The sequence below is a fragment of the Pteronotus mesoamericanus genome, unplaced genomic scaffold (assembly GCF_021234165.1).
Source record: "Pteronotus mesoamericanus isolate MK-2021 breed Mesoamerican mustached bat unplaced genomic scaffold, CSHL_Meso_final contig_130, whole genome shotgun sequence".
Taxonomy (NCBI): Eukaryota; Metazoa; Chordata; class Mammalia; order Chiroptera; family Mormoopidae; genus Pteronotus; species Pteronotus mesoamericanus.
The window spans coordinates 12,036,336-12,108,424 of NW_026555060.1; positions in this window are offsets into that span (position 1 = coordinate 12,036,336).

Below are 72,089 nucleotides of genomic sequence, written 5' to 3' on the forward strand. Positions count from 1 at the left end.
GTAATTAAATAATTTTTATCATAATTAAAGAGATAAGAAATTATTTCTGCTTTTTTTCTGTATCTTAGGATAACCAAATAATCAAAGGAGCAATTTTTAAAAATTTAATTTGTTGCGGTGACACTGGTTAATAGGATCATATACGTTTCAAGTGCGCATTTCTATGATACATGATCCATATTGCATCAGGTATTCACAACCCAAAGTCCAATCCTCTTCAGTCACCATATATTTGACTCCCTTTGCCCTTTATTACTCATCCATACCCTCTTCCCTCTGGTAACCACCATAGAGTTGCCTGTGTCTATGAGTTTTCATTTGTTTTTCTTTTTTGTTCATTTGTTGCTTTAAGTTTTATATCCTACATATGAGTGAAATCATATCATGCTTAATTTTTCTATCTGACTTATTTCACTTAGAATGATATTCTCAAGATCCATCCAATTTGTTGCAAGTGGCAGTATTTCATCTTTTCTTATAGCTGAGTAGTATTTCATTATATATATATGCACTGCATCTTCTTTATCCATTCATCTAACAAAGGACACTTCAGTTGTTTCCTTTTACAGACACATTCCAACTACCAAGAGAATAAGGACTGAGAGACCATCATTACCCCTAATAAATTAAAGGATCTAGGCAGTGGTCATCAATGGCTGCTGGAATTACTTCAAAAAGATACAACCAGACAAGATGTAGTACCTGTTGGAAGTTTACAAAACTATCTATGAAATGTTCTTACCAGAAAATGAAATCTCAATATGAGCAAGGCTCTAGATCTAATTACCAATTCGCAGGAAAAAACATGTTAAATGACACCATCAAGATTCAATTATCAAAATCCAGACAGTGCAAACTCTACAGGTCAAACAATCCAGTTTCTTCAACAGCTTACATTGCAATCGGAAGAAAAATAGGAGCAGGAATCTATATGTTAAAAGAAGATAAAGAGAGATGTCAACCAATTTCAATGTAAGGACTTTATTTGGATCCTCATTTAAACAAACAGAAAAAAATGGGAAGTAAAATTTCAACATTAACTGGCTATTAAAGAATCGTTTATTGTTTTAGGTGTGGTAATGGCATTACAGTTATGTTGTGTTTTTTGAGTCCTTATTTTTAAGAAACATATACATAAATATTCACAGATAAAATGACACAGTGTCTAAGATTTGTTTCAGAATGATTGGTACAAGGGAGCAAGTGGGGATATGGATGAAACCAGATTGACTCTGGGTTCATAAGAAAAGCTAAGTGTGAGGTACATAGGGCCTGCGTATGCTCTTCTCTCTACTTTTGTAGATGTTTAAAATCTTCCATATTAAAAAGTTTTAGAAGTTAAAGGTTTAAGTGCATTATTTAAAATTAAAAATTAAGCACCAGAAAATTCAAAAGTATAATGTAACTATCAAAAATCATGAGACAAGGCAGAGGGTTGGTGGGAGTTAGTGGAAATACATGCAAACCTTCTTCCATCCTTGGAGAAGAGGCCTCATATACTAGCTGCAGTGGGAGGGTGGAGGCATAGAAATAACACACAGGCAATTAGAATTATGGATATAATCACTAGAAACACTTAAAAGTATTTATTACAAGGAGAGGGAGAGAAGAAAGCTGTTCCCTTCTCGTTTTATACAATTTTATATTCTATGATGCTTTTAATGTGCGCACATATTACTTTTTATTATAGTAAAATATACAACAAAATTTTCATTTTGACCATTTTAAGTGTGTAGTTCATAAAGTATATAGTGGCATTAAGCACATTCACAATATTGTACAACCACCTATACTATCCATTTTCTGAACTTTTCTATCATCCCAAACAGAAACCCATTGAACAATAACTCCCCATTACCTCTTCTCCCCAGCCTTTGTTAACCACTATGCTACCTTTGTCTCTATGAATTTGCATCTTTTTGGTGCTTAATATAAGTGGACTCATACAATAAGTGTATTTTGTATATGGATTATTTCACTTAGCACAATGTTTTCAAGGTTCATTCATGCTGCATCACACATCAGAATTTTATTTTTTTATTATGGTAAAATGTACATAACATAAAATTTACCATTTATACAATATTTAGGTATACAGTTCAGTTACATTAAGTACATTCACATTATGTTGCAACCATCTATTTCCAGAAAATTTTCATCCTCTCAAACAGAAATTCTGTACCAAATAAACAGTATTTCCCCATTCCCTAGACTCCCAGCCCCTGAAAACCACCATTTTATTTTACCTCTTTTATAAAAAATTATATTTTATTGATTACCAGGCAGAAATGAAGGACACACTAATTAATATAAAGAACAATTTACAGAGATTCAGCAGTAGAGCAGATGGAGCTGAGAATCAAATTAGTGATTTGGAATATAAAAAAAGAAAAAACACCCAATCAGAACAGCAAAAAGAAGAAAGAATCCAAAACATTGAGAATGGGATACTCTGGTTTCTCTTCAGATCGTAGAACTCTTTCGCCTTTTATAAAATATTGAGGATGATGTAAGGAGTCTCTGGGACAATGTGAAGTGTAGCAACATTCACATCATGCAGGTGCTGGAAGGAGAAGAGAGAGAGCAGTAAATTGGCAACATATTTGAAAAAAAAAAATAACAGAAAACTTCCCAAACTTGGTGAAAAAAATAGACATACAAGTCCAGGAAGCACAGAGAGTCCCAAACAAGATGAACTCAGAGGCCCACTCCAAGACACATCATAATTAAAATGCCAAAGATTAAAGACAAAAAAAGAACCTTAAAAGCAGCAAGAGAAAAGCAGTTAGTTACCTACACGGAAGCCCCCAAAAGACTGTCAGCTGATTTCTCAAAAGAAAGTTTGCAGACAAGAAGGAGCAGGCAAGAAATATTCAAAGTAATGAAAAGCGAGAACCTACAACCAAAATTACTCTACCCAGAAAAGCTATAATTTAGAATGGGACAGATAAAGAGTTTCTCAGACAAGAAAAAGCTAAAGGAGTTCACCACCAACAAACCAGTATTACATGAAATGTTAAAAGGTCTTCTTTAAGAAGAAGAAGATCAAAAATATGAACAATAAAATGGCAACAGACATATATGTATCAACAACTGAATCTAAAAAACAAAATAAACAAGCAGGAGAGAAAGAGAATTATAGATACAAAAAACACTTTAATGGTTGCCAGATGGGAGGGGGGGGGTCAAGGAATGGGCCAAAAGGGCGAAAGGATTAAGAAGTACAAATTGGTGTTTCTTATGTCCATGACCCATGGACATAAATAATTGTGTGGGGATTACCTGAGGGAGCTGGGGGAGGGTGGATGGAAGGGGGAAAATTGGGACAACTGTAATGTCATAATCAATAAAATTATTTTCTGTCTCTATGAGTTTGACTACTCTAGGTACCTCATATCAATAGACTCATTACAATATTCGTCTTTTTGTAACTGCCTTATTTCACTTAACATAATTTCTTCAAGGTTTATTCATGTTGTATCATGCATCAAAATTTCATTTCTTTTTAAGGCTGGATAATGTTCAATTGTATGCATATACCACATTTTTTTTTACCCATTCAACTGTTGGTGGACATTGGGATGTTTCCATCTTTTGGTTACCGTGAATAATGTTGCTGTTAACATTGGTGTGCAAATATCTGTTCAAATCCCTGCTTCAATTCTTTTGGATATATATCTAAGAGTGAAATTGCTGAATCATATGGTAATTCCATATGGTTATTTAACTTAAAAGTTAAATAAAATGAATTTAGTGAGGAACTGCCAAACTGTTTTCCAGAACATTTTACATTTTCACCAGCAATGTACAAGGATTTTAATTTCCCACATCCTTGCCAGCAATTGTTATTTTCTGTTTTATTTTGTTTTTAATAATAGCCAATCTAATGGGTATGCAATGATGTTTAATTGTGATTTTTGATTTGCATTTCCATAATTACTAGTGATGTTGAACATCTTTTCACATGCTTATTGGCTATTGTATGTCTCCATTGAGAAATGACTATGAAAGTTTTTTTTCAATTCTATTTTTGAATTGAGTTGTTTGGTTTTTGTTGTTAAGTTGTAGAAATTCTTTATATATTCTAGATATCACTCTCTTATCAGAAATATAATTTGAAAATATTTTTCCCATTTCATGACTTGTCTGTTCACTCTGTTGATCATGTTCTTTGATACACAAAAGTTTTAATTTCGGAAAAGCCGAGTTTATGTATTTTTTCTTATTTTTCCTGTGCTTTTGTAGTTGTACATCTTATGTTGAGGTCTTTCATCCATTTTGAGTTATTTTTATATATGGTTTAAAATGAAAGTGCATATATTATTTTAAGTTTAAAAATAAATATTTATGAAAATGAGACAAAATTATTTTTAAATGCTGTAGATAATTTAACAGGACAACGCTCTATTTTTAAAATTAACCTTAAATTGTTACTTCTTTCATTTCTCAGAAACTCATAGCTTTGAAAATCATATTGCTTTACCTTTCCTTCTGAAGTTTTGCAATGGTCTTTGGTTGAATTGTATTGGAAAGTCCAAATAGTGACTGGCTTTAGGGTCAACAATGACTCTTCCCCACCGTGTTCTGGAAAAAAATCTCAACCCTTGACAAAAGCAGGTGGTTTTCAGCTTGTTTGCTTCCAGGAAAGTTCAGCTTTCCATTTGATTCATGAAGTGGAATAAGAATAGCTTCTGTAAGCCTACTGCATTGTGTGCAGTAGGTGATCAATGAAGTCTATCCGGTGTTTGCCTGGATAATTTGTTGACTATAAAATTCCTGGGACTGAGCACATCTTATTGACCACTGTTCTCACTTGTGACCAGCCAACTTATGTACTGAGACATATACATGGAAGAGAGAAGTGAGATCAGCATCTTCTGGGCTTTCCCAGGCAGTTCTCCTAACTCAGGGAATGAGTGGCTCTGCAGGTATGTCCAGATTTTCAATTCTCTCTTCCCCCTTGAAGTCTCTGAGCCTGGACAGTTAGGGTAGATCTGGCACTGAGAAGATACCACTCACTGCCCCACATTAGCAACATATATACAAGGCCTTTTCTATGAAACCATCAAATCTCTGTAGACCTGCCTATGAAATGCAACAACAGTTACTTTGTGGTGAGCACTTAATTGATTCTATATTGCTATGTCATCTAATTTTAAGAATAAGATGGGGAGGTGGATGTTTTAGTCCCATTTTACAGATGAGCATACTGAGGCTAATTCACATATTTAAGATTATAAAGGTAGAATTCAAACCCAAGTATGTCTGCCCTGAAGACTTTACTCTGAACCATGACAGTATATAGACCAGTCCCTGATTTTTAGCTTGCATTTCATTGATCTCATTTTTCAACACTGTCAGATTTTTCATAGAAGCAGTTCCAATGGCCTTTAGACACTCCTTGGTTTAGCCTGGTGAGCCATCTTCACTCAGGTATCAATAACGGGGAGCAAGGCCGCAAGAGAAAGTCTTCAATCTAGTAACTGCCCCCCATACCCTGCTTCTGCTGCCTCCCTTTCATTTTCACCCCTCAGACTGCCTTTGGTAGTGGGACATGGTGAAGAACAGAAATAACATGAAAAGATTCAGGAGACCCTGTTCCCAACCCCTTAGCTGAAGTCCCTGAACAAAGCTTTCAAAAACTCAGAAGGTGCAATAACTGCCTTTGAGAAGACTGAGAAGCAGTGGGATCCTGCTTACTGCAGGGCAACCTGCTACAAGAAAAAGAGAGCTTCCATTCAACTCTCCCTGGAACAACTTTTGAAAACACAGGAATCATCTCTACAAATCTATTAAATTCTAAAAAGCAAACACAGTTATGAAGGAAATGTACATTTTATTTGTGATAGCTTGAAAGAATGGTTCTGGGAGGTCAAATTTATGATACAATGGAGCTGTATTTTGTTGGTTGTATATATTCTTAGATTATAAGCCAGTTTCTTATACACCAATATGGCAATTATCTTAAGGCTCAAAGAAAGGTGTGAGTGAATAAAAGTTGAGAAACCAAAGGTTTTATTTTTCGATTGTTGCCTGGCTGTGTGAACTTGGGAAAGCTAGTTAAGATCACTGGACATTATTTTTAATTAATATTCATTCTTTTCATTCATTGAGACAGTCAAGTATTTATTACATGCATTCTGTTTTGAAATGTACTGAGGTATTTTAATTTATAGAGATGACACAAAGAGGTCAATGCTGTTGAAAAAAGAGTTTGTTACTTATATTTCTCAAGAGAAAGGAACACACAACTCCAATCAGGGTCACCGGGGAGCACCAGGATGTCCAGAAGACACACGACAGGAATGTGGGGAAAGCCTGTGTCAGGGGGTCTCTACTGGGATTTCTGCAGGAAGGCAGCAAAGCAGGGTAGGGTAAAGAGTTTAGGATTGACTCAACTGTATAATTCCAGCGGGTTTGGGGCAATATGAACAGTCTCCAGTGGCCTTGTACCTGGCCCTTGCATGATTTAGGGCAGAGGAAATATTAGCTTGGTATAGGAGAGCTAGATAAGGAGGTGTTTGGAGCTACGGACTTGTTGTTTGGGTGGCTCCCAGCCAAGCCCTTTGCTAGCTCTAAGAATTGTCTAGACCTAGGAAGGACAGTCTCTCCTGGGGTCTGTAAGACCCCCAAATACCAGAGTAACAAGAATGAAGAAAAATAATAAAATAGAGTTAATAGTCATGATATCATCAAGATGGTAGAATAAAAGTTTTCAGCACTTGTCCCTCACAGAAATAGGAACTATCAATGGGAACTACCACCTCAAGAAAGTTAAGGAATCCAGGTGAGAGTTTGCAGCACTTGAGCAGAGCACAAAAATAAGAAAAGATGCATTAAAGAGCATAGAAAGGACAGTTTCATGTTAATCCACATGGCTATGATCTGAATACTTGTGTTCTGCCCCAATTCACATGTTGAAACCTAATGCCCACTGTGGTGGTATTAGTACAAGGGGCCTTTGGCAGACCTTTGGGAGGCAGAGCCTTCATGAATGAGATTAGTGCCCTGATAAAGGGGGGCCAAGAAAACTCCCTTGCCCTTTCCATCATGTGAGGACACAGTAAAAGTCAGCATTCGACAATGTGAAAGAGGGTCTTTGTCAGGGCCTGACCGTGCTGACACCCCAATCTTAAACTTCCAGCCTCTAAAACTGTAAGGAATAAATTTCTCTGTTTATAATCCACTCAGTCTGTAATATTTTGTTAAATCAGCCTCGATGGACTAAAAACTGTGCCATCCCTCCTCCAACCACTTACAGTGCAGCATGGAGACAGAGACACACTGTGTGGAGGAAGAAGAGTGAAGTGAGCACCCATCTTTTCTGTAGACACTGCATCAAGCTGCCCCAGTGAACCCTGGCACCAGGCCCACCTCTGCAGCTCCAGACTCTAGGCCACCCCCAATACCAGGCCAACTCTCTGGCCCCAGGCTCCAGGCCCACCACCACAGAGAGGTTCCAGACCAGCTCCAGCACCAGTAGACCTACATGGTCCCAGGCACTAGGTCTGCCCTAGTGGACCCTGGTACACCACAAGAGCCCCCAAAGACTCAGGATCTGGTTCATCCCTATGGACCCAGGCATTAGGCTAGGGCCAGTGCCAAGATAGTCCCTAAGGACTCAGGCTCAAAGCCCATTCTAGCACAAGTGGGCCCCACAGACACAGTTTCCAGAACCGCCCCTGAAAACCAAGTCTCCAGGCCCATCCCTGTGAACCCCAGCACAAGGCTAAGGTTGATGGACCTGGGATCCAGTCTCACAACTGTATACCCCATCTCTAGGCCCATCCCAGGGTACTCTAGTTTCAGTTGCACTCCTGTGGGCTGAGGCATCAGGCTGCCCACAGAGAACCCAGGCACCAGGTCCACCTGCACAGTGACTCCACTACAGGCCAGCCAGCTCCCCTACCAAAGACTCTAGCAGAAAGCTGGTCTTTAAACTCCACAAGCTGGCCTGCCCAGACTCTATGGACAGGCTGACTGGTTATAGCTTTCCTTGCCAAATCCTGTTTGTAAATATTAAAAGAGGTGACTACTTCAAATACACAAACATCAATACAACGCAACCAGGTTCATGAATAATCAGAGAAACATGACACCACCAAAGAAACAAAATAAAGCACTATTAGCTGATCCCGAAGTAATGGAAATCTATGCCCTACCTGACAAAGAACTCAAATTAAATGTCTAAAGAATCTCAATGAGCTACAAGAGAACACAGATAAACAATTAAATAAATGATGAAAACAATACATGAATGAAATGAGAACTTCAACAAAGATACAGGAACCATAAAAAAGAACCAAACAATTTTTGGAGCCAAAGAACACAATGACTGAACTGAAAATGCAATAGAGATATTCAGCAGCAGATTTAATCTAGCAAGAAAAAATCATTGATCTCATACAAAAGTTCATTGAAATTACTTAGTTAGGGGAACAAACAAAAAAAAAAGAGTGAAAAAAGTCTATGGAAATTATGGAACACTAGCAGTGAGCCAATATACAAATTATAAGAGTCTCAGGAGAAGCAGAGAAAGACTAAAGGATGAAAAATTTATTTAAAAAAAAAAACGACAGAAAGCTTCCCAAATATGAAGAGGTAAATGAACATCCAAATCCATGAAGCTCAGGGAACTACAAATAGATTAACATAAATAGATCACCACCAAAAAAATTATAATCTAACTCTCATAAATCAAAGACAAAAAGAATTTTGAAAAAGGCAAGAGAAGAGCAACTTGTCACATGCAATGAGTTTTGGTGTATTTTTCATCAGAAACTTTGGAAGCCATGGGAGTTTGGGATGATATACTCATAATGTTGAAAACTGCCAGCCAAGATGACTATACCAAGCAAAGCTATCCTTCATAAATGAAGGTAGTTTCCCAAACCAATAAAGTAATGACAATTTTTAAAAAGCTAAGTTCATCACCACTGGACAGTCCTTACAAGGAATGCCATTGGGAGTTTCTTAAATTGAAATGAAAGGATGCTAACAACATGAAAATATATGAAAGTATAAAACTCACTGTAAAGGTAAGTATAGTCAAATTCAAATATGCTAATACTGTAATGGTGGCACAGTAATCATTTTAATTCTAGTATAAAAGTTGAAAGCTGATGTAGTTTTACAAATTCTATAGCTACAATAATTTGTTAATGGATATGCAATATAAAACATAAAATGTGACATCAAACATAAAATGTAGGGGGTGTGGGAGAAGTAAAAATGTAGAGTTTTTGTATATGGTTGGTTATCAGCTTGAAATAGACTGTTGTAACTATAAAATGTTTTATGTAAACCCCATGGTAATTACTAAGAAAAAAACTTAATACACAAAAGAGAAAGAGAAAGAAATCAAAATATACCACTACAAAAAATTAACAAGTCACAAAGGAAAGTAGCAAGAGAGGAAGAAAGGAATTATAAAGTAATCAGAAAAAAATAACAAAATGCCAATAGTATCTCCTTACCTATCAATAATTACTTTAAATGTAAGTGGGTTAAATTATCCAATCAAAAGACAGAGTGGCTGGATGGATTAAAAAACACAGGTCAACTATATGCTGCTTACAAGAGACTCACTTTACCTCTAGGTATAGTTAGGCTGAAAGTGAAGGGATAGAAGATGTTCCATTCAGATGGTAACCATAACAGAACAGGAGTGGCCATATTTATATCAAGGCAAAATAAATTTTAAGTCATAAAATTTCACCAGAGATAAAGGGGTCAATTTATTAAAAAGATATAACAATTGTAAATATATATGTATACATCAGAGTATCTGAATACACAAAACAAATATTCATAGAACTTAAATGAGATATAGAGAGCACTATAATAAAAGAAGGGGACTTCAATACCCTACTTGAACAATGGACAGATCAACGAGACAAAAAAATTAATAAGGAAATATTGGACTGGAACTACACTACGATCTACACTACATCAAATGGACCTAGTAAATATAAACAGAACATTACATCCAACAACAGTAGAATACGCATTCTTTTCAAGTGCACACAGAATATTCTCCAGAATAGATTATATGTTAGGTCACAAAACAAGTCTGTAACAAATTTAAAAACGTTGAAATCATATCACGTATTTTTAATGAACACAAATGATATGAAAGTACAATTAAGAAGTGGGAGAATAATTGGAAAATTCACAGATATGTGGAAACTAAAAGCACATTTCTGAACAATCAGTGGGTAAAAGAAGAAATCAAATGAAAACCAAAATGATCTTGAAACAAACAAAAATGGAACACAATATACAAAAACTATCGGATGCAGTGAAAGCAGCTCTAAAAAAGAAGTTTATAGAATTAAATGCTTACATTAAGAAAATAGAAAGATCTCAGATAAAAACTTTATACTGCAAAGAGTTATAAAAAGAACAAACTAAGCTCAAAGTTATCAGAAGGAAGGAAATAATAAATATCAGAGGAGAAATAAATGAATTAGAAATTAGAACAACAACAAAAAAAGACCAATGAAACCAAGAGTAGTTTTTCATAAACATAAAATTGACAGATACTTAGCCAGACTAATAAAAAGGAGATAAAACTCAATGTTTAAAAAAATTATAAATGAAAGAGGTTCTTTTACCACTGATACTGCAGAAATACTAAGAATTGTAAGAGACTACCATGAACAAAAATATGCCAAAAAACTGGATAACCTAGAAAGTGGATAAATTACTAGAAACCTACAGCCTACCAAGACTGAACTATAAAGAAGTAGAAAATATGAACAGATCTATTACAGGTAAGATGGAATCAGTAATTGAAAACTCCCAACAAGCAAAAGCACAGGCCCTGATGGCTTCATATGTGAATTCCATCAAATATTTAAAGAAAAATTAATGCCAGTACTTCTCAAACTCTTCCAAAAACTGAGGCGGAAAGAACACTTCCAAACTTATTTTATATGATCGGCATTACTCTCATACCAATGACAGACAAGGATTCTATCAAAAAGAAAATTACAGGCTAATCAATATGTCTTATAAATATAAATGCAAAAATTCTCAACAAAACACTAGCGAACCAAACTCAACAGACATTAAAAGGATCATAAATCATGATCAAGTGAGATTTATCCTTCAGACTCAAGGATGTTTCAATATATGCAAATCAATAAATGTGATATACCATATTAACGGAATAAAGAATAAATGAGGGATGATCATATGATCATCTCAATAGATACAGAAAAAACATTTGATAAAACTCAATATTCTTTCAATGATTAAAAAATTAACAGTTGAGGTACAGAGGGAGTATACCTCAACATAATAAAGGCCACATATGATGAGCCTACAGCTTTTCACATTTAATGGTGAACAGTTGAAAGATCTTCCTCTAAGATTAAAAACAAGACAAAGATGGCCACTCTCACTATTTCTATTCAATGTGTATTGGAAGATCTACCCAGACAATCAAGCAGGAAAGAAAAGAAAAGGTATCCAAATAGGAAAGAAAAAAGCAAAATTATCTGTTTGCAGATGATATAGTGTATGTAGAAAACCCAAAAGACTCCACCAAGAAACTGTTAAAACTAATTCAGTAAAGCTTCAGGATACAAAATCAACATTCAAAAATCAGTAGTGTTATACACACTAATAATGAACTGCTTGAAAAAAAATTAAGAAGAGAATCCCATTTACAATAGCATCAAAAAAATTAAAATAATAAATATAATCATAAGATGAGAGATCTGTACAAAAAAAACTACAAAATATTAGTGAAAGGAATTGAAGAAGATAAAAAATAAATGGAAAGATATCCCAAGTTTATGGACTGTATGTATTAATTAAAATGTTAAAATGTTCATACACCCAAAGTAATCTATAGATTCAATGCAATCCCTATCAAAATTCCAATGGCATTTTTTAACAGAACCAAAAAAATCAATCTTAAAATTCATATGGACCCACAAAGACCCAACCAAAGCAATTTTAAGCAAGAAATACAAAACTGGAAGCATCACACCACCTGCTTTCAAAATATACTACAAAGCTATAGTCATTCAAACAGTATTTTATTAGCATAAAAAGATATAGAGAGCCAAGAAATAAATATACATATTTATGGTCAACTGATCTTCAACAAAACTGCCAAAAATACACAGTGGGGAAAGAAGATACATAGTCTCATCAAAAAAATGGTGTTTGGAAAACTGGATATCAATAGGTAGAGGAATTAAATTGACCCCTTGTCTTATACCATGTATAAAAATTAACTCAAAATGAATTAACACAAGTGTAAGATGTTATATTATAACACTACTAGAAGAAAACATAGGAGAAAAGCTTATTGACATTAGTCTGGACAATAATGTTTGAGTATGACCACAAAGCATTGGCAACAAAAGAAAAAATAAACAAATGGTATCACATCAAACTGAAAAGTTTCTGCACAGTAAAGGAAACTATCAACAAAGTGAAGAAACAGCCTATGGAACAGGAGAAAATGTTTACAAGGCATATATCTGAAAAGAGGTTAATACCCAAAATACATTAAGAAATACAAACAACTCAATAGCAAGGAAAAAACAGCTTTATTAAAATTTGGCAAGGGATTTGAATAGATGTTTCTCAAAAGAAGATATTCAAATGACCAAAAAGACATAAGAAAAATGTTCAACATCACTAATCATCAGGTAAATGCTAATCAAAACAAAAAAAAAATCACCCACATTTTTCAGAATGATTATTATAAAAAATCAAAAGAGAACAAGTGTTGGTGACGATGTGGAGAAAATGAGCCCTTGCACACTGGTAGGAATGTAAAAATGAAAAACAGTGTGGATGTTCTTCAGAGAATTAAAAATAAAACTATCCTATGATTCAACAGTTCCACTGTATTTCCAAAGGACACAAAATCACCATCTTGGAAAGCTATCTGCACTGCAGCATTATTCACAATAGCTAAGATATGGAAACAATCCAAGTGTACATGGATGGATGAATGGACACAAAATTTGTGGTATAGATATACAATGAAGTATTACTCAGCCATAGAAAAGAAGGAAATCCTGTCATTTGCAACATCATGGATGAATCTGGAGAACATTATGCTAAGTGAAGTATGCTAGGCACAGAAATATAAATACTGTGTGATTTCACTTACATGTGGAATCTAAAAAAGTCAAACTCATAAAAGCAGAGAGGAGAATGTTAGTTGCCACAGACGGGTAGGTGGGTGATGGGAAAAATGAGGAGATGTTGGTAAAAAAGTACAAAGTTTCAGTTATGCAAGATGGATAAGTTCTGAGGATCTAATGTACTGCAAGGTGACTATAGTTAATAATACTGAACTGTATGCTCGAAATTTTCTAAGAGAGTAAATCTTAAATGTTCTCAACCTCCACACACATGTGCATACACCAATGTAACTATGTGAAGTGATATATTAATAAGCTTGATTGTGGTAATTATTTCCCAATGTATCAGAATATCACTTTGTGAACCTTAAACATATACATTTTTATTTGTCACCCATACCTCAAAAAATCAAGTGAGGAGAAAATATGGTTAATGTAATCAGCCCAGTGATAATGGATGCCAAATAGACAGAGACAGAATCTAAGAAAACACAATTAGGACACTTTTTACATCTTATTCTTTTGTGTTAGGTCCTGAAAATGAAGTGGTGGACAAAAACAGCATGGTTATCTTTATGGAATATTTAGTCTAATTGTAAAATAAGGAGGTTGGACTAGGTAATCTCTAAATTCTGTAACTAAACTCATTGCATAATATTTACATGGTGGGGGCATCCTGTCTACGAGTTCTTTGCTGCTAAGCCCTTGGTCAGGATGCAACCCTTATTTATAACACTGCTGCAGCAGGGTAAAGGACGTTTTTTAAGTAGCCAGCTTCATACTGGTTTCCAGGAACGCACCAGGGAAGTGTGTGGTGCTAGTGTCCATCAGCCACACACACTTGCTCTTCCCCACTTGGAGCTGCAGGGGAGGTGTGGAGGTTTGTGCAGAGCAGCCCATCTGGCAGGGCAGGGGGAAGGGAGAGATCCGGGCCTTTATAATGCCTTGCAGTGGACCAGAGGGTGCCCCTGCCCCACCCCATGCCCAAGGACCGACTCTCCCTGGGCATGACTGCAATGCCGTTGGCATTGAAAACCAGAAATAGACGTCAGGAGTAAAAATGTTCCATGCATCAATCAGGAAGACGGAAGAGAGCCACAAAGCATTTCCTTTCTATCAATTTTGCTACTCAGTGTATCACAGATCTATTCATTTTCCTCCCTCTCATTCATGGCCATTTTAACCCAAGCTGCCATCGTCTCCTTTCTGGATTGTGACAGTTGGCCCCTCACTGGCCTCCCTGTCTCTACCTCCTACAATCCCTTTGCCAAATGATTTCTTCTTTGATCATGAATTAATCTGAAGTGTTTTAACCTCTCCAAGTACATGGAGAATTGGGAGATTTTTTTTTCTGTCATTTCTTCTCTCATTTCATCGCACGGCATTGGGAGACATGGGCGGGACAGTTCTGGGGTGTATTTCTCAGGGGTGTTGATCCCATTCCTCATATGGAATCACTACTTGAAAATGTTCCATGTATGCTTGGAAAAAACGGTTTATTTTTTAATTATTGGGTAAAGCATTTTATTTATATATCTACTAATGATGTTGTTCAAATCTTCTACTGTTACTCATTTTTTTGTCATTTTGTCACTCTGCCAGTTTGTGAGGGAAATACATTAGATTCTCCCATTACAAAGGTGGATCTCTCAACTTCTCCTTGTAACTCGGTCAGGTTTTGCTTTAGATGTCTGAAAGCTATGTTGTTAGGTGAATATAGATGTATAAAAACTCCAATTTTTTTATAGATTGTGCCTTTATTTTTTTTAATTTATTTTCTTTATTTTTTCAAATACATTTGGAGTTTTTGGAGACAAAAAATATATTTTTTATATTTTCTTGGAAACTGTCCCCTTAGCATCGGGTGACGACCTCCCTGAGACCTCTCAGGCTCCCAGCCTGCTCTGCCTCTTCCCAGCACTTCGCCCTCATCTGCGGATGCTTCCCGATGGTGGCGACTCTGATGGGGACGACCTCTGCCCTGAGCACCTGTGCGCCCAGGGAGGTTAGACGAATACACTGGCAAATCAATGAACCCAAACAAGCACTCAAATAATACTAGTAGTGAGAATTTTTAGCTGTTTTAAAATAGTGTATTGATTATGATGGGTCAATGTAAGTTCATCCACTGTAGCAAATGTACCACTCCGGTGGGAGATATTGATAATGGGGGAGGCTATGCATGTGTGGGGATAGGGGTATATGGGAAATCTCTGTGTCTTCTCCTCAATTTTGCTATGAACCTAAAAATAAAGTCTAATAAAATATAGTATATCAATAAAAAAACAAACTGAGGTACCATAAGGCCAGGAGACCAGGATATGGTTGCCATTGAAGTGATAATTTGTCACAGTCCTCAGAGAAGGGGGCAGGCCAAAGTCATGGGAGGCCACGGGGGCCACACAGAGAAGCAGCAGGGTCAGTCATGGGGCAGAGGGAGCAAGGGGAAAGGTGGGCACGAAGAGCCTGTGCTGTGGTTTCCACGGGTAAGAATGGGCAGGCGGGGTACACAGTTTAGGATGGGCTAGTTTGAATAATATCAGCAGGCTCTGGGCATAGGGGCGGCAGCCCCTCATTGTCTGGGACCTGGCTTGGCAGGGGCAGGGGGCTGGGGCAGACAGAGAGCGGACTTTGAGAACCTGATAAAGGAGGTGGTTGGGTGGTTGGGCTCTGGGTTTGTTTGTTTGCACTTGACGAGCGTGCTTATGAGCAAGTTGTTTTACTAGGAAGCAGGAGGGGCAGTCCCCCTGGATCAACAGAACCCAGAAGTCAAAGCATCAGAACACAGGGGGGGGAAAAGAGAGAGAGAGAGATCGTTAATACAATAGAGCACCTGACACATGCCAGGCTTTCTGTTACCTAAACCCCAACCACTCCAGGAGGTTAGAGATGAGGAAGCAGGTCCAGAGACGTGAAGCAAACCTTCCAAGGCCATTCTAAAGAAGTTCCAACATTAATTCTACCAAAGAAGGAGGAATGCTGATCTTGACCTTCACCTTGACAGCCTGGGCAGTCCCTGTCCCGTTTCTGATCTCCAACATACAAACACTCCCTGTCTCACCGGAACCTGGAGGACTCAGGGCCCTGCTCCGGTTTCTTACCACGGGCCACCCAAGGGGCTGCCTGAGCAAGATTTCCACCCACAGAGCCAGTGAGAAATGAGGTCAGGGTCCCTTTGGTCAAGCAGAGAACTAAATGGCCAAGCCCGTAGGCTTCTAAGGCCATCATCACCAAGTTTCAGGTCCCACCCATACCCATCCCACTGGTATGCTCACAGCAGCACGGGCCGGCCTGTTTGGATTCCACCCAGAGCACCACGCTAAGCTCACAGTGCCATCAGCCCTGGGCACCGCTCCTTTCACAGCCATCCACATCTCCTCTCACCACCTTAAGCCACCTCTCTCCCGGGCACCTGCAAAGAGTGGCCCAGAGCAGGGTATTCCCAGTCCCTACTCCCACCACAGCCCTGCACCTGCCAAGGAGCAGGTGGGTTCCTGTAAGAAGCATTGGTCCTTAGATGCCACAGCTGAGGCTCAGACATACATTGTCAAAGGCTGGCCGTGGCTTGGTAGCCAGTGCTGTACAACAGGGCCATTTAAGTCTGGAAAGCCTGGCTGAGGAGAAGCCTGGCGGCAGTGAGAAGAGAAGGGAACGTTCACTTTGGCCTCTGCCACTCCCACTCCTCCGGAGGCTAAAGATGCCTCTCCTTGGCCACCCTCCCTCCCACAGTCAGGACCTGCGCTGCCCACGCTCTGCCTTTCCTATTCCAGGTCAAATATCTTCCTGGGAGGAGCAGATCCCATCTTTTAGGCCTAACCTAAGTTGCCTGGTTTTCAGTGATGGACCTGGAAGAGATCCTGGAAATAACAAAATCGAACTCTCTGGCTTTCTAAACAAGGAAGTTGAGGTGTGGAGAGCTAAAGGCCAGTCCAAAGAAGGAGATGGAGGAGGTAGCACAGTTTAGACACCCCAGAAATGGATGGTGCGAAACTGCCAAACCAAGGTGGTCTAGATCGCACGGTGACTGAAGCGCCAATGCAGTGGATGACAGTGGATCTGCTGGGTGCAGAAACAGTGAGAGGTCACCAAGGTTTATTGTCATTTTAAACCACTGAGTATTGGGGTGATTTGCAGATAACTAGTATATCTGGGATCAGTGTATTCAAAAGTCCTCAAAAAACTGGAATGTTCCCCCTTCCTATGGTGAATATATTCTGGAAAGAGCCACAGGCTCCTGCAGGAAGGACTAGAGGAAGATCTATTCCATACACTTGCTCGTGTTGCAGGTCCTTCCTTGAGGAATCTTGCTTCCCCTCGTATTGGTCCCTGGGTCTGAAAACAAACTCAGTCCTGGATTTTGGGACCGGGAGAGTCACTTCCAGTATGGCTCACACCAACCTCCTGCTTGATCTGTCATGATCTCATTTAGTCCTAGTCCAGAAATACCCAACCAGCTTCCTGACTGTCTTGCCACTAGGAACTTCATGGTCCATTCACCATTGCCACAGATCTCGGAGGGTTAGGGTCCCCATTGGCCATTCTGTTCTTGCTACCCACCATGGTAGTTATTTACCTCTCATGTTTAAGTGCTGCTACCAGGACTCAGGAGTATGGGCTTCTGTCATATGTATTGATATGGGGGACCCAGTTCCAGAACAGCATGTCCTCCCATCAACAATGGCCCAAAAGAGAGTCTCCAGTGGGCCTCGCAGTGAGCCTCAGCCCCCCTGGTCTTCTGTAATACATCCATTCAAACACTGTCACCACCCTAAAGCATATCGACCCTTGCTCAGTACCATACTAAGGCATTTCCAGCACCTCCACCTCACTGACTGTGGGCCATGTTCTGTGCTTCGAGAAGTCATTCTAGCAGGGTATAGGACCCACTTTGGGAGCCCTTGCCTGGATGCTAATTTATGGGTCGTGGAAATGTGGCACTATCAATAAAGTCCTCTCTGCCCAGCCTTACGTTCCTTCCTCCCTGGCCTTCATGGCCTCCCTCCAGGATTCAGTCCCAGGCACGTCCTACCCAACCCGACCCACCTGCATTAGGCAGGCCCTGCAGCCCTAGGGAGCAAACCCCTTTCTACCAGCAGCCGGGACAGTGCTGCCCTGCGCAGGCCAGGCTGCGTCTGGACCCTGTTTCCTGGCTGGAAGCCTTCACATGAGAAGGCAGGAGAGTTCTTGGGGGAAACACAAGTCACCTTGAAGTCATCTGTCCCAGGTGAGTCCTCTGCACAGTGTGAAGGCAAGGGGAGAGTGCTCTCCCCCAGCCACAAGGAGGACGCCACTCCTACCAGCTCCGAGGGCTTGAGGGATCAAGTTTAGCCACCTAAAGACCCCATTACAGGTCTCCAGTCTCTACTCCTCCCCTAACAGGGTCCTGAGTTTAGGAGAGGAGGTTTGTCAGGTGTTGCACCTCCACCATCTTTACAACTGAATCTGGGGCTGGCTTTCAGCATCCCCCTCGGCTTGGAGATGAGGGACTCTTTAAGGACTTCTGTGACAGCTTCTGGCTTTCAGGTTGCACCTTGAGTTGATAATTGCCTCTCCTGAGCTTATTATTTTCTTTCTTCTGAGTTTCTATGGCAATTACAATCCATCCTTAAAATGGTTATGACTTGTATATCTTCAATCATGAGAGCTACTGCATAAGCCACTGCATCTTCCCCTCCACCTGTAACCCATCTCGATCCAAAGCAGGGAAGTGTGGCTTGATCACAGCTGTAGTAAGTATGATTCCACATCACCATGGAAGTTATCACCATCGGCCAGCAAGGGATGCAACTGCAGGATCTAATCCTGAGGGCTCCTTCTGAAGCTTCTCCAGGCACCAGTGGTCTTAGACTGGTTCTTCCACAAGCACGCCTGGAGACAAAGATTGCTGCAAGTGACTTATTTGGCAGGTAGTCCTGGAAACACCAACACAGGGGTGGAAGGTGAGACAGGAAGTGGAAAGAAGGTGCTAAGGTATATTCAGAGTAATGGGCCACTGCAGGCCACCTGGGTGCCACCTTGTCGGGAAGGCTGGAAGATGGTGTGAGGCAGGCTCCAGGATTCTTACCTGCTGATAATTGCCTGCTGAAGCATTTATCCTCCAACTCCAGCTGGTTCCTGGGGTGTCACCCCAGTCTATCCCCCAGGCAGCTGCGAGAAAGCACGTGGGCTGGTGTTTGCAGTAGGCTGCTGCTGCACAGGCGAGAGCCAGCGATGGAGCACAACAACGACAGCATCTGCTGCAGCCTGCATGTGCATTTAACTGAGCTGAGGCATCTGTCAGTCTGCACAGGGACACATTTGCAAAACAACACAAGACAGGAATTGGGGTAAAGGTATCAACTCCCAGGTAGGTGGCAGAGAGCACAATCTCCAAGGAAATAAGGGCCAGAGCAGAGTACACTGTGACAGAGCAGCACTCAAAACTCAGGGCAAGGTCCCACGTCCATGGGAGCTGTAGCGGTGGCCCTGAGCACTCAGGTACTTTATGTGTGAAGAGGAATGTTAAAGAATGCCCAGAGGAAAGGGAGAAGGTGTCAAACAGGCATTATTCATCTCCTAGCATTGCCAAGGGCCAGCCTTGGATGGAAGAAGATGGTTAAGCTGAGAAATTAGCTTTTATGAGCAGGCTCCACTCTAAATCACATCAGCCGAGCATGTGATCTGGTGAGGTCCCCTTAGAAAAGAACCCAAGTTCCATGTAACAGAAGCCAGTAGCTGTCCCCGACAATATTAAAACTGTGCATTTCAGGCAATTCACTGAGAAATCAACTGGTTCAGTAGAAAGATAAATAAAGCATCAGAACAGTAGCTAAACTGTCTTGGTGATGTACCAAATAGCCAGTGATTGTGCCCAAGAGGAAGATGTTTTCACTCTTCCACCAGCTTTTTCGATGCTGGCTGACCCAGGCTACTTGGCTACTGTTAACTCAGGGTTCCCAGCACAGGAGGTGCAACAGCCTTTGGCATGGAATGAGCGAACTGGGCAACAGTTGCCAGGAATGAAGCACAAGGCCGAGGATAGAGAGTCTTGGGTGATCCTCCTTTCCTGTCAGCTTCTGCCGTTGATCCTCAAGGTAGAGCACTAGAAAGTCATTGTTCCACAACACAGCTCTCCAAGCAGGCATGACTAGTCCTTGACTCATACCCATAAAAGTACTGGTAAAAGAGGCTATGTGATCTGTGGGGCTAAATGCAAAATTAAAACATGGGGTCCCTTGTTGAAAAATTATTAATAATCTCAAGAATGCAACAACAGATCATTAAACCAAGGTGAGGGTCCTGTGTGACTGCACAGGTATCATGCCTGCCTGGGTACTTGGCAACCAGGTAGGGCACAGAGTGCACCGGGCTAGGAGTCAGTAGCCTTGGATTCGCTCCTCACCCTGCCACGTGCTTTCCGTGCAGCTATAGGTGAGTCATTTACTTTCTCTGGGTTGTCTGAAAATTCAAGACAAAGAACAAATATATGAGGAAAATTCAAGGTTTTAAATCAAGTTCACTATTCATAACATCAATCTTTTAGGAATCAATATTTCTATAAATACGTATATACCTACCCCTGAGAATTCTTTCTTTTCAACCAACATCCATTCCTTACCTGCCTCCTGCCTGCCACTATGCCAGGCTCAAGGATTAGGGACATTCATTTCCTTAGGGGACCCACACTTTCCAGATCCCCATACCCAGAGGTGGGACCACAGCATCGACAAGCAGAATATATCCACCAATTGTGCCTTTCAAAGTCGTTGCCCTGAAATATTATTTCCAACTTGAAAGTTGCCCTTCTGGAATTGCCTTTAACATCAAGGTTAAACCACTAAGAAAGTCAACCCCATTGCGCTACAGTCACTCCTACCTTTGGGTCACTTATTACCATACCTGCTTGTTTACCCATCTTGTTTGATAGTTTTAGTTCAGAATGATTCGGGGCCATTTCAAAATTTTAAACCCACCCTTAGAGGAGTTTTTTAAACATAAAATTTGTTTAGCATGTTATATTTTGTAAATTAAATTTTATAAGTATTCTCTTTGTTCATCAGGACAGTAGAAGAAAGTATTACTTTTATCCTTATTTTTTAAGTGATTTTGTCTCTAATAAAGTAGACAAAGGAATATACAATTCTTCCAGAAATCAATTCTTTAAAAATGCCAAAAATGTTTTGAGAAATGGCAACACTGTTGTCATTAGTCTGTAAGCTCTTCTGTAATAACTTGGAAGGGGAACCACTAATGTGAGTTATGGTTGACTAAAACAGTTACATAATTTCAATCACACTCATACATTAACAATCCATGTAGTGTGGGCACTCATGCAATGCACTGGAATAGCCGTTTTGAAATAGAATTCTACCTTCAAGGGAAATCTAACACAGAAGTCCAATATATTACACAAAACTTGAGCTGACGGGATTAAAATGAAGTAGGGTGGCCTTATCTCTCTGGTCACTCCCTACTTAGCCTGATCCTTGCAACCCTAGGGCCCTATAGCTCAATTAGAAATCAGCACCTTAAAGCAAGCAGTAAAAAAAAAAAAAAAAAAAAGTAATTCTAAAATGTTGTTTGATTAGGGAAAGTGGCTTGTTGAGCGAAAGCGGAAAAAAAGGCAATCAATGCAGAGAAGCAATAATTCATTACTAGAAAAAAATGCAACCAATTAAAATAAGATTAGCTATATTTGGAAATTAATCATATTTACATTCCTGGAGTGCAGAAGAATAGGTGAAATTTGTTTGAAAACATGCACAAATATTCTCACCCACACTTATACAACGGTGGGGGCCATAGCAGAGGCTCAGTGTGAGTCTCCTCAACAGACACAGCTCACATTAAAAAATGGTGGCACACAGCTCATGGAACTTTGTGAAGGAAAACCATTTCCCGCTTTCCACAAAAAGCCTGAAGGGTGCAAGGGGTAGGGCAGATGGCCTCGGCAGCCCAGACGTGAGTGGCCACCAACGGCTCCTATGCAGGGGGGTTTTCAATGCAGTGGGGAATTGGTGACCCTCTGGTCCACCAGGGCTCAGAGGCCTCACACTACCTCCCACCAGGCATGTGAGTCCCCGGAGACAAGCATTTTTTGGTTGACTTTTGTGAAGACAGGAGCATTTCAGAACGACTAGGAGTAGAAATCGAGACCCAATAACCTTAAGAGACACAGACATTCAATTAGAATCATGAGATTAATTTGTCAGAGTGCCCAGGTGGGATGTGGAGTGAGGCAGGAATAGTTCAGTCCTTGGAACTTGGCCCAGGAGCAAAAATGTTGGCTTTCTAATTTGCCTGCAATGCCTTTATGATCCCAGGTGATTAAATAACGCAAATAAGAGTAACGCGTTATTGAGTACTTAACCTTGTGCTAAGTGCTTACTATGCATTCCTTCCTTTAATCTTCACAGGAGCCTTCACACAAGCCAGGCACTTAGTTCCATTTTGTTATTAGCCAAGGAGCCCAGGATCCTAAGGTGTCCGAGTGGCCTAACTCACAGGCAGCAAATGGCAGGGCTTCTTTGTTGCCAACCGATCTCTTCTGATTCCTGGGTCTGGTTCTTGGCCTTTGCACCATGCTGCTTCCTACCCTGGCCAGGCGGACTCTCAGAGTTATTCGATTTTATTGTGGAAAGTGGAGAGCAGCTGAGGAGGAAAACGTTGTTCCGGACCCCTCAGCTCTGAGATCCTTTAAACCCCAAACTCAAGGACACAGGCATCAGGCATGAAGCGGACCACCTACCCATCCTGCTCACAAACCTTCCCACTCTCTGAATCCACAGGAACCCCGGAGAAGCCTGTGAGGGGTGACTGGTCGCAGTGGGCCAGGGGCGGGGGAGGGAGCTCCAGGGGGCCCCACCCGCTTCTGTCCCGCCCCCCAGGCCATCCCCCCTGGCTATTTACCTCTTGGCCCTCTCCAGAATACACCACAAAGCGAATAGCCATGAAATTCCTATGAACACATGGGTTTTACTACTCTCTTCCTGCTTTCGGGACTTTGAATATATTCATATGTTTCTTGTAAATGCTAAAGATAAGGCATGGAATGCAGCTCTTATCCTCCCCCTCCCTTCCTCCAATTTTTAGTCCTTTTAATACAGGAATGGGCCAGCCTCCACCCATTACAGCTGAGTGCGCTACCATAAAAATTTGAAAAAATCCAAACCATCTTGCCAGTATCCTCAGAAACTGAGACTTTCCACTGGGAGTGGAGACTGTTCAGCATTTTACTTTTAGGTATAAAAAAATAAAAGGGGGTAGGAAAAAATAGTTTAACAAAACATTCGTTCCTGTTCAAAGAGTTAAAAAAAAAAATTAATAGCTGCTTTTGGGCTGTAGGTCAGAGCAATACTGTGAGTTTACCCTTCACATCTCCTCCTGCTTTCCAGGCATACCTGTTATCGGTGAGTTTTTCTTTACACAAAAAAAGGCCGGGCCACAATTAGAACCAAAATAAACATATCCCCAAACTAGAAATTGAACAGACAGGCACTGATGAGTATTGATGTCACAGGTCTGTGGGGCTCCAGGCATAGGAGGCTGGAGCTCAATTACAGTGGGAAGTGGGACTGCAGGTTTCCCTCTCCCAGCAGGAGACTGCGCCTTGGTCCTGAGGGAGTGAGGCAGGGAGGGCAGCGCATGCGGGGATCACAGCAGGGCCTCACAGCGCTGGAGGAGGGACAGAGGAAATCTTCCCCTGGGTGCATCTGTCCCCAGGGAACAGAGCCCCCGTAAGCCTTGTCAGGTGGGTGAGTGAGGGCAAACACAAAACCAGGAAGAGAGAACTGAGGAACTTCCCAATCCAGACAGCCCTGCCAAGCAGAGTTCTTTAAGAAGGACGCAGGGCAGGCAGCTCTGAGAAGTGCTCCCACAGACGCAATAATCAACAGAGAAACCTCCTCTCTGTGAATTTTGCAACCTCGAAATGAATTTCAAATGAGTAGATTTAAGCCCTGGAAGGCCACCAAAAATATTAACAAGACTGTATGACAAAACTAGGAAGCAATGAAACAAGAAAAGACAGGAAAAAGAACCAATTAGAAATCTTGGAAAAGGGAAATACAATAACAGAAATAGCAGTTTGTACAGATATCCTCAGTTCAGTACACATTCACCAATCTCTCCTACACAATTTCATGTTCAGAATGTGAGCCAAAGATGCTTGGGCATTTTAGAGAGAGTCTCACCTGAGTGTGGGGGGTCAAGAGGGTCAGGGAGGGAGAGAGAAGACAAGAAACAAAAGCAGTGGAAAGAGGTAAAGATATTGAAGGTGGTGGCACTTGGGAGAACCCCGAACCCTCCCCTCCTCCCAACATTATTTAACCTCCTTGGAGCTCCACAGCCTTATCTGCACAATGAGTATACAATGAGTATAATAATTAAGGCTACGGTAGAGTTGTAGTGTTGTGGTAAAGATGGTGGACTTTTTTTTTTTTACTTTATTCTTATTGTTCACACTATTACAGCCATCTCCATATTTCCCCCTTTGCCTACCTCTACACAGACCTCTGCCCCCCTCCCCACCAGCAATCCCGACACTGTTGTTTGTGTCCACGGGTCAGACATATGCGTTCTTTGGCTAATCGCTTCACCTTCTTCCATCCACTCCCCTCTCCCCACTCCCCTCTGACAGCTGTCAGTCTGTTCCATGCATCCATGCCTCTGTTTCTATTTTGTTCTTCAGTTTATTTTGTTCATTAGGTTCCACATACAAGTGAAATCATTTATGTAACCTTTAGTAAGAGCAACCCATTAAGGAAGGAGAGTATATAGACACTTTGTTTTAAAAATTGCATGTTTAATAATAAAAAAGATATGGTACCTGCCTTTGTTATCAGAGCAGTGCATTCTCTGTATTCTGATCTTAGAAATGTCCTTTAGATAGGTCATTCTAGACTCTTACTACCAGAGGCTTTTCCTGGCCTGTGAGCGCTTCCTGCACTTTCGGAGGCTACTGTCCACACAGGTCCAGAGAGTCAGAATCAGATGGCCACACTGATGTCTCACCGGCTCACTTGACAGAAGAAAAATGTTTCAAAATGGCTTAATCTTTTTACTCCCAGAGTGTTCCTTCTAAGTGCTCCCTCTTAATTCAATAAAAACTTATCTGTGTTAATAAATGTCGATGTTTGCTTCAGCCTTGGAGTTTGTTTCATTTGATCAACGAGGCGCCTGCGTCTGCTCCCACGCCCGCAGCGTTGTGGCTGACTGTGGACAAGGGCTCATTGCCAGGAGTTGATGCCCTCTGGTCTCAGGAAAAGAGAGAGCCCTGATTAAATAAAATAGCAGAATTAGATCTTCCAACATAAATAGAACCAGAAACACCTGTGCATGATTGCCTAGAGCGGGGTCGGCGACCTTAAGGAGAGCAGGGTTAATCCAAAGAATTCCATATGCCCAGGTGGCCGTGGCGTCAGACCCCGAGAAACAGCCTTGATAGGACACAACTTGACACTTTCTCTTCTTATTTACCTGCAACTGTTTAAAAATCACAAAATATTTCAAACACCTGAGATAACAGATGTTAACATTTTGCCAAATTTATATCAGGTTCATCAAACTCTCTAAGAAATAAAATGTTATTGACATGACTAAAACCCTACACTAGAACTCTTCCCGTGCTCTCTCCAGAGACAGCTACTGTCTTGAAGTTAACATTCATGTTTTGTTTAATTTTTTTTACAATACATCTGTTAGGCAGTCATAATAACCTTGTACAATTATGTGTTTTAAAACATGTGAACGATATCCATACCATTTTGTATCTTGCTTTTTTCCCTCAGTATTATGTATTTGTGATTTCACTCGTGTTTTTTTCTGCGGATAGTTATAGGGTGCATACAGTAAACCATGCCCTGTCTTAGATACTGGGGTGGTCCGATTGAAAAAAAATAGGATGGAGATATAGAACCCCTACCTTCACGAGACTGACAATAAAAAAGATAAATAAGTAAAGTACATACTATAATATATATGAAATATAGTATGTGTGAAAAATATGCTATGGCAATGGGAAATCCTAAGGGGGACATTTAAGGAAAGGGATAGGAAGTGTGTATTTGGGGGTGGGTAGCGAGGTTAGCAATTTAGACAGATCACGCACTTCAGGTTAAACAACGTTCAGTATTATCTTCGGTGCAATGACTCTTACGCAGGGGGCTGACTGCTCCTTTGGGAATTGCCAAGTCATAGCGTAGGCACAGCTTCAAACTTACATGCACCCCACTTCCCTCTGAGACTGTATTAATAATACATAGTCCCACCAGCAGGGATCAGAATGTCCATTCTTGTAAGTTCTTACACAAGACGTCTACATTTTGCCTTTCTGAAGAGTATACTTGTTGCCATTTTTAAATTTTTTATTTATTGATTTGAGAGGGGGGGAAAGGGAGAAGAGAGAAAGAGAGAGAGAAAATCATGGATTAGTTGTTCCACTTATTTATGCATTCATTGGTTGCTTCTTGAATGTTCCTGAAGGGAGACTGAATCTGCAGCCTTGGTATATCAGGACAATGCTCCAACCACCTGAGCTACACAGACAGGGCTTGTTGCTATTTTAATTTTTATTTCCCAGATCTCCATATTGGCCTCTTTGATTTCCTTTCTGGAATTGTCTGTTCACATCCTTCGCTCTATTTTCTATAGGGATGTTTGTCTTAATTTTATTCATTTACATGATTAATCCTTTGTCACTTACAGGGATTGCAGATACATTCTCCCTCTCTGCAGCTTGCCTTTTTATTTTCTCTATGCTATGTTCTGCGATGCAGGACTGACACTAATCTAATCAAATGATCAAGCATGTCCTTTGTCATTTGTTCTTTTTATTTCTTGAGAACAGCTTACCTACTCTAATGTTATGAAAGTATCCTGCTATATGTTTTTCTAAGTTTTACAGCTCTTCATATAAGTCTGAAATTTGGGACTAAAGTGAAGTAACTTTTTTTTCTAGAGAGAGCCAGCCCATTGTCCCAGCACTAATTAATGAATAGCCCATGTCTTCTCTGTTGCTTGCTAATGAGACCTCTGTCAAAAGCCAAACTACCAAATATGGGATCTGTTCTGAATCTATAATCTGTCCAACTGGTCAGTGTGTCTGTCCCTTACCAGTTCTACTACTGTCTTTATCATCATAGCTTTGTAATAATTCAGCATCTACGATAGCCTCCCCATACCTCCCCACCATTAGTTTTATACAAAGCTACGTCTGCTATTCTTGGCCTTTCCTACCTCACCATAATAATTATAGTATCAATTTGGAAAATTCTCAGACAGGAGTAGAATTGCATTGCATTTATAAATTAATTTAGGAGAATTATTAACTTTACAACATTGAGCTTTTCCATCATGAAGATATCTCTTCACTTATATAGGTCTTGTTTGCTGACTTGATAAAATCTATAACTTTCATAAAAACCTATCATATTTTTGTCATATTATATTCTATTACTATTTTTTGGTATCTGTAATTGCATTTACTAATTTATTGCTCATGTATAGAAGAACTATCAGGTTTTGTACATTGATCTTATATCTAGCATAACTAGCTGAATTCTCCTATTTATCTGCAGTTTAGTTAGCTTATCAATTGTTCATTTGTTTTGTAATCATCATAGTTCTTTTTCTTATTTCTACAATAGAATTTGTAATTATAGATGTCTTTATCTTGATACTGATTTGAGAAGGAATGCTTTCAATGTTTTATCAGTAAGTATGTTTATTGTTGATTTTTGGTAGGTGGTTAGGTTAAGGAAAAAATGTTCTCCTATTTATAGTTTGAAGATTTTCATTACAAATGGGTTTTGATTTATACACAATTTATTTTCTGCATCTATTTAATAATGGCATTATTTTCTCCTTAAATTTGTTAATGTGGTGAGTCACTCTTGTATTCTTGGAAAATCCCAGAATTTGGTGATAATGTGTTTTGTATATTTCTGGGCTTATTTAGCTAATATTTTATTTAGAATTTTTTATCAATATTCATAAGTGAGATTGTTCAATGATTTTTATCTTCTCTGAGTTTTGGGATAAAGAGTATACTAATCTTAAAAAATAAGTAGAGGGGGTCTTTTCCTTTTTCTTTATAGTCAATGAACAACTGGCATGAAATAGAAAGTATTTGTCCCTCAGAGTGTTGGTACAACTCATTGGGTTTTATTTGTGTAAAGGAAGCTGCTATTCAACCTCAAATTCATTTTCTTTATGGGTTGTAGACTAGTTAGGTTTCCTATCTATTACTGAGTAGATTTTTGTAAGAGCTTTTTTCAGAAGTTGTCTATTTAATCTCAATTGTCATATTTTTGTTCATAGGATTTGCTTAAAAATTCTAAAATGTTAGCTATATGGATAGGAAGTCTTTTTTTCTAGCTAAAGCTTGCTCGAGATTTATTTATTCTATTAGTGTTTTCTTTTCTTTTCTTTTTTTTTTTGAAGAACCAACTATTATATTTATCAATATTTTCAATTCATTTTAAATTATTTTTTATTTTTTATTTTTAAGTATATTTTATTGGTTATGCTATTACAGTTGTCCCATTTTTTTCTACCCTTTATCCCCCTCTTCACTATACTCTCCTCCCACCAGCATTTCCCCCCACCTCTTAGTTCATGTCCATGGGTTGGTTGTAACATATAAGTTCTTGGGCTTCTCCATTTCCTGTACTATTCTTAACCTCTCCCTATTTTGTACCTATGGTTTAAGGTTCTTATTCCATGTACCTTTTCCCCCATTCTCTCCCCTCCCTCTCCCTGCTGATAACCCTCCATGTGATCTCCATTTCTGTGATTCTGTTCCTTTAATGGTTGTTCACTTAGTTTGTTTTTGTTTTTTTAGATTCAGTTGTTGATCGTTGTGAGCTTGTTGTCATTTTACTGTTCATAGTTTTTGATCTTCTTTTTCTTAGCTAAGTCCCTTTAACATCTCACATAACAAGGGCTTGGTGATGATGAACTTCTTTAACTTGACCTTATCTGAGAAGCACTTTATCTGCCCTTCCATTCTAAATAATAGCTTTGCTGGATGGAGTAATCTTGGATGTAGGTCCTTGCTTTTCATCACTTTGAATACTTCTTGCCAGCCCCTTCTTGCCTGCAATGTTTCTTTTGAGAAATCAGCTAATAGTCTTATGGGAACTCCTTTGTAGATAACTCTGCTTTTCTCTTGATGCTTTTAAGATCCTCTCTTTATCTTTAATCCTTGGCATTGTAATTATGATGTGTATTGGTGTGGTCCTCTTTAGGTCCAACTTGATTGGGACTCTCTGAGCTCCCTGGACTTCCTAGAAGTCTATTTCCTTTGCCAGACGGAGGAAGTTCTCCTTCATTATTTGTTCAAATAGGTTTTCAATTTCTTGCTCTTCCTCTTCTCCTTCTGGAACCCCTATGATTCAGATGTTGGAATGTTTAAAGTTGTCCCAGAGGTTGCTAAGCCTCTCCTCATCTTTTTTTGAATTCTTGTTTCTTCATTCTGTTCTGGTTGAATGTTTATTTCTTCCTTCTGCTCCCAATCTTTGATTTGAGTCCTGGTTTCCTTCCCTTCACTGTTGATTCCCTGTATATTTTTCTTTATTTCACTTTGCATTTTTCTTTTCCCTCTATTTTACAAACATGCTCAACCAATTCTGTGAGCATTCTGATTACCAGTGTTTTGAACTCTACATCTGATAGGTTGGCTATCTCTTCATCGCTTAGTTGTATGTTTTCTGGTGTTTTGATCTGTTCTTTCATTTGGGCCATACTTCTTTGTCTTGGAGTTCCTGTTATGTTGTAAGGGGCAGAGCCTTAGGTATTGACCAGGGTGGGGCAACCCATGTCCCTGTGTGGTGGTGCTGCATGTGGCAGAGGGGTCCAAGAGGGAACAATGCTATTTTCTCTGCTCAGCGGGCTTTCAACCACTTCCCCAACTATCCACAAGCAACTTGGGCTTTCTGGTGCTGATTCCCAGGTGTGTGAGTAGATTTGTGAATGTTCTAGGACCTTGTGGATCTCTCCAACGAACTCTCCTGTGAGGCTGGGAGTTCCTCCTGCCACCGCAGCTCCCACAGTTTTTACAGCCACAGGTTTTGAGGCTTTCTTTACCCACACTGGAACCCTGGGTTGCATGGTCTGTCTTGCTCCCCAGTTGTTCCTCCCAGTTTATACACATTAAATGTGGGACCATCCAATCCTCCAGCTGCTACCTTGTCTCACATCCATTCTGCCCCTGCTGCCCACCTCTGTCCCTCCTACCAGTCTGGATGAATGTTTTTTCTTTAACTCCTTGGCTGTTGAACTTCCATACAGTTTGATTATCTGGCAGTTCTGATTGTTTTTTGTTTTTAAATTTGTTCTTGTCCTTTTGGTAGTGCAAGGAGGCAAAGTGTATCTACCTATGCTGCCATCTTGGCCAGAAGTCTCAATTCTATCTTTATTAATTTATGTCATCTTGATTATTTCCTTTCTTAATATATTCTTTCTTTCTATTTAATATATTCTTTTCCTAATAACTATATTTCTTCATTTTTGTTATATTCATTTAAAGGTGTGGATTTAATTTTTAAACTTTTTTAGTTATTTCCCACAAGTTTGGTTAATTTTATTTTCTAAGTTTTATTATAATTTTTTTTACCATTAATCACTTAAAAATAGGTTTTAAAATTTATCAATATGGGCATTTATTTAATTGTTTTATTGTGGTATTTAATTTCTTTCCTTTTTTGATGTAGACAACATGGGCTATAGTTTATGAAATATTTAATATTTTTTAGCTTTTTCTGTTTTAAAAAATTATATATGTGATGAAAGAATACGTATTTCCTAATTGTTGTGCATAAGGTTCTCTCTATATACCAATATAGGTATCTCCAGGATATCACCTTTTTAATTACACTATCTAAATCCGTATATCATTTTAATTTTTGCCTATTTTGTCTATCAACTACTTGTGAATGTCTCCTTATAATTCTCTCCATTTTGTATTTTTATGATTTTAGGTGATGTTATTAGGTACTTAAAAGTTCAGAATCATGTCTTGTGCTGAATTTTTTTTTGATTGTTAAGTAACAAATCTCTTTATTCCTAATAGTGCTTTTTGCCTTAAAGTATATCTTACTTGTTATTCATATAGCTTTAGCAATTTAATTAGTATTTGTCTTTACTGTGAATATTTCTGTCTCATGTTTTAAGTATATTTTTTGTAAACAGCATAAAACAGAACTTTAAAAATCCAGTCTGAGGCTCTATATTGTAACTGGTGGTAAAAATACATTAAAATGTATCACATTAGTAAAATATTTGGATTTTCTTTTATCACTCTCAGTTTTTGTTACACTTATTCTCATTTGAAACAAACAAAAGCTGACAGAATTCATTGCTAGAACATCTGCACTGCAGAAGCATTTAGGGAACTTCTTTAGGCAGAAAGAAAATGATACCAGATGGCCATTTGGATGTAAGAGGAATAAAGTGGGCCATAATGTTACCATGGGTAACATTGGGTAATAAATGGGTAAACATAAAGGGCTTTTTCTCATGTTTTAAATTTCTTTTATTGATTATTTAGTAATTAAAGGGAAAGTATTATCAATATGTGCTTTATAACATGCAGAACAAGTTAGGACAACAATAACATAAAGGATGGAAAGGGGAAAAGTGAGGATACTGTTGTAAAGTTCTTAGCCATATGTAAAGTAACTTAACATTATTTGAAGATAGACATTTATAAGTTAACTATGCACATTATAAACCCTATATCAGCCACTAAAAAAAAAAGTATATGTAAAAAGTCAATAGTGCATCTAAGATGCAATCATTAAAAATAATTCACAAGAAGGCAGATAAAGAGAAAAAAGAAACAGAAAAGATGTAACAGAGACTTCTGGTCAAAATGGAGGCATAGGTAAACACAGCTTGCTCCTCATACAACCTCAGCAAAAATTACAACTAAATTACAAATTATTACCCAGAATAGTCAGAAAATCGAGCTGTATGGAAGTCCAACAACCAAAGAATTAAAGAAATCACATTCATCCAGATGGGTAGGAGGGGTAGAGATGTAAAGATGTGCAGAGATTTGCAGAGATGAGGATACAGGTAATGGGTGGTCCCACATCAACATGCAATAGATAAAAATTGAGAGGGCTACATCAGGAGTGAGGGGTCTCAGCCCCAGACCAGACCACCCAGCCAGGGTTCCAGTGACAGGAAAATAAATCCCCATAACTTCTGGTTGTAAATACAAGTAGGGGTTGAGGCAGTAGAAGGAACTGCGGGATTTTCAGCCCTCCACTTAAGGGGCCCACAGTGGACTTAGGACTTAAGCAGACTCACTCCCTCTGGCCTCCAGCACTGGGACAGCAGTTAGAAGAGCATCGGTGGCATATGGGGAGAAACTGAAGTAACTGGCATCAGGGTGAATGCTGAGGTACAATTCCTCCCAGACAAAACTCCAGAGGCCAGGCAACGGCCATTGTCTCCTTTTTGAGCGTTCCCCCACACAAAGCCACAGAGTGGCAACATCGTATCTTAAACTTTATCAACCTGGTTTACATGGGTTGTCCCATCCAGGCAATTACCTAAGTCTCTAACCCATATAACTTACCGATGTGCTTTTCTATAATAGGCCATGCTTTCAAGACAAGGATTCAAAGCAGCTCTACCTAACACACAGAAACAAACACAGGGAGGCTGCCAAAAGGAAGAGAAAAAACAAACAAACTAAGTAAACAGGCAGAACAAAAAGAGAATCATAGATATGGAGATCATTTGGATGGTTATCAGCAGGGAGGGGGAAAGCAGAGGATGGGGGGAAAGGTGGAGGGATTAAAAAGTACAAATTGGTAGGTACAGGGAAATGTTAAGAACAGTATAGGAAATGGAGAAGCCAAAGAACTTATATGTATGACCCATGGACATGAACTAAGGTGGGGAGATTGCCAAAGGGAATGTGAGGTGCCAGGAGGAAAGGGCAAAGGGGGAAAATTGAGACAACTCTACTAGCATAATAAATAAAATATATCTTAAAAAAGAAAAGATGGAACAAACAGAAAAGAGAGAAATCTAATGACATAATTAAATATATTCAATGTATATGGTCTAAACACTGCAGTTAAAAGACCAGGATAGTCATATTGGGGGAAAGAAGCAAGACTAAACACATGTTGTCTAAAGAAAATCCACTTCATGTGTAATGAGACAGATAGATTAAAAATAAAAAGATGAAAACGATATTCCATGCAAACAGTAATCAAGAGTAAAACTGGAGTGGCTGTGTTATTATCAAACAGAGTAGATTTCATAGAAAGAAATATTATCAGAGATTATATGAAATAAAGAGGGACATTACATAATGATAAAGAAGTCAATTCATTACGAGGATATAATAAAACTAAATGTGACTGTTCCCACTAGCAGAGCTTCCCAATGCATGAAGTAAAAACTAGTAGAAGTAAAAGGAAAAATGGACAAGTTCACAATTACAGTTGGAGATTTCAACAGTCCTTCCTCAGTAATTGTTAGAACAAATTGAAAATCAGTAATTATCTAGAATACTTGACAACACTATTGACCAACTTGACCTAATTGATTATTTATAAATGATTAATTGATCACTTTGATCTACCCAACAATAACAGGATTACACATTCTTTTAAAGGGTACAGAGATCATTTACCAAGATAAACCATATTCTGGGCCATAACACAAGTTTCAGTAAATTTAGGATTATAATCCTACAAATCACCTTATCTAAACACAATATATTTCTTCACATGACCAGAAATCAAGAACAAAAATATATTTGGAATATTATCAAATATTCAAAAATTTAATAACATACTTTTAAATAACATATAAGTCAAAGAAAAAATATTTTTAACTAAACAAAAATGAAAATAAAACAAAACTAAATGTATGGAATATAGCCAAAACAGTACTTACAGGGAAATTTGTAGCATTAAATGTTTATATTAGAAAATAAAAGTCTAGCCCTGGCTGGTGTGGCTCATTGGATTAGATTGAGTGCCAGCCTGTGAACCAAAGTGTCATCGGTTCGATTCCCAGTCAAGGCGTATGCCTGGGTTGTGGGCCAGGTCCCCAGTAGCGGCGTGCGAGAGGCAACCACATATTGTTGTTTCTCTCTCTCTCTCTCTTTCTCCCTCCCCCCCTCTCTCTAAAAATAAATAAATAAAATCTTTTAAAAAAGAAAAGTCTCAAATCAGTTAAGTATGTATCCACCTAAAGCAAGAACAAACAGGAGCCTATTAAACCAAAAGTAAATAAAAGAAAAATAATAAAAGTAATGGCAGGCATCAATGAAATAGAAATTAAAAAATTAAAAGAAAATCAATGAAGCCAAAAGCTGGTTATTTGAAAAAATTGATAAACTGGTAAGCATTTAGGTAAGCTTATCAGAGGGAGGGGAGAAAGACAAATTACCAATGCCATAAATTAAAGAGAAGCTATCACTACAGATCTAGCAGCATTTAGGGGAAAATAAGACAATTTTATGAACAATTTTATGCCAATACATTAGACAACTTAAATGAAATAGAAAAATTCCTTGAAATACAACATTTTCCAAAGCTCACTAAAAAACAAAGATAACCAGAACAGTGTAATATTGCTTGTTTTTAATTAAATTTGTAGTTATAAACCTCACAAAGAAATTCAAGGCCCAGATGCCTTCACTAGTGAATTCTACTGCATTTTCAAGAAATAAATAGTACTCACTCTACACAAATTTTATCAACCAGATAAAGGGAATGTATGAAAACCTGGAACTAATATCACCTTAAATGATGAAAGACTGAATGCTTTACCCCTAAGATTGGGAAGAAGACAAGAATGTTCACTCTTAACTGCTTCCATTCGATATTTATTGGGGTATCTAGCCAAGAGAATTAAAGCAACAAAAAGAAATAAAACGCATATAGATAATATGATCTTCTGTGTAGAAAAACCTAAAGAATCTACAAGAAAAAGCTGCTAGAAATAATAATTTTAGCAAAGTGTCAGGATCAAAGGTCAACATACAAAATATAAGAACTACTAGAAATAAAAATCAATAAACAATACTATTTATAGTGACATCAAAATGTATGAATTACTTAGGGAGCGATTTAATAAAAATATTTTCAAGAGAAATGCACCAAAAACTACAAAATATTGCCAAGAGAAAATAAATATGACCCAACTAATGGAAAGATATACTATGTTCCTGAATCAGTATTGTTAAGATGTCAGTTCTTTCTGAATTTGGCTACAAATTCAAGGCAATTCCAGTAAAATCACAGAATACTTTTTGTTTAGAAATTTATGAGCTGATTTGAACATTTATATGTACATGCAAATGACCTAGAGTAGCCATAACAATTTTGAAAAAACAAGTTGGTATAAATAACACACGATAAAGTAGAGCAAATGACACATGTTGTATTGACAAAGGATAAACATATATCAATTAAATAAATAGTGACTCTGGAAATAGAGCCACACTTATATGGTCAATTAATTTAAGAGAAAATTACCAAAGTAATCTAATGGCATAAGATAGTTTTTTGAACAAATAGTGCTAGAACAATTGGATATCCATATTAAAAAAAGTGAAACTTACCCTATACCTTATACAAAAATTAATTTGAAATGGATAACAGACTTAAATGTAGACCCAAAACTATAAAATTTCTAAAAGAAAATATAAAGCAAAATGTTTATAACCTTGGGTTAGGCTATAACTTCTTAGTTAAAATATAATAAGCAGAACCATTCAACATATACTTCAACAATTGGACTTCATCAAACTTAAAAACTTTTGCTTTACAAAAAGTGTTAAAAAATTAAAAGGGAAGCCACAGACTGGGAAAAATATTTCTAAAATGTTTACTTCTTCTGAACTTATATTCAGAATATGTAAAGAACACTTACCACTCATTAATAAAAGATAATAAGCCAATAAAAAAATAGAAAACAATTTGAATAGACTTTATGAAAGAAAATATAAAATGGCAAATAAACAAATGAAAATATGCTCAACATCATTAGTCACTAGGGAAAAGCAAATTAAAACCACAATGAGATACCATTAATAACATGCCCACTAGAATGGCTGAATTTAAAAGCACTGAGCACACTATCGTAAGCAGACTAACTGCTGCCCCCTCCCCCCAATATCTGTGTTCTAATCCTTGGAACCAGTGGTCATGTTACCTTACATGGCAAAGGGGGTTTTGCAAGTGCAATTAAGGGTTCAGTTGTTAAGATGGGAAAATTATCCTAGATTTTCTGGGTGGACCCGATGTAGTCACATTAGTCTGTAAAAATGGAGAACCTTTCCCTGTAATGTTGGAAGATGAGTAAGAGATGTAATGTGACAAGGACTGACCCACCAGTGTTGGCTCCGAAGATGGAGGAAGAGGGCCAGAAGCCAAGTAATTTACAGCAAATAAATGGATCCTCCCTTAAAGCCTCCAGTGAGACTTCTATTCTAATAAACTTGTGTTGCTTAAGCCACTAAATTTGTGGTAATTCATCATGGGAGTATGCCAAGTATAGGTGAAGCTGTGGAACAATTAGAACTCTCAGACATCACTGACAAAATTTAGAATGGCGTAACCATTTTGGAAAATAATTTGGCAGTTTACTGTAAGTTAAACATAAATTTGCTCTGCAACCCAGGAATATCATTCCTAGATGTTAGCCCACTAGAAATGAAAACACGTTTCCACACAAAGCTTTTTATAATGTTCACAGTAGCTTTACTTATGGTAGCTAAAAACTGGAAAAATAGAAATGTCCATCAACTGGTAAATGAACTAAGAAAAATGTGATGCCTCTCACCAATAAAAAAGGAATAAACTACTGATACACACAAAAATGTGGACGAATTTCAGAGAGCATCATGCTAACTGAAAGAAGGCAGATCCCCAAAAAGGCAGTTCCTACTGTGCGATTATATTTACATAAAATTCTAGAAAAATCAAACTATAGTTACTACAAATAGATCAGTAGTTAGTAGCTATGGATAGGGTGGAAAGAGGGGATTGACTAGCAAAAGAGACATTTTAGAGGTGATGGTCATATTCTGTTTTGTGACTTAGTGGTTACACAAAAGGAAACATTTGAAATTCATCAAAATCTGTTCTAACAAGTTTGTTAATTTGTTGTATGTAATCAATGTTTCAGTAGACCTAATTTAAAAGAAACAAAAATGACTAGTTTAAGCCCTCACCCCAAAATAATGAAAAAAACTAGTAATTTAATCTGTTTAAATGTATTGTTATTAGTGATGTATTTGGATTTATTTTCATTATGATATTTTATACTTTCTATTTACCATGATTTTCCTATGTTTCTTATTCTCTTTGCTTGTCTTCTCTTGGATTAATCAGATTTTTCTCCTTCTTCTGCAACAATGGTTTAGAAGTTACATGTCTAATTTTACTATGTTGGTATTTACTCTTAAAATCTCAACAATCATATTGATTTAACAAGTTCTAAAGTTAAGTTACAGTTTTAACCCCCAGTGGAACAATGCAAGAATCTTTAAATCCCTTAATTCTCGCCTCCTTATCCTGTATTACCCATTACTGATCTACTATGTCACTTCTTCCTGTTGTTAAAGTCCCCTAGTAAGTCATCACTGTTATTCTTTTACACAGTCAATGTTTGTTTAGACCTGCCCACATATTTTCTGATTTATTTTCTCAACGTGGCTTCTTGTATCTTACTTCCTTTCATCAGAGTTCAATTTCCTTCTTACTTGAATACATTTCTTGGTAATTCTTCTTCTTCTAATTGTCACGTAAGGATATGTTTATTGATGTTAGAGAGAGAAGAAGGGAGAGAGAGAGAGAAACATTGATTAGTTTCTACCCATACATGCCCTGACCAGGGATCAAACCCACAACCTTTTGGTGTATGGGATAATGCTCCAACCAACTGAGTCACCCAGCTAGGGCAATTTTTTTTGTAATTCTTTTAATGAAGGTCTGTGACTAGCAAATTCTCTGTTATTTGTTAACTAAAACTGCCTTTATTTTTCCCTCAGTCTTCAGTTATATAACTCTAAAAAGATATTCTATTATCTTCTGATCTCTACTGTTAGAAATGAGAACTTTGCTGTCATTCTAATCATTAATACTTTGTTTGTAGTCTCTCTTTCCTAGTCACTTCGCAGGTTGTTTCTTATCATTTAGGGCTTAAAAAGTTTCACTAAGAAGTTTCTCGGTGTGGATTTTTTGAAATACTTACCCAGCTTGGGATTCTTTAGGATTCTTCCATTTGAGGGTCCTGTCTTTAATCAGTTCAGAATTATCATCTGTTTTCCTTCAACTATTTTCTCTGGTTCTTTCTCTCTATTTTCTCCTTCTATAACTCTTATTAGATTTGTAATATACTTTTTCATTATCTTAAACCCTCTTTCATAATTTCTGTCTTTCTCTCTGCTATATTTTAGGTAATATCCTCTAATCTTTAGTTAAATAACTCTCTCCTCAAGTGTGCTGATGTGCCGTGTAATCCATCCATCAAGTTTCTCATCCAATGAGTACATTTCTCATTTCTAGAGGGTGTTTTTTTAATATTTAAAACTTTTTCTTATTTATTTATAGTGTCTTGATCTTTCCTCCAAAGTTTGATTCCATTATGTTTTAAAGCATTTTTAGCATACTTCTCCCTTCTCTGGTTTAGCTGCTATTATTTGAAGGTCATGGGACTAGGATCTTATTGTTTGTTGTGTCTGCTGACTTTTGCTCACAGTGAATTATTGCATTGTATGTTTTCTAATGTTTTAAACTCATGAGCTCATCTGTAATGGGGCTTATTTTCTGAGAAAATACAGTGAGGCCTGTGTTGCGGGAGTGTCACTTCATGGTGATTCAGGGTCTCAGGCATTCCAGTGGTACCCACTGCGGGACACATTGTTATGTTTCCCTCTCTGCTAGGAGTTTCCTGAGCCACACAGATATTTGTATGTTTTCTGTGTGGATGACAGACATGTTTTGGACTCAAAACCCAAGGGCAAGCTCAGGGTTTAATTTTCTCTAGGGATATTATTTCCCTAAACTCAAGCTAAAACAATTTCTTTGTCTTCTCACTGTGCCAAGAGACAGATTTCTCCTAATCCCCCTTTTCACTGAGAGTTCAGCCCCTCAAAAGTCTTGATTTATACTTCCCAGAATCCAAGATCTTGTCTCTGCCTTCAAATGAGTGTGAAAACCTAAGTCCCCCATTTTACTAGAACCACATATGAACTCCCAGGTCAGTTCATGGACATATTACTCAAAGCTGTGACTTGAAGGATACAAGCAAAGAGTGAGGAAAAGAATTTCCAGAAAGAGAAACCGTGGGAGGGTCTGTGAAAGGCCCTGGGATGGAAGGAGCTCCGAGGCTTAAGGATCACGCAGACTTTGCCAATGCGACGGGTCCGCCAGATTTTCAGTCTCCACCTCATTTCAGACACTCATGACCTCAGCTCTGCAAGTATTAGGGGTTTATGAATTTAGAATTTCTATGTGTTTGCAGCAGGAGAGATTTCAAGTTTCTTAGCCCATCATCTTTCTGGAACTAAAATCTCCTTCTCCATCTATTTATGTGGCCACTTCCCAAGGAGTATAATTTCAGAATAATCTGTGACTGTTTACACAACTCCAAAACACATTAGTTAAGTTGAAAGAGTTGGCCGATAATCCAGATGTTTTTGTCTACAAAATAGCTACAAAAAGTGCCAAATATCCAGATGTGTACGTCCAGCTCATCTGCTATCTCAACAAAATATAATAAACTTACTTATTAAGCACATTACTATTTCACAAATTCAGGGGTCCTGTGGGAATAATCCTGTCCCTTATTTGCCAAAATAAATTATATTAGAGTACATGACTTTATTCTATCACATGGATTTATAATGTTGTAATTTTCTTTCTGTTGTTGGTGGTATTCTGGTTTGTTTTTTTTTCCCACAATATACTATTGAGGTCAACAAGTATTTATTAAACTTCTGCCTGAGGGTGAAAAGAATGTCCCTTGGGGGCCATTAAGATCCAGTTACACTTATGTGTTCATGATTTCATTCAATGCTTTTTTATAGGACACACACCCTGTTCCTGGGGTAACAGTGATGAACAACCCAGAGCTCCTGGCCTCCTGAAACAGAGCATTTAAATGGGGCACAAACAACCACACCAGCAACACATAATGAAAATTGTAATAAATGTCATGTAGGAAAGTATAAGTGCTATGATAGAGTAATATGCAGAGTCTCAATTTAGTTTGAGGATGTCTGGAAGGCCTCTCTTAGGAGTGACCTAAGCTGTGACCTGCAAGACACAGGCAAAGAGTGAGGAAAGGAAAGTTCCAGAAAGAGAAACCATGGGAGAGTCTGTGAAAGGTCCTGAGATGGAAGGAGCTCAGAGGACTTAAAGAACATGCAGATTTTGCCAATGCGATGGGGTCCACCAGCAGGAAGCTGGTGTTCAAATAAGGCTGAGAAGAAGCAGGCATCTAATCAGGACTGTATAGGACAGGGTTTCTATTTTGGATTTCGGATTTTTTTTCAACACTCAATATTGAAGTGTTGAAGCAGAGGAATGACATAAAAGAAGTCCTTGGCTGGTGGTTGGGAAAATGTTGGGGAAGGGAGACTTAGAAGGAAACAGATGAGTTAAGAGACTAGTCTAGATCCCAGGGAGGGGTGGTGTAGAATGAGAAGGTGAGAATGGCAATAAACAGAAATATATGAACATGATCGACGTTTTAGAGCTGTGACGTGGTGACGGGTAAGGGCCGCGCAGGAGAGGAAAGCATCAGGCCTGACTGTGGCACGAGCGACTGGGCATATAGAGATGCCATTTTCTCAAATGGGGAAGCCTGGAGAAGAACCAAGTGTGGGGGAAGGATAGTTGATTTTTAGAGCTGTTAACTTTGAGATGTCTATGAGACAGATAAGTGGAGATGTCAAACGGACAGCCAACGGTATATGTCTGGAGTTCAGAAGAGCTAGGTGAAGGTATAAAAGTGAGAGCTGATGGCATGTGCTAGCTAGCGTATAAAACCATGGAAATGATTAAGATTATGCAGTGAGAGACTGTCAACAGGAGGAAAGCAGGAGCCTTTGTCAGGTAGAAGACATAGAATCTTTTTCTGAAAAAAAGACAGTAAGAGTATCTAAAATGAGGAGAAACAAGGCGAGTGTGGTGTCATGAAATTCAGGAGAGGAGGGGATGTAAAGATAAAAGAGTGGTCAACTGAGTCAACTACTTCTGAAGGTCACGTAAGATAAAAACTAAGAGATGGCCATTGGGTAGAGTGGATGCCTGGGTGAGTCTAGCAAAAGCATTCAGGTAAAGAGAAAGATGTAGAAACCAGAGGGGAGTGGGTTAAATTTCTCTGTGGGAAATGAGGAGGCAGAGATAGAATGAGAGCCAGCTCTCATTGGAAGGGGCAGGGTGGGCTGTAGAGATCAGATTCAACTCAACAAACCTGCGAGCAGAGAGAACACCAGACAGATTATTGTTAACAGTTTTGGGGAAGGAGATTCGGAGGCTGTACTAGGTGGGGAGAACTTCCTGGTGAGATTTAAGCTCTCGGATAGGGAGCAGGATTTAGACAAATAGAGTGGGGAGGAGGCAGTTGTGCCTGGGAACCAGTGTGAATGAAGGAAAGTAACCAGAGGTGTTCAGAGGAAGAGGGGAAATGAGGAAAGGCCAGGGTGAGGATGGCCCGTGTCTGGAAGAACCGCAAAATAAAACTAGATGGGAAGGGTTGAGTGTATCTGTTTTTTTCATCTGCCCACTTCTGAGAAGCACACTCCCTGCCTTCAGACGCACGTCCCCTGCATTTCATCCACGGAGGTGCTGCCATCCCCACATCTGCTCCCTCTCTCCAGGGGCTTGTGAACCAAAACAGGCCAGTCAGACACGCACCCCCCAAATGCGACCCCTGAAGGCCTTTCTGGCAGAAGCTGCAGAAATGTTCTCACGTAGAGATGAAATCAGCCTTCAGAGAGCAGCAGAGACGAGAGAGGCAGCCTGTGCCGTCCCTGGCACCAGAGGCCACCTGGGCCCACAGGCGCCCCTGTCCTTCCTGTGGTTTGAGTATATGAAGCTCCTCAATCTATCTTTCCCCCTCACGCTTCATCTGTTCTAGTGAGTTTCAGTTGCCATCAAGATTTCTTCGCACACAATGAGATGGCATCAGAGAACATGATCACCCGCTATGGGGTTGTCTGTGATCTGGTGCCTGACCAGCTCCCCAGGAGGTTGGAGGAACTCTTTTGGGTACTAGGCAATACCCTACATCTCAGAAATACTCCATCCTTCAAAAGTTAGCACTAACTTTTGAAATCTCTAGCTTTGGCTGATTAATAAACTATGGTTAATTCCATTAATATCATTTTCAGATGACATCAAAACCCTTCTCTCCCAAGCCTAATGGATTAACTCCCGTCAGAATCAAGATACCTAGACTCACTGACCTGAGCCAGCGTGGAAGCTCTTCAGAACAGAGGAATATAGAGGCTGCTGGCGCTGAAGCCTTGTACCCACAGACTGGCGGTCTGGCAGCTGTAAGCCGGCAGAGGGAGATGCACTGCAGGTTTACGGGATGGTGGAAGGGAGAAGATGGGGAGAAGATCAGTTGCCTGCCAAAAAAGTGACAAGGAAGCATCTCCCAGCCTCACAGGCTCTGTCGCCCAGTCCACGCTCAGGTTTTGATGCCTTATTTGGATTGCAAATATACGCGCTCCGCAAAGGGTCCCTGCTGGCTCAGATGTCAGGCAGCATCCGTTAGTCCGGTCTACTTTTATGAAAAAGCCACAGTACTCTGCTTCTTATTTAGGGCCTATGAAAGGTGATTTTTTTTTTTTTTGCACATGGAATTCCCATAACCAACTCAGCCCCCCTGAATTCCCCATATGCCCAAGAGGCACACCCAGGGGCCAGGCCTCTGCAGAGGGCCACAGTGTGTACAGACCCTGCAAATGTCTAAGGTTGGCGCGAACTCCCCCTTATTATGAAGACACAGTTACCTCACAGATTTCATAACTTTGGAAATATTCATGAGATAGCATGTGAAGAATTTGGGTTATTAAAGTATACTGAGCAATCCCATTTCTATAAATAAACATATGCATGTCTATGCGCATGTTGTGAGTGTGTGTGTGTGTGTACCTACATTTGAAAGATCCTGAAGTGATACACACCAAAGTGTTAAGAATGGTTGTCTTGTGGGAGAGAGGAAGGGGGCTTGTAGGTGCTACTTTATTTCCTTTCCTTAACCACTTATTCCCCATTTTTTCTACAATAAACACATATTACTTGGGGAATGTTTTGATGTTATTTTTTACATGAACATCTGGCAGGTTTCTTATGAAGAAGTGTTGAAAACACACAGTTCAGGTTTTAGGCGGGAAAGGGGAAGTTTAGAGGACAGGCATATGTTGTTTGTCGTTGTTTGTTGCTTTATGGCTGCATCGCCCTATCCCAGGAGAGCATGAGGTGCCCAAGGGTGTCTGATAACCATGTTACCCGGATGAACCCACACAAAGGGTGGTTCTCTGGGTTGTCATTCTCACTTGACTCCCCATAAATAGACCCACTGGACAATAGCTGACTGGCACTAGGGCATGTCATCTCTCCATAATCAGGTTTTATACTCAGTCCAGGTAACTGTGTGCCCACCACTTGCTGCCTGAGGTTTGGTAGGAACCACTGAATCACAATGCTGGAAAAGGCCACCCTTCGGCTCCAGTAGGAGGAATCCCCAGTTAAGCCAAGATGCCTACTTGCACTCTAAATACTTAATAACAGTTCCTTAAAGGCCTTCGTGCCCGCATTCAGCCTGCTGGCTCTATCCTAGGACCCTCAGAATCGAAAAAACTTTAAATGGATTTCTTTCTCAGCAGAGCTCACTGTAACAGAAATACATGGCACACATACAAACACAAAGCTATTACACACACACACACACGTCTGTGCACTTGCTTAGAGCATATATTTTGGGACCAGTCTTCCATGGATCAGCTTTAGTGGTGTGATCTTATTTGTCATAATAATCCTATGATTGTGATAATATTATCCTCCTTTTTATAGATGGAGAAACTGGGGCTCACAGAAGTTAAGGAACTTGCTCAAAGTCACACAGAATAGGTAAAAATTGGAATCTATGTCCACGGTTCTCTGACTTGGGAGCCTGTGTTTGTCGTCTCCTGCCAGGTTACCTTCGCCACTCCCACGAGGGCATGATCTGTGGGTTTGTGTACATTTTAAGGATCTATGTCACCAAGTTGTTTGAGATGTCTATGGTTTTGTTCCCCAGCAAAACACACACACACACACAGAAGCTTCCTGAAATAACTCCTTGCATTGGGACTAATGGGGGATTCAGACCCTGCTGGGCCTTCAGGGAAGCCCCCTCCCAGGGAGCCACACGGGTGGGTGCTCACTCGCTGATCTGAGTCTTGAGGGATCCAAGTCTCCCCTGCAGAGTCTGAGTTGAGGCCACTTCCTTGTTTGTTAGGAAGGTGAAGGGCTCAGTAATCTTTCCTAAACGTCCTTGCAAACAGCAATGGAAGAGGCCCCCAGAGAGGCTGGGGCGTGGCCATTTTAAGGGGGCTTCAAGGAGCTCAAGCGATTTGGCTTCCCTGCCTTTAGTCTGCTTCATAAGGCTGTTTTGAAACTCAGAGGAGGTTTCCTGGATTTTGGCACAACATAATGTGTGACTCCTGTGAAGCTGACAATTGTGTGGCCATTTTATAGAAGCTGGCCACCATGGTGGCCATTTTGTGAGGTCTGTCTATCAAAGCTCCCAAAAAAGCAAAACCATCCAGAGCCTGCAAACATGGGGAAAACGTGTGGAGACAGGGGTCAGGGCAGAGAAGCCGGAAGGGAGTCCTTGGGACACCCACTTCCTCATCTGAAAAATGAGGGTAATCATTCGCATGTGGATGCACACAGCCTAGAGGCTGATGCATGTGATCCATCCAAGAATCTCTAATAGACTAAATCTAACCTGATTTTTAAATCTTAATATCAATCTCAAGGCCCAAATATTAGCTTCGCCAGCTGCCCCCCTGCCAGCAGGTTTACTTGTACAAACAAATCATGTTCCCCCAGTAAGGAGGATCAAGCTGACACGTGCCATTGTTCAGAAGGCAATTATCGTAATGAGGGAAAGCAAACTGAATGGAGGGTGAATCCAGCTGCTGTGTTGATAAAGCACAGTAAAGGAGGCCGCTATGGAGCACAACACAGTTAATTTGCACTTTTCTCCGCAAGCCTGAGGCTACATGTGCCATGAATGCCCTAATAACTAAACGGGAGCTAATTACTCATGTTAATAACCCAGCCCTGGGTCAGACCTCAACATCGGTTAAAGAGAGGCAAGGGTTAACTGCAGAGGTTCTTCCTTGACTGCTGTGCAGAGGCTAAGCTTGTGTGCATAAATCTTTGTGATCCATTCTCACCACCTTTAAGGTACATTCTTTGTACAGATGAAAATAATTCTGCAGATGAGCACAGTAACTTCCCACTTCCTCATTCTTGTCTTCTGAGATTCTTCAGCCCAAAATATTTTCCTTGCCTTTCTTCTCTCTGCACAGAACATTATAACCATGAAAACTTTAGCAAAAGTAAGGTAGTAAGTTGAATGAATAATTAATGAACTGAAGGCTATACATTGTATGCTTTCATTTATATAACATTCTGGAAAAGGCGAAACTATAGACACAGAGGACAGATCAGTGGTTGCCAGGGGTAAGGGTGGAGGAAAGGACTCACTACAGAGGGAACTTGGGGGTGATAGACCTCTCCCCTGTAGATTGTGACGGCGGATATACAGTACTATACAGTTGTCCAAACCCATAGAACTGTATACCACAAAAAGAAAATTTCACTGTTTTTTACTGTATCTTAAAAATAAATTTTAAAAATAATGAAACAACTTGTACACACTCTCTGACAGTTTTTCTTGTTAATTTGTCACTTGAAATTGCTAAGATATCTTTTTTGACTAAGGAAATCTTTGAAGTTCTAGCAAAAACAGGGGTCGGGGAAACATGTTTGTTTCACTGATTTGTAATAAATGCCCTTTTGGTTATTTTTGAAATAACTGAGCAGGTGTGGATTATTTTCCCTGGGAATGTTCAACTAGTGTCTATGAAAACAGAGTATAGCAAAGGCTTGAACAATTTCCCAGTGAGATCAGTCAAGTCTTAATCTCCATGACGCCAAAATACTTGGCTGCAAAGTGGAAAGTTCAGTCAATTACCCAGCTGTTTCATCTCTGTGTGTCCCCCAATCTGTGTGACTGTTCAGAGGCAGGTTTCAGACTGTTTGGCTGGTGCCAGGGAGATGCCATCATAGTTGGCAGCCTTCCCCCCAAACAAATTTTCTTTACACTTCCTCAACCCCCTTCCCTAGGGCAGTTCCACCCTGAAGTTCTTTGTCATCTCATTTCAACAACAGTTGCTTTAAAAAGACAAATCAGGGACTATATGAAGGGTTACAGTATTCATCTTTCTTTTCCCTGGAGCCTGCATAGCAACTCCTCCAAACCACAGATGCAAGAAGGCAGACTTCAATATCACAAAGGTCATTTATTATCACAGCACCCTAAAACTTACATTTCCAAAACAATCACACCACGACTGATAGGCAGTTTTACATTCATTTGTAATGGCAAATACTTAATCAACAAGTTAAATGTTCTTCAGGTTCAGGAGAATGATGACAACATCTGAAGAGTTTTCTATCACCTAAGTGGGATTTGTCTGATTAAGGCTGACAGATGTTATGTAAGAAAGCAAGTAGCTTTACTTACAGGGTTTTGGTTTGTTTTCTTTTTGAGAGTGTGATAATGAGATAAAATTATATCTTAAGGTGCTTGCATTTTTATGCCTTTTAAATGATATACCTACCTTTGTTGCAGAGGTAAAAGGAAAGTAAGTAGTCTTAGAAATTGATTCTTAATACATCTGTTGCTGGTCCACAGTGTGTTATCTGTCCACAGTGTCGGCGAGGAGGGTAATATTGTGGAGGCAAATCCTTAAACTCAATTTGTAGAACCACAAACTCTCAGATTAGCAGAGGCCTTAGGGTGGCCTTGATTAGCTGACCTTGACTAGAGAACACTCGGCACAGCTCAAGACAATGGAGATTATTGTAAGAAAACACAGGAACTGGGTCTGAAGCTGAAAAATTATAAGGAACCAACAGCTCTTTCATTTGTCTCTCTCAGGCCATGTGCTTTCTTTCAAGCTACCTCGGCCTCTCTGCACAGGCCACCCCACGCCTCTCAAAATGAACTCTTTTTAATTGCCTCACACTTTCGACTTGCTCATGGTCCTTCGTGATTTTTCTAGCCTCTCCCTAACATCAAAACCATTGCAAACTTGCTGGTTCACACTGTTTTTCTTAGTGTTTAATGCCAAGAGAGAAAATCTGATTGTTTCTGCACATGTTTCCACGCCAAGCCCAATTACGTGTCACTGTCAGCCCATGAATTGACAGCCCTGTGATCAGGTGTCAACCTTAACTGCTTAGCCCAAGGTGGGGCAGCGTGGTGTAAAACCCAGCCACCTTGGCAGCAGGAGCTCTGGGTGGGCAGTTACCATTAAAAAGAAAAGGCAGGTAAGGCTGTGGGGGATTGCACCCTCTTCTAATAGTTGAGTTTCTTCTACCTCAGGGAGTTTTCAAACTCCAGTGCCTGCAGTAGCCAGCCAGGTGATGGAAATGAGTCAGACTGGCCTAGACAAGAATGTGCATTGTGTGAGTGGAAAGACTTCGGGGAACTAGAGAACACAGCTGGTGCAAAGGGAGTGAGAAAACTAGCTCTGATGGATTGGCTGACAGGCAGAAAAGAGGGCCTGATGTTGGCAGGTCTTCCCATTTTTCAACAGAAGCCAGAAATCTGATTTTATGTAAAAATCTCCCAGACTTAATGTTGGTTCAAACTTTCTGAATAATGTGGGTTAACCAAAACATTTCCTTTCCTCCTCCACCTTTCAAGCAGCTGATGGCCTTCAGTCTCTACTCTTTTCTGAACACACAGCAGTGAGGGTGGCATCACGATCTTTAAAGGAAGCCCGTTCTGTCTTCTAAGTCTGGTCATTTAAAATTCCTTCACATACCAGCAATGAAATAGAAGAAAAAGAAATCAGAAAAAAAAATACCATTCGATATAGCAAGAAGAAAAATAAAGTACCTAGGAATAAATTTAACCAAAGACGTAAAAGACCTGTACGCAGAAAACTATACAACATTGAAGAAAAAAATTAAGGAAGACACAAATAAATGGAAGCATATACCATGTTCATGGATTGGAAGAATTAATATCATCAAAATGTCCATACTACCCAAAGCAATTTACAGATTCAACACAATCCCTATTAAGATACCAATGACATATTTCACAGAAATAGAACAGACATTTCAAAAATGTATATGGAACCATAAACGACCCCGAATAGCCGCAGCAATTTTGAGAAAGAAAAACAAAGTAGGAGGGATCACAATACCGGACATCAAACTGTACTACAAAGCCACTATACTCAAGAACAGACCCATAGACCAGTGGAACAGAATAGAAAGCCCAGAAATAAGCTCAGGTCTATATGGGCATCTAATATTTGACAAAGGGGGCAGAAGCATAAAATGGAGGAATAATAGCCTCTTCAACAAATGCTGTTGGGAGAGCTGGACGGCTACATGCAAAAAATTGAAATTGGATCATCAGCTGACACCATACACAAAAATAAACTCAAGATGGATAAAAGGCTTAAATGTAAGTCGCAACACCATAAAAGTCCTAGAGGAGAACATTGGCAGGAGACTCTCAGATATCCCATGTAGCAATTTTTTCACCGACATGTCTCCTAAAGCAAGGGACATAAAGGAAAGAATAAACAAGTGGGATCTCATCAAAATAAGAAGCTTCTGCACGGCGAAAGAAAACATCAGCAAAATGAAAAGGGAGCCAACCCTATGGGAAAATATGTTCGCTAATGATACATCAGATAGAGGTTTGATCTCCAAGATATATAAAGAACTCACTGGACTCCACTCCAAGAAGACAAACGATCCAATCAAAAAATGGGCAAAGGACCTGGGCAGATACTTTTCCAAGGTGGAGATACAGAGGGCCCAGAGACATTTGAAAGGATGCTCAGCATCACTAGCCATCGGAGAAATGCAGATCAAAACCGCCATGAGGTACCACCTCACACAGGTCAGAATGGCCATCATAAATAGATCAACAAACAACAGGTGCTGGCGAGGCTGTGGAGAAAAGGGAACCCTAGTCCACTGTTGGTGGGAACGCAGACTGGTGCAGCCACTGTGGAAAGCAGTGTGGAATTTCCTCAAAAAGCTGAAAATGGAACTGCCTTTTGATCCAGTGATTCCCCTGCTGGGACCATACCCTAAGAATACCAGAACGCCAATACAAAAGAACCTATGCACCCCAATGTTCATAGCAGCACAATTTACAATAGCCAAGTGTTGGAAGCAACCTAAATGCCCATCAGTAGATGATTGGATCAAAAAATTACGGTACATTTACACAATGGAATACTACTCAGCAGAAAGAAAAAAAAAACTACTAAACCTCGTGACAGCATGGATGGAACTGGAGAGCGTTATGCTAAGCGAAATAAGCCAGGGGGCGGAAGACAAATACCATATGATCTCACCGATAAGTGGAACCTAACCAACAATACAAAGATGCAAGGAAAATAAGACCAGCAACACTGAAAGGAAAAGAAACCAACAGAGACAAGAGGGAAGGGGGGGGCAGGGGAAAAGGAAGGGAAGGGGAAAGTCAAGGAACATATAGCAAGGACTCATGGACAAAACCAAAGGGGAAGAGTTGAGGGAGGGAGGGAGGGGGCAAGGGAAAGTGGTGGGGGATAGGCAGAGACAAATGTATTTGAAAAAAATAATTAATTAAAGTAAATAAATAAATAAATAATAAAATTCCTTCATATATTTGAATCTCAATCTGTCTCCCAACAATCTTTCCCTTATGATGTAGAAGGAACAAATCCAAAGCCCTACAATCTGATGGTCAAATGTGTACTCGAAGACAATTCCCACAGCACACCTACTTCTTCTCATTCTGATTTTTCAGAAGTACCCCATGTGATTCATTCTCTTCACTCTCTTGCATGCCCCACTCCGAACACACCCCAGTCAGGTACTGTCTCCCTCAGATGGTGGTAGTTAGGGTCAAAACTCAGACTATCAGCACAGGTGATCACAGAACTACTGTACCTCTCTCACTTGAGATCCTATGCTTCTATGAACATCATTTAAGATTCTTTTTGATGGCAAGTTCATACCATTGATTCAGACAACATTTAAAGTATATTTAAGTGCCTAAAGTGTTTTGTTTGTTGTTTGTTTTTCATGTGAACACTTACCAAACCTAATTTTTATCACCCTGCCATTCCAAAGTTGGGTTCTCAAAACCTAAGTAAAGTCATTGTCCCTATTAAATCTCACCTTGTTTGATTTCACATGGCCCATTAGCATCAACTTCAGGCCCTACCATTGTTGCTGCTGTTGCCCAAACTACTAACTTGTCTAGTGTTTATTATTTATACTCCAAGAAGTAATGCCAAAAAACATACCACATACCAGTCTATTTTTTTAATTTGCTTCTTTCTTTCTTTATTTTATCATTATAGCATCAAAATTTCCTTTTACATTGAGATATCTTTTGATAATTCTTTCCTTCTACTTATCTGGCCCTCGGAAGATTTGAAATCTGTATTTGAAAAGTTCAGGGCACATATCTGGCTATGCTCTATAACCACCTTCCTGAGTGTTGTATAGTCAAACACAACCACATCATTTTCTCCTCCAGTTCTCATTTCTGCATCTGCAGTCAACTGTTCTTTGTTGAACAGAATTAGGTCCACAGCAACAGTTTCCCTCATTTCTCCTTGGGCTTCTGAGAATTAAAACAGTCAGCATGGTCTGCTTCCAGCTATGGTAGAGTGGATGATATCAGATGAACCCCCACTGAGAACACTGTAAAAGCTGGATGGAACACAAAGGCCAACTGTGAGAAAACACTGGGGAGCAACCAAGTCATCTAGTGCTCCAAAGGGAAATGCATGGAAATGTGCCTAACATTCTGTGCACAACTTCCCCCCAGGATATTTTCTGACTACCCAATTGTGCATACACTGGCCTAATCTCACAGGTTTGGTCTCCTCAGGGAGACATTAGTAAGCACAAGGCTCATTAAGGGGTGTTTGGGGATCAACCTCTGTGGAAAGGAGAGGAAGGAGGTAGAGTTGTGTTACAAACCCAGCCTCTGCTGACTCCACAAGGAGTTCTAGAGCTGGAATGAACCTTCTAAGTTGTCCTGAATTGCTGCAGGGTGGCACGTCTTTACACCTCCACATCAATAGCTATCTGGGTGCAGCCTGTCCCTGGAAGGAGGTGGACCTTGGGGGAAGCAGAGACAACCACGAAAGAGGGCTGAAAAATGGCTGCCTCTGACAAGCAGTTAGAGAAATACACCTTTCATTCCTGAAGAGGCGAATGGCCTCACAACTTCCATCACACATACACTGAGAAACCAAGCAGAAATGAGCCTCTAGGAGGCTAAACAGCTAAGCATTGACTTCAGAGACTAAGGAGCTGGAGAGATGAAAACTGGAGTTCAGAGTGTGCCAAGAAGGAAGTGCACTGATAAATACCCAAGCTTCCTGGTGAGAACCGGAAGAGCTACCCCACAGGATTAAGAGAAAATCTTAAATAAGTAACCGCTTTTGACCAGATCAGTGTGATCAGAAAATACTCTCCCAGCTGACCAAAAGAAAAGTAAATCCTTTTTGAAGGAAGATAACATCATCCAAGTGCTCTCTAGTCTTTCATGTTCAGTGTCCAACTGTCACTTATAATATTATCAGACATGCCAGGAGACATAGAAGAAAAAGAGGTAGTAGGAAGAAATAAACCAAGAAATAGAAATAGACCAGGATGAGGCAGATATTCATTAGACACAGAACTTTAAATGGTTAGATCAACAATTCAAGAAAATAATGGAAAAGATGGAGAATTTCACCACAGAACTGGAATCTATAAGAAGGAAACAAGTGGAACTCCTAGAGTTGTAAAATACAATAATAAAAATTAAGAATTTAATAGATTAGTTTAAACAATGATAACACACAGCAGAAAAATTTAACAACTTAGCAGAGAGACAAGTAAAAAACATTCAGGAGGAAGTAGCATAGTGGGGGTGGAGGGAGATGTCTTTTCCAATTTAACAGACATGGAAAACAATAAAAATGTCAAAAATATGTGAAATCAGAGTCCTAGTGTAACAGGGGGACACACACCCTTGGAAATGGGGGAGAGGTTTGAGCTTCACATATGTGACTAGAGACTTTGCCCCTTTGTTAAACATGGAAGCCAGAAGAGAGGCAAAGACAAACATGGCCAACACTGACCCTCATTGGTTGGAAGGCTAGACACTCCCACTGGCTTTTGGTGTGCAAGGGATTCTGGGAGAGGATATTTAAAACTGAGCAGGCTGGGAAGAAAAAAGTGAGTTGGCTCTATCCCCTCACCCAAATTGGGGGACATATCAATGGTCACCAGTGGGCCTGCTGGTGGTGGTCAGTGTGGGCCTGTAAGACCTAGGGCACAGATTCTAAAAGATGCCCGGAGCTAGCTGGCAACTGGAGACCAGCTACGCCACCAATGTTTACGGTTCTTTATGGTGGGAGAAGCGGCTCCTTGTGCAACCTTGAACTGAGCTGGCAGAGGGTGACAGTGATTTTTCTTTGGGTGTCTTAGAGGGAACAGGCTTTGAGGCAAAAACTTGCCATTATTTCCATAGTCCTTGGTGATAATAGTCAGCACTGTGAACAGATTTTTGTTCTTGTGTTATTTTCAGTTCTTGAACCTGTGTAGTAGTTGTAATGACAAATATTTAAATAGCTATTTTTTACGTCATACTCTGACTCTTTGTTTCCCCTTACTTTTGTTACCTAGATATTTTAGGCAGAAACTTGCCATTAAATGAGAAATTTCTTTCTTTTCCACCAAACTCTGTCTTTGGAGATTTGCCTGGTAGGCAGGGAGCAGTAGCATCCTCCCCCTCACCCCCACCTCACTGGTTGGGTTTGGTAACACAAGACGGAAAGATAAGAGAAAATAGAGAAGAAGCAATGTTTAAAGAACTAGAAGCCAGAAATTCCCCCAAACTGACAGATTAAGGAAGCTTGGGTTATTCCCTGTTAAAGGACACCTGTAGGGCCTGGTGCTGGGGCCTTCTTCACCTAATAGTAGCAAATGGTCATTGAGCTCTTAAGACACCACTGCGGAAGGACTTATGTCCACACAAGTCATCTCGCTATGCCCCTTGCATCATCATCAGATGAGGAAACTGAGGTTGGAGGTTAATTCGTTGTCTAAAGTCACCAGGCACTATACTTGGGAATAATCCCAGAGCTGCTGGACTCCCATCCTCTGCCATGAACCTCTCTGCTGTCCTTTTTCTGGGGCCAGCACCCTTATTATTTTCATTCCTAATATCTTGCTTAGATAATCCCTGTGGAGAAAATAGGAATTCTTGTGAGGTGAGGGGTTTTGGAGGTAAACTCTAGAATGTATTCTGGAGGACAGGAAACTGGGCTGGGTGCCCCAGAGGCAGGCACAAGGCCCAGGGAGGATGACAGTTGAGGAAAGAGAGAGCAGAGGATGGGAGGAGGTTCTAAAAGGAGAGCTGGAGGCACTTACGTGCAACCCTTCACATGTTTTGGGAGATTATTTTTCTGACAGCTGGTCTTGTGCTCAGGAAGAAGCAACTCCATTCTGCCTGGCCCTCCCTCCAGCAGGACCTTCCCACCCCTCCAGCACTCAGAACTCTGCTATGGTCTGGTTCAGCCACATTATTTGTTAAGTAGGCTTTATGAGTTGACCTGGGGCCCCATCCTCCATTTTAACACAGCTTCTGTGGGGACATGTGTGCTGACTTTAGCAGACCACTTGCAGCTGACCTGGGAATACGGTTCATTCCTAAGGTCACCATAGGATAACTTATGCCTCATCACAAAGTGGACATGATCAATTACCAAAGGAGCATGGGAAATTACAGGGTGCTGAGTTCTAAAGAGACAGAGATAACCTGCAGGTTGCAGGGGGCAGGGGGCAGAAGGTTGGGAGAATGCCCAGAAAGCACAGAATCAGCTCTGAAACAAGGGTGGGACAATTTAAGCAGGGTAGAGAAAAACAGCTATGCAGGTATGAAGACAAATGGGTTGGGAGGGGCTCGGAGCATGTTTTCTCATCTTTGAGGAGCTTGCGAGTTGCCCTCTCTAGGCCATAGGGCCATCCTCTGGGTTGCTGAGATGTGGGGGTGGATTCTGACTGTGCCTGGGTTCCCTGACAGCAGTTTGCTTTGCTGTCGAGTAAACTACAGAGGCTGCTGCTAGCCCTCCAGCCTCTCCCCATGCCTGCCTAGCTGCCCAGAAGCTCAGCTACTCCCATCTGCTCACTGCAGCCAAACCTTCTGGTCAATTTAATGCAGCTCCACAAACACCTATGAAGCCAGTCAGGCGCCAGGCCCTGCACCACACATTGAGGAGACAGCAGAGTGATGGGAGCCAGGTGGGAGTGGGGCGGGGATTGTGTTCAGGGGAGAGGCTGGAGAGAAAAAGGAATGTGAGGAAACACTACCCAAAAGGAAGCCCAGAGTCTTATAGGTACCAAGAAATGGAACAGTGCAGTGGGTCAGCACCTAAGCTCAGAAGAGGGGCAAAGTCAAACATGGCAGACATTAGCACACATTGGTTGAATAGCTGGACACCCCCACGGAGCATGGGATTTGGGGAGGGAACTTTAAAACAGAAGGCAGGCAGAAGCCTTGCTCTCTTGCTTGCCTCTTGTACCCAGATGGGGAGCATTCGTGGGAGTACCCATGGGACTGGCACATGCTGGGCCGGCTTGGCACTTAGGCGTCACCGAAATGGGAGCCAGCTCCTGGAAGTGAAGTCCCACACAGGAAGGTGTCCCTTGTGAGGCACCAGCTCTTGGGACAATGCAACCATGTGCAACACACTGCACTGGTCCTGGACTGCTTCCATTCTTTCACTTGGAGAGCAGTGCACAAAGGCTGGGAGCAGCACATGGAGGCATGAGCTGGGAACATTCCTTGGCCCCAGGGACACAGGCAGACTCAGGCACCGGGGGCCCCATGGATGGAGCTTCCCCTGCACAATCATCTGGAGTGATCTGGCAGCACACCCCAGATCCCAGGAGAGAGAGAGCTGCCCAAGGTGGTGGCGACGTTGAAACACACAAGTGTACACCAGAGATAGAGGGGGGGGATGGAGACCCATTCATGTAGCCACCACAAGCTCCAAAAGGACAAATAAAATGTGGCAAGGTGTCTGGGCACTGACTCTGGTCCTGGGGGTGGCTAGTTTTCTGTGCTTTTGAGGATGAGATTGGCTCATAGCAGGAATGCTCCCAGCCCCCTCAAATCGGTACGCTGTTCATAAAAAACCTCTTTCCTTCCCTACAAATCTTCGTGTTATGCTTCTACATGACAGCAAGGCTGCCCCATTACAAAATTATTATATTTCAAAGAAATCAACAAATAAGTCAATAAATGCAAGAACACCTAATTGTGGGGTAGGGAGGAGGTGGCCGTACAGATGACGTGCCTTGATGAGGAGAAACTTCCTTGAGGATAACAAGGAAGGAGGGTTCCTTCTTTTGAGGAACCCAGCAGCAGGCTCTGCTATGTCCTGTGACCAGGAGGACAAACTGCACACTCTCTCTGTCCCATAAACTCAAATATGATCACAGGAATACACACACCCACCACTGCTACAGGCCTCATCACCTAGTATTTCGTGTATCTTGGAGATCAGAAATTTGGGCAGGACTTAGCTCAGGAATTCTTCTCTTCTTCATGGTATCAACACTCAGTGTTACTCAGCCAGCAGATGCGCTGCTCTGGAGGTTCCAAAGTTCACGCATCGGTTGCCTCGGTGGGGGTGCTGGAAGGCTAGGTCCAGGTGGGACTACCAGTCAGAACACCTGCATGTCATCTCTGCAGGGCAGTCAGGCTGCTTACAGGTCCCAAGCGCCAGGAAGTCAATGTTGCAAGGCTTCTTCTTACCTACTCTTGGAAGTTCCAGAACATCACTTTCACCACATTCTATTACACAAGTTATTCCATCTCATGTTCAAGGGCAGAAGAGTTAGTCTATGTCTTAGTGGGAGGAGGGGCAAAGCCCTGGGGGCAACATTAATCTACCACGCTGCCCCTGAAACCCCAGTTCCGGCATCATCGCCAAAGCACTGGCCTGGAGTTTCTGCTGTGGACGACCGTCCTGGGTGCTCCCGCCATGTCCTGTGCATACATCTGCCATGACACGTGACACCCTGCACTGCACACATTGGTTTATCTAATGTTGCGCCTGGGCTGCGTACTCCTGTGGCACAGGGTCTAAGTTGCATTCCGCTTGGGATCTACGTGCCCTTGTGTAGCATCTGGCACTGGAGAGGCCCATGGTGAAGCTTGAGTAAATGGATGAGTGAATAAACCAACAAACAAATGGAAAAGGACAACCTCTGCCTATTTGTCTTAAAACTCTGATACTTCAAAAGCAGGAACCATGGGTATTCCCTTGTATCCCCAACATATAATACACTGCCTCACACTTCATTGATACTCCACGAATGTTTCTTGAAAACCCAAACATATACGTGCACACACCTGGGCCAGCTCCCCAGCCACGGCAGAGAGGCCCGGTGCTGCGGCCCCGGGGCGGAGAGAAGAGCGCCCCGAGCCGGAGCCTGAAGCTGGGGTGGTTGCACTGGAATCACGACCTGAGTGTTGGGACTTCCGATTACAGTGGCTAGGGCCAGGAATGAGAGCTCCTTGTTCCTGAGAGCACCAAGAGAAAGGGGCAATGAACGCTGGACTGCGGGGCGGGGAAAGAGGAGAGAATTTAGCTCTCCTATGCTGAGCCTATCAGCAGGGAGAGCTCCAGCGCACCCAAGTGAGGTGCCAACATTCATCAAACTGGGGACACACAGGCCTTTCTACTGATATATTGAGTACAGCCAGAACAAAAGAAAAACACCTTTGGGTCCAGTTCAAGTGAGAGAGCTTTGGAAAGAGGGGAACTGGCCACAGAAAATAAGCACTGCATAACGTGGGGCCATTCATTACCACGAGCGGTAAACCAGGTGTTGACTATGTGACTATTTTAAGTCTAATTTAATTTAGCACTTGGATGAGGGGAGTGCTATTTATAAGGGATGATACTGAGTGCAGCCTCGGTCTGGGAGCAGGCGGGAGCCCATGCAGCCTCTGGATGCACGGCCTGCGCAGTTCCCAGGTCCGCCTCTGTCCGGAGGACGCCCAGGCCCTGCCTCAGACAATTAGTCGGCACTGAGCACACAGCAGCCGTCAGCCTGCACATAATAGCTCTGCCTGAGCTCATTGAATCGGGCATCAGGCCCTGCTTGCTGAGGCCGCTGCGTGGTCACACTGCCCTGCGCTGGGAGACCCAGGGCTTTGTCCTGCCTGGCCTACCCCTTCAGAAAAGATGAGGTGAAATGGTTTGTGCCAGGGGGTGACCCCCTTCCTCACACAGGCTGTTGGTATCTCCCACTGGCCACAAAGAAACTGTGTCCACGTGCCTCCCTGTATTGGCGCAGCGACGGAGCTGAACTCTGTGACAGGCCCCAGCTCATGCCTAGACACCCATGCTTGGACTTCCCAGGCCAGCCAGGGTGCCTGTAGGGACTTTTTTCTGAACAAACTGAAGACACACACCCTGATCTAAGATGTAGCTGCTGTGACCAGAACCCAGCAGAGCAGAGCCACCAGCCTGGCTGGAGAAGGGGCAAGATCTGCAGAATCACACCGAGCAGCCAGGGGCCAGCCAGCCAGGAGTGGCCTCAGCTGCGGACGATTTCCTCAAAGAAAAGCAAAAGCCACGCAGATCAGGGCAGAGCATGCAAAGCAGACAGACAGCTCTGCTGCAGGTGGCAGTGTGGCAGGGGGCCAGTTCCAGAGGAGCCTGGCGGGGGGGGTAATTCTAGAGGTTACCTTAGCGCTGCTCCTACCCCGCCTCTGCAGTTCCAGACTTCAGTTGCTGATCATAAGGACACAGGCACCTCCAGAGGAAACTCAGTACCCCACTCCACCTTTGGATGCCAGGCCCATAACAAAGCACCTGGAAAATGTTGGGCAGGGCTGATACCTGGCAAGCAGCATACCGTTCCCAAGCCTTCCTACCCCAGTGCCCGCCCCTCCAGTTAGCACTGTCCCTCCCAGCCTGGGCATGGAGACGGTGACACATTTTAAATTGGACCTGTCCCCTTTCTGTTTGTGACATGTCAGACTGCCACAGGGGACCCAACTTTGCCTTCGGTTTGGTGGCATGGTGACAAGGGTCAGCTAGGCTTCCAGGACTGGAGAGCTAGGGACTGATTAGCTGAGGCTGGGCCCCGGGAGGGCCCATGCTTCCGTGGTCCCAGGGCAGGAGTGACAGGGACAAGAAAACTTTCAGGGCAGAGCAATTCCAATGAAGCTTTCTCTAGCCCAGGGAAAGGCAAGCTATTGAAGTTTTATTTTCCTTTGTCATCTTTGATTCATTACCTGGTGAAGATGAAAATGAAGAGGCATAGTTTTCGAAGGGTATTTTTATCTGTCAGTGAGTTGGATAAGTGGCCTGTGTTTCTGAGTGCACACATGACAACACCGCTCCACCCAGCAGCTCAGTTCCCAGAGTGGTGCCCTGGCATGCCCAGCTCTTGCTCTTTGACGGTCAGGGGCACATTGGCCTGGTCTCCTCGGCTTCCCTCTTGTCCCCATTCCTCCAGAAAAGCAGGCGAAAGAGCAAAGGCTCGGCTCCCTGGAGCCTGGAGACTTTCTCAGAAATGTTCCTTAACTACTGGCAGGAAACGGCCTGCTTTGATATTTCCCTCATTTCCAATGCCTGCTTCCATAGAAGAAAAATATCCTCTCTGCATCTCGCTAGACAAGGTGGGACAGGAGGGGTCCAAACCTGACATAGCCTCTCCTCCAGAGGCAGGGAGCGGCCACCCTCCCAGCCAGCATCTACCTCCAGGGCAATGTCCTTCCCACTGGCTTACATCCTTTTTCTCCAGTCGTGTGGCAGCAGTATTTTCTAACACGTGACACACCCCTTCACTCTCGGAAAGATTTATGGAGACCAGTTGGCTTCTTCTTCCCTCTGTGGGAATGGTTGGCCCAGAGCTCTGTGTGATGTTCGAGTAACTGCGGGGACCTTCACTGAACAATGATCCTGTGTATTTGCAGGCCCCACCCCCTTCCTCTCATCTCCCTTCCCACAGAAAGCCTCTTTTCTCTCTTTCTCTCATCTTTTGAGTTTATACCTCAGGGGGGCTGTGACTGGGCCCCTGGGCTTGAGACACAGATCAATGGGAATCAATGAATTTAGAGTGAGTGAGCGGAGTGCATGTGTGAGAGAGAGAGAGAGAGAAAGAGATACAGTTTGCACACATCATACCATTGTTCATGTTACTTCAGACTATCCAATCATTTATACAAAAAATTAGAATAACAGATCCATGCTAACATTCTGTAATAATAGTAATTTAATGATAATGAATACAGCATGGGTCATTAAGAAACATCCTCAGGCCAAGAAATGCTAATACATATAAAGCTCACTGGAAGTACCAGGAACTCTTCCAAGGACTTTACATACATGAAGACGTGTTAAGTAAGCTCACCATGATCCTACAGGTTAGTACTGTTACAACTCATCTCAGTTTTCATTGAGGAACCTACAGGAAAGTCTGAGACAAAATGGCAGGTGGAGCCTTCCAAGTTTCTAAGGAATTGTAAGTTGTTTAGGATCTTTTGGGCAATTTACAGAGCCAGGTGTGACATTGAGCTGTCTGAGTGATTTGCCATGTGCTTAACGGAAGTGCTCATTTTTTTCCAAGTGACTCACACTGACCAAAGAGCATGGAACATCATTGTGAAGGGGCTGCCATGTTGTGTATGACCAGAGAAAAGAAAGGGAAGAGAGGAAGTGACACTTGGTAAAGGCCTCGCTCAGGGATGGGCTACCAACAACAGAAAGAGTTCTATGGCTAAGCAGACTAAAAGTCTCTTTATTACGGAACTTCTCAGAGCCTTGAATATACTAACATGCACTGTGACTCTTCTAGAAGGAAATAGAGAAAGGAACATTTCCTCAGCTCGTTAGACCACGTTGTGAGGAGGCACACGTGGAACCAATATTCCATGGAATGAATATGCTTTGGGATACAGTGTCTGGTCTTGTCAAACTTTCTACTTTTAAGATGACTGTTAGCTTGACCTGGCCTGGAACTAGAGGTATCTCTGTCTGTAAAGACCCAAAGGCCTGGAGCTATGTAAAGAAAGATTTGGCTCTATAGTTTGAAAGACACAGCAGCACAGGAGGATCTCGGCACCTGCTGTGTCTGGTGACGTCCCCTTCCCATCCCTGACCTTTGCTCCCATGCACCTGGAAGAGAGGTTCTGCTCATCAATGACACCCAGAAGGAAATTCTCTATTTGCTTGCACAGGACGCCTCCCCCACCACCCCACCCCCATCCCTCACAGCAGATGGATAACAAACATACTGATTTCCTTTATTTAGGAGCCCTGTGAGTCAAGAACTGCATGTGTGCTTTCAGGAGAGCCTGGCTGTGTGAATACCTGCTGGGCTTCCCCACCCAGGAGCACCCCTACTGGGGAAGTTACTGACCGTGAGCTTTGACTCAACTACTTCACTGGGAGGAGGGTCATTCATGGGGAGCAGGCAGTAGAACAGGGTGAGTCCCAAAGGGTTCCATCAGGAACTACTTTCAGGCTGACATGAAGAAAACTTGAGGGTGAGGGGACTCTCTCACAGTAGCTCCAAAAAACAATTATGTCCACAACTGTAATTTGATGCCTTTCCAATAAGTGCTTATTGACCATCCCACGGAAGCTTCCTATAGAATGAATGCTCTCATACCCAACCTATTCTTACTGCTGCCCCAAGGTACACACTCATTCCCTTCTGACTAAAGAAACTGGTCTTCCTACATCTGTTCTTGCTCACCGCCTAGACCCACTGCCAGAGTGATCTTCCTAAAGCATTATTTTCATCACGTCCACTTTTCTCCTCAAAAACGTTGAATGCCAGTTTGAATATGGGTCCACACATTTGCCCTGCCCTGCTACACCAGGCCCTCATCCAGCCCAGAATTGCTCCCCTCTCTAAAACACCTGTTCACCAAGGTATATGTGCCTCTATGTGCGTTGCAGCGCTACTTGCAGTGGGCAAGGCATGGAAACAAGATGATTGGACAAAGAAGATGTGTTACATATATACAATGGAATACTACACATTTGTGGCAACATGGATGGATCCTGAGAATATCATGCTAAGCAGAATAACTCAGACAGAAAAAGCCAAGAACCATATGATTTCACTCCAGTGTGGGATATAACACTGAAAGCAGCAAATGAACAAACAAGACAAACAAACAAAAACTCAGACACACACAACAATATGGTTTGTGTCTGAGGGAAAGGGGAGTTTGAGGGTAGTAAAGGGTAAGGGGGGTCAAATATATGGTGATGGAAGGAGATTTGACTTTAGGTGGTAAACATGCGATACAATATATAGATGATGTATTACAGAATTCTACCCTTGAAACCTATATAACTTTATTAATCAATGTCACCGCAATACAATTTAATTTTAAAACTGGCATAGCCACTGAACACTCTGGCTGCACTCCCGCGCAGTCAACTTTGTTGATGTCAGTTCCAGCCTCCTGTCCTTTCCGGAGTGATGTTAGCAGAAAGGATGGAGTAAAGACCTCTGAAAATTTTCTCCACAAGAGCAATGAGAACAGTGGCAAAAATAACCAGAATCAGCTTTTTCAGAACTCAGGTAATTAACCAAAGGCTTGCAGCCATCAGAGAATGTTTACTTTTTAAAAAGGCAGATGCTCAAACGCAGTGACGTTTTGTGGCATTTTGACTTGTCTCGTTCTCATTTCCCGCTCCCCTGTTCCACAGGAGCCTTAGAAGCCACAGCCTGCCATCACCGGCCTGCGAGCGGCAGCCGGGCAGAGGAGGGTGAGGCCTCTTTCCCACACCCGTCTCCTGGCTTCCTGGAAGACCCCTCTGGTAAGGCTTGTCTTGACTTGACTTGACTAGGAGTTCACCCAGTGTAGTTCATTCCTTCGCCTCCTTGGTGCTCCCAGAACAAAACAGGGCCATTGCACTGCCTGGAGCGTCCTTGTCCCCGGCCTCCAGATGCCTCACACCCTGCACTCTCCCAGTCACCTTTGTAACTCACCTGCTCAGTGAGGCTTTGCCTGTCCACTCTATTGTAAACTACACTCCCTATTTCTGCTTCCTGCTTCACTTTTCTCCGGAGCACTTAGCACCTTCTAGTATCCTGTATATTTCATTTATTTATTAGGCTTATCTCATGTCACTCCCACTAGAATGTAAGCCAACATGAAGGTGAGGTTTTCTTTGTTTTCTTTGGTGCTGTATCTTCAGCACCCAGAACAATGCCTGGAACAAAATAAGTGCTCAGTAAGCATTTTTTTTGAATGAACAAGGAAATGAAGATTTGGAAAAGAAAATGACAGAAATGCCACACATCTTGATAAATTTAGCCTGTTGGAGCTTGGTAATTACTTATAATACTAAAAAGAATTGGGAAGTTATTTGTAGGTGAACCTGCTCATTGAGTCCTTAATAACCTCTTCCAGGGCTGTGCCAATGTTTTGCTTTCATCAGCACCTCCATGCTGGGTACACAATACATTTTTGTTGATTTATTTGAGCCCAAAGCTTGGCCTTTCTCCAAGAAGTCATAAGAATACAGAAACCCTCAGAAGTCCCTGTGACCCCATGAAGGAAGAAGAGAGAGACAATGTCTAAAGGAGGGTGATTGTTTTTGTTTGGTTGGTTTTATTTGACAAACAAGCACTCGAGAACTGACATTCCAAATAAAAAAAAAAATTCACCTTGGAGGACAGCACACATTCCAGCAAGAGTGACTTTCCTTCTAGAAAGATTTTCAGGGTAAGTAGGGTATTTTTTAAAAATCTTACACCATGGCAAATTTTCACTTTTGGAAGGAGAGCTCATTTTTGCAAATAGCCCAGTCTCTTAAAACAAAATCTAGTGAGTAAAATGGCTGAGCACTTTGGAACACATGGAATGGGTCAAGTTTATGACGTGAGCTGAAGGCTGAGAGCTCACTTCCTTGCAAATAGTCTCTGCGCCCGTCTCGGTGACCTGTCCACTGAGCTGTGGCTGCTGGGGCCCCGGCAGCAGCCAAGCCTTAGTCCTTCTCCAGGTACTTTAGGGTAGCGGCTTACTTGGGAGGATGAAGGACACAGAAATGAGGATGCCGACCTGAGTCCGGGTGGGCTCTGAGGGACTGAGGGGTGGCTAGCTCCCTTGACAAGCCTCAGTAAGACGTGTTGGTGGACAACCAAAGGAAAACCTGTTGGATCTGAATCCTAAACCAGAGGGCTTTTAGATTACCGATAACGTCCTCATTTGTCCAGCAGAGTTCAAAGAAGCGAGCTCAGGCCACTTCTGTGTGTGGCTGACCATACCACCAGAGGCGGACAAGGTGGCCCGGGTACCACGGTCCCACCTTTTGTAGCTTTTCAATCCTGCCCTGTATTTCTAGGATCCTGACAGTCTCTGAAAAATGCCCAAGTACTGAGTGGGCCTTCTGGGGAAATGGGTTACCAGGCTGCGAAAGAGACTGTCCCAAAACTATCGTCAGGCAGAGGAGTGCTAAGACTTTCTGTCCCTTCCTTCTCAGACTCTTTTCTTAAAATAGTAGATCTTTTGACCAAGATGGAGTAGACACACTTCTTTCTGTTCCTCCTGCTAAGTACAAATAAAAACCCTGGAATTAATATGTATTTATATTAATATATTTACATTTGTTAAAATTTTTAAAATAAATATAATTATATATATATATATATATATATATATATATATATATATATAGCTCAAACATAAGAGGATTCTGAAGAGTATGGAGGAGGCAGACTAGCCAGGGATCTCAGGACTCAAGGAACAAAATGGCAGTGAGTCCCCTGTATTTCCTTTGCCTTCTGTAGCTCATACTGGGTGCTGGAGATGCTGAGATGCTGGCAACCTAGAAATACTAATGGGAGAAGTAAAAAATAAAGATCAACAAATTCAGGAAAAGCCTGCCCTCCCTGGACAAGAAAGGGACCACCTAGCAAGATGTAAAACTTTTAGCCAAACAACAAGAAAAAACTACAGTCACACTGCCACCCCATCAGCAAAGGCAGAATGAAGAGCCTCTGTGTCCACATTTCCAGGCTGTAATGAGGTACCGTTCCCTCTCCTGCCCAATAGGTGGTGTCAGAAAAGACTGAGTGGGGATCTGGAACTTTCAGTCCCACCCAGCAATTATGAACATCCTACCCCAGGGCCACTGGGGACCACAGAGGGACCCTGGACTTCCACACCCACCCAGTGACAATGAGGTGCTTCCTCCCGCTCCCCAGCATCCGAGGACAGTGGGCAGGAAGCCGTAATTTTCTGCACTACCCAGAGCTCTGCCTCACACAGGCCCGTGTAGTATCAGTGGAAGCTTTCTAAAAAAGATGTAAATAAAATGCAGAGTCTCATAACATAGTACCCAGGTTCAAGATACAAATAAAAACTCATTCACCACACCAAGAACCAGGAAAACCACTACAAGAAAAGATATTGAACAAATATCAATACCAAAATAATACAGATGTTAGAATTTTCTGACAAGGATTTTAAAGCAGTCATCGTAAAAATGTTCCAAAAACAATTACAAACACACTTAAAAAACAATCCCAGCCAAGATATAGAAGATGTATAGGAGCACTAAATGGATATTTTAGGACTAAAAAAATATGAAAACCAAAATTTTAAAAATTTTGTGCATGTGCTGAGGAACAGAACTGATAGGATAAAGGAAAGGATAAGTAAACCTGAATATAGAAAAATAGAAATTACCCAGTCTGAACAAGTGAGAAAATAGACTGGAAGAAAAATAAACAGAGCCCCAGAGATCTGTGGGGCTATAATGTAAGATGTAACATATATGTCATCAGAGTCCCAGAAGGAAAGGAGAAGGGGGAGGACAGCTGAAAAAGCATTAGAAGAAATAAGGCTGGAAATTTCCAAAATGTAACCAAAGGCAAACTTACAAATCCAAGAAGCTGAATGACTCCCAAGCAGGATAAGCCCAATGTAAACTACACCAAGACACATCATAGTCGACCTTCTAAAACGAAAGCCAAAGAAAAAATTTTGAAAATAGTTAAAAGAGAAACAAACAATACCTTCCTTTTAGGGGTAAAATAATTTAAATGACAGCAATTTCTCATCTGAAACCATGCAGGCCAGAAAGAAGTGGCACACATCTTCCAAGTGCTGAAAGAAAATAACTGTCAACCCAGAATTCTGTATCCAATGAAAATATCCTCCGTGAGTAAAGAGGACATCAAGACATTTCGAGATGAAGGAAAACCAAGAGAATCCGTGGCCTGCAGACATACCCTAAAATAGTTCAAGGAATTTCTGAAACAGAAAAAAGAAACAATGGAAAGAAGAAAGAACAATGGGAAGAACACAAATAAGAAAAATACCGTAGACTTCTCTTGAGTTTTCTGTATTGTGTTTGGTTAAAACATTGATGTGGTTCTAAATGTACGTAGGGGAAATACTTAAGACAGTTATATCATAAACAAGAGACAGTAAATGAAGTTAAAGGGAGGTAAGTCTTGGGCACTTCACCCAAACTGGCACAATACCAACAGCAGTGGCAGCAGTAGGCTATTATAAATTATGTATGCCTGATGAAATACCTGGAGCAACCACTAAAACATCTGTACAGACATACACTTGGAAACACTATAAAGAAATCACAATGGAATTCTAAGAAATGTTCACATAACCAACAGTAAGACAGGAAAACAAAAACAGAAAGGGAACAGACAGAAAACAAAAAAATTAAATTTGGGCCCTAACATACCAAAAATTATATTAAGTGTAAATAATCTGTCATTCTATTTATAGAATATTTTGAAATTAACGAAATGAAAGTGATGGAGAACAGATTAGTAGTCCCCAATGGGTAGGAGGGATGAGGGAGAGGAGGAAGGTCTCTGCGGTAGCAGAGTCATTCTGGATGCTGACTGCAGTGATGGCTACACAAAAGTCTGCCCCTGATAAAATGGCCCTGACACATAGCACAACTGTACCAATGTCAACCTCCCGATTTTCATATTGTCCTGTTATTATGTAAGCTGTTACCTTAGGAGGAAACTAGACCAATGGTACACAGGACCTCTCTCTACTGTCTTTGCAACCTCTTGTTAACCCATAAAAGAAAAGTGAAGTCTGAATTGAGCTGCCTGGTTTCCGATATCAGGTCTGCTATCCTCTGCAATAGGTCTGTAGCGAAACCCAAAGTCTGCTCTCTCTCTTCTCGCCACCTACCTCACACACCACCTTACCCACTGTGAATGGGGTAGTTAGAGAGAACCTGTCATTTTAAAACTTCTAGCAGTTTTAGTCTTCTAAGGAGATAACATGTTATCTTGGGACAAAATATTTCTTTAGGGCAGGGGGGGAAGGAATCACCACTATGCGCCAAGTACTAAGGTAAGAACCTGCTGAGAAACCTGAGTGGAGTGAAGTAATTTGAAAATGACGGGAGAGTTAGGGTTTCTCTTTAGCAACATGAATTGAGTGTGTGTGTTTAGAGCTTGCCGTGGCTACTTCCTTTGGAAATGCCTCAGTTTTTAGAATTTAGGCTGCATTGGGCCTAGGCCTTATCTGATGTTTGCATGACACTAGGCATGTTCTTTAAGCAGCTGCTGCCAAGAAAGGAGGAGCTGGATGAAAGGGAGTACAGGAAAGACACGCAGGCCGTTTCTCCCCTCACCGTGGAGGAAAACCAGAAGCTCCGGAAGCCTGGTGAGACTGGCTGTCTCACATGCAATGCTATTGAAGACAGAAGAGTTCAAGATGTCCCAACACTGGAATGATGCGTCCTGTAGGAACACAGTGGCTAAGCACAAGGGCTCAGCAGCCCACCTGTCTGAATTCAAATGTCAGCCTCAACTCCCACTTATTGTGGGGTCATGGGTATGTACCCTAAACATGTCTGCATTTCAGTTTTCTCAACTGTCAAATGAGGATAATAACTGTAAATCCCTCCTGGAGAGTTTTGAGCATTCACAGATTTAGTATTTGTACAGCGCTCTAAGTGCTGCCTGGCGCACACTAAGCATTAAGTGCTTTCGGCAATTTTTATGTTCATTCCAGTGACCTGGGAACATCTTTCTGGAGACCAGAGGACAGGAACGCTTCTCTGTGTGTGACCTTGGCAGACGTATGTTGCGGGGCAAGAAATGAGACAGGAGTGACTTCCCCTATTTGAAGAGTGACTTCCCCTCTTGATTGCCCCCTGGAAGTTTCTGATGGTGGGGACCCATTTTCCCTGGCTACATGGACCTGGCCAGCGAGCTAGGGTAAGGAGGGGGCAGTCAGGAAAGGGGCCCTGGGAACAGGTTTCCAGTCCACAGTGTAAGCGGAGGATCAGGTCTTATTATTTCCCTTCCTCTCACCCTCTCTGTCTCCCTCAGATACCTTCTCTGGCACCCAAAAATTCCTAGTCCTTCTCCAAAGACCACCTTTTGCCATCATCCTGACCTGAGGGGTTCAGACCCTTGTGCTTTCTACAGCCACGCAGTCCTGTCAGTCTCTGCCAGGCAGGGGCCCTGGACTGGATTCCGTGTATGAATTCTGCGCTCAACAACAGGGGCAATTCTAAAGGTAACAGCCCTGGAGGAGGGACAAAGGTGGAAGCTTTGCTCATTTTAGCTTTTCCAGTACCTCACAAGGGAAGACATTTCAAATTCTTACATCTCCATCAAGAGCTATCTCCTGGATGCTCCCTCCACTGTTTCCCGGGCTCTGTGGCCCTGACATTTGCAGCTTACCCAGCGTATACATGCCCCCTGAAACCACATTCGTTTTATTGGGAGTTACCGGAGAAGATGTCAGTGGCTCAGTTTGAATTCTCTTCATTCTAGCGGCCCTCCTGCAATGAGTGTCTGTGGTTCCTGCTCGTCTCACATCTCTCCATTCCCCCAGACCTTCCCTCGGGGGCCCCCCTCCCCACAATCTCAGTGCTCATCCTCAGATCAATGGGAAGAGTTCTGGGGAGATGTGAGCAAGGTTTGGCTCTTAAAAAGAGATGAGTTTTGCAGGACTGAGTCCTGGTTTCAAGACTGTTGTGTAGTGTTCTTTTGCAAAATTCTTTGGCTATTCTAGGATCTTTGCATTCCCATATGAATTTTAGAATCAGCAGACAATTTCTACATAAAAACTGCTTGGACGTTGCTAGAAATAGTGTTAAATCTATAGATAGATCAATTTTGGGAGATCTGACATTTTAATAATATTAAGTCTACTAACCCATAACAAGGTACATTTCTCAATTTATTCAGGTTTTCTTTAATTTCCGTCAGCAAAGTTCTGTAGTATACAGAGTACAGATCTTGCATATCTTTTGTCAAATTTATTCCTAGTGCATATTTTTGATATTATTTTATCAGTAATTCAACCAGTTTCAGATTCTTTATTGCAGGTATATAGAAATAAAGTTGATTTTTGTATATTTTATTATATATATATGATTTGTATACCATTGTATCTGGTAGGCTTGTAATAATTCACTTATTCACTGATCATGTTGATCATATACAATCACATGGCCTATAAGTAAAGACAGCTTTGCGCTCCCAGGTTTTTAGGTTAGAACCTCCAGCACAATGTTGAATAGAAGTGGTGAGAGCCGATACCTGTGTCTAATGGCTGATCTTAGTGGAGGAAAGGGATTTGGTCTTCCACCATAAATTATGTTGTTAGTTATACACTTTTTTGTAGATTCCTCTTGTTAGGTTGAGAAAGTTTCCTTCAACTACCAATTTCCTACAAGTTTGTTTGTTTTTTTAATCAGGAACAAATGTTGGGTTTTGGTAAGTGCTTTTTATATGGCCACTGAGGTAATCATATAATTTCTTCTTTGACTCATTGGTTATAAATGTGTTGTTTAATTTAACAATTCTTTGGCGATTCTCCATATATATGTCTGCAATGGATTTGTAGTTTACTTCTACCATTGGTCAGAGAACACACTTTATATCACTTGAGCCTTCAGATGTGTTGAGCCTTGTTTTATAAACCAGAGTATGATGTATCTTGGTAAATCTTCCATGTGCATTTGGAAAGAATGTGTACTCTGCTACTGTTGCATGAAGAGATCTATAAATATCCATCAGGTCAAGTTGGTTGACTGATATATTCACTAATCTTTGACTAATTATTGACAGAGTGGTATTAAAATCTCTGACTATAATTATGGGTTTATCTATTTCTTCTTGCTGTTCTATCAGTTTTTGCTTCACCTATTTTCAAGGTCTGTTATTCAGTGCACATACATTTAGAATTCTTACGTCCTCCTAATTAATTATTCTCTCTATTATTATGAAAGGACATTTTTAAATCCCTAGAAGTATTGTTTGTTCTATAATCTACTTTGTCTGATACTAATATCTTCTAACTTTCTTTTGGTTAGTTGTTAGCATAGCATCTTCTTTTCATTCTTTTAATGGCTTTTCTTATAAGCAGCATAGAGTCTGCCTCCAGTTCCATTGCTCAGCTTCTTCACATTATGGAACAATGAGCAGTATCTGTTAATCTTGTTTCTCTCTAACGCCCAGGTTTCTCCCTTGACCGTTGGTGGGGATTAGGTGAGGGCAGGCAGTGGAAGTGGGCCAGGGTGTACAGAGACAAGTTTCACCCTGCCACAAATTGTACCTAATAACTTAGGCCGAATGCCACACACCACATGCCAGCAGAGTGATTTTGGACAAGCTCCTTAACCTCAGTTTCTTCATCAACAAAAAAAATTGAATAATACTGGCTTGCAGGGCTATACATAATCTGTGTGTAACTCCTTCCCCAGGATCTGGAGCTCACTGGGAGATAGATACTATCATCAGTATTATTATTTTTATATTAATGCATGTGCCATACAAATGTGTATATTTACACTACAAATCAACTTCCTAAGTGAGCACAAAGCAGCAACTATACCTGTTTTTAAATTAACTTGCTGTGTCAGGGAGGTAATAAAAGGAATGAAATCAGCATTATTTTTCAATGTGCCTCTCATAAGTGAGGCATTGAGGTTAAATCCCTCTTTCCAAGGCTGCACATCCTCCGGCTGCTGCAAGCCCTGTCAGTGAACAGGGCCAGATGCGGAGGGCAGTGCCTCGTTGCCTGTCGCTCCACCCCGTGCCCTTCTCGGAGGGGAGGTCACTCAGGGTGCTTGCTCTGGAGCTGTGTGATTATGGCTCCAACCTTGCAGAACCCTGAGAGGGAGCAAGGTCCTACGTTTTCACCAGGCACTCTCAGCAGGTCCTTTCCATCTAACATGTAATTCCTGCCTCTTCCTGAAAAGACAATTCATGTTCCTCGGCAACATGGGTAATGCACAATGCCAGGTGCCAGGAATCTCCTGCAAAATTTAGCAGGACCGCACTCTAATGTGCCACTAGATTCATCCAGCTATCTAAAAAGTATTATTTTAAAAGTCAAAGGTCTTTCCCATGAATATCCTGAGAAGTACTTGAGCTTCATTTTAATTTCCCTCTAACAGAGCTGGGGGAAATAAAATGGGAGTTATTGGCCAGATTTGTAAGACTGTCCCCTAGGAAAGTAGAGTTGAAGAGAGGCTGACCTAGAGGACGAGGTGTATCGGTTAACTACCTAGTTAAAAAGAAAGAGCTGACCCTTTGTTTGCAAAGATTAAAAATATCCTTACCCAACAACCACTGTTCCTGTGCTCTCCGTGGAGGGCTGGCTGCACATCTACACCCTGAGGGGGCACTACATGTCTCCTCTCCATGTCTTCAGACTCTTACCCTACAATCCCACTTCTGTGTATTTATCCAAAAGAATTGAAATCAGGAAGCTATCAGAACTCTTGCATTCATTAGAGCATCATTCACAATAGCCACGGTGTGGAAATAACATAAATGTCTACTGACAGATGAATGAGTAAAGAAAATGTGGCATAGCCCTGGTTGGGTGGCTCATCTCTTTGGAGTGTCATTTCATGCACCGAAAGGCTTCAGGTTTGATCCCCAGTCAGGGTACATACCTAGGTTGTGGATTTGATCCCCATTCGGGTTATGTACAGGAGGCAACCGATCAGTGTTTCTCTCTCTCTCTCTCTCTCTCTCTCACTGAGGTGTGCAGTTTGCCCAGCATTTACATGTGCCACTAGATTGTGCCCAGTGTTTACATGTGCGAGCATTTATATATGCTTCTCTCTTTCTCTTCCTCTCCCTCCCTTTTTCTCTAAAAGCAATAAACATATCTTTGGGCAAGGATTTTCTTTAAAAAAAACTGCTTCCAAAACACCCTAAGAGTTGGGAAAATGTTAACTAGACAACGTGGGGTGTAAAAACCCAGTTCCTCAACAGTACATGCACTGTGAACCCAACTTAAAAAAAAATGTAATACCAAAATGCTAGCTACAGATCTCTGGCCAGTGCAACTATGGGTGATAATAATTTCCCTCCTATGTCACCTATACTTATTTCCTATATTTCTCAAATGTGCTATAATGATCATGTGGACAAAATGACCTCTGTGAGCAGAAATGAGAACAATAAATGTCATAAGAGAAAAGTTAAACTGCATCCACACACAGCAGCGCCGCAGGTCCAATTCACTGATTTCATCTCAATTTGGAAAGCCGTCTCCACATGCATTTGGAAAGGGAGACAAAGGCAGCAGACAGAGGCTGTGAGGAAATCTATTGGAAACAACATCCTGACTGAGAAAAGCGACAGAACCACCACCCTAAAAGCCGCCCAAAGT